The sequence below is a fragment of the Nymphaea colorata genome, chromosome 4, assembly GCF_008831285.2.
Source record: "Nymphaea colorata isolate Beijing-Zhang1983 chromosome 4, ASM883128v2, whole genome shotgun sequence".
In the NCBI taxonomy this organism is placed as follows: Eukaryota; Viridiplantae; Streptophyta; class Magnoliopsida; order Nymphaeales; family Nymphaeaceae; genus Nymphaea; species Nymphaea colorata.
Genome location: NC_045141.1, coordinates 15,186,460 through 15,258,548, shown reverse-complemented (window position 1 = coordinate 15,258,548; position 72,089 = coordinate 15,186,460). Strand labels below are relative to the sequence as shown.

General features: G+C 37.9%; 1 protein-coding gene and 1 non-coding gene across 2 annotated transcripts; both read right to left on the bottom strand.

The window, feature by feature from the left end:
- Window positions 1-31,735: 31,735 nt before the first annotated feature.
- Window positions 31,736-69,397, bottom strand: LOC116252661 (callose synthase 5-like). The gene is made up of 44 exons (XM_050077363.1): window positions 69,178-69,397; window positions 68,537-68,643; window positions 68,200-68,422; window positions 67,538-67,638; window positions 61,414-61,535; window positions 61,251-61,347; window positions 60,963-61,073; window positions 60,075-60,200; window positions 59,862-59,954; window positions 51,713-51,804; window positions 50,863-50,989; window positions 50,623-50,760; window positions 50,476-50,552; window positions 50,292-50,379; window positions 50,074-50,202; window positions 49,865-49,979; window positions 48,013-48,347; window positions 46,342-46,394; window positions 46,135-46,195; window positions 45,961-46,042; window positions 45,760-45,809; window positions 45,565-45,651; window positions 45,103-45,225; window positions 44,921-45,009; window positions 44,720-44,810; window positions 44,487-44,647; window positions 44,207-44,330; window positions 44,022-44,116; window positions 43,783-43,939; window positions 43,554-43,705; window positions 42,552-42,661; window positions 42,291-42,416; window positions 42,145-42,213; window positions 41,872-42,061; window positions 41,384-41,495; window positions 41,155-41,274; window positions 40,943-41,058; window positions 40,673-40,756; window positions 39,059-39,171; window positions 38,749-38,978; window positions 37,841-38,638; window positions 33,322-33,372; window positions 32,621-32,803; window positions 31,736-32,209 (listed from the first exon to the last, which is right to left on the bottom strand). Exons 3-44 carry the CDS (start codon window positions 68,387-68,389, stop codon window positions 31,979-31,981), a joined length of 5,799 nt encoding a protein of 1,932 aa, XP_049933320.1. The 5' UTR covers window positions 68,390-68,422; window positions 68,537-68,643; window positions 69,178-69,397; the 3' UTR covers window positions 31,736-31,978.
- On the bottom strand, window positions 42,140-42,216 carry LOC116253776 (small nucleolar RNA J33). Its single transcript, XR_004172539.1, has one exon. It is a non-coding gene; the product is annotated as a small nucleolar RNA J33 (small nucleolar RNA).
- Window positions 69,398-72,089: the final 2,692 nt, after the last annotated feature.

Genomic DNA, 72,089 nt, shown 5'->3' with positions numbered 1-72,089 from the left:
CTGCTGCTTTAAGCCACGTGGGTACGGTTACGAAGGAATGGGTATGGATACGACCATTTTAAAAATTGTAGGTATGGAGTTAAGGCAGGACATATTTTTGTATATACATTTCATTTAATTAACTCAAATCTTATAAAAGAGAAAACCAAAATTGCCTATAATTAGAAATTGTAGCTTGTAGACATATTTTGATTCCAATATAAGACAAAAAAGATGTTTCATATCTTGTAGGTGAAGGAAAAAGCTTTTCTGTGATCCTATTTTTATTTACATTTTACCCATCCTAGTATAAACTATTGAATGACATGGAACACTTTACACTATTCTATAATTTAATATTGCATTATGCGTTCACAATATGCTCATTTACAAGTGGAGGTAAACTAAAGAAGACTGCTAGTTTATGCTATAAGAGGCACCTTGAGTACTAAAAACATCCTTTCACTCATGTGTATGCATCATGATATCATATCTTACTATTCCTGTAAAATGGAAGTTGCTACCATATAAAGAAAATGTTGCCTTGGCCTCTCTTTTTCTCTACCACTTTGATGAGGCCATGTATTCAACTTTCCTTTCTGCATTGTCCAAATGTGGGAAACATCTATTGTGAAAATGGAAATGAATCCATTTCATTAATTAAAATATCTTGAAAACAAAATTAAGATTGCCTATAATATACACTTAAATTGTCGCGATATTTATTGTCCAAGATAAGATGCAAAATATTAAAAGCTTCCTTGCTTGGACCGTTCTGAGTTGGTGAAGTAAAGACCCTTAGGCATATAAATAAGATGTCAAGGTTTGTTCTGAAAATGTGCCTTCTTTGTTCTATGATGAACTTTGGGCAGCGATCGTGCTGCTTTTGCTATGGGCAGGGAAAGCTGTCATGCCTATTTGTTACCTGCCATTATGTCTTGCGGTGGCAGGCTGTTCCTGCTTGCCATTCTCAAGATTCCAGTAGAAGGGAGATTTTCATCCAAAATATGCCAATTGAGCACAGATGGACTTCATCCCACCATTGTTTCCAGCAACCTTTCCTCTTTCCAGTGGTACTGCTTCCTGCAGTCATGACTTTAGTGCTGGCGGCAGCATGCTTCTTGATTCTTTTACTCATCCTCAGCGGTCTCGTTCAGGGCTCAGGTTCTGCGTGGGTCTCCTTGGCCTCTGCATCTGCCTTTTGGAGTATGGTGAAACTAGTGTTGCAGGTAAATAGTGTGCTTTCTCCTGTGGGGCAGTCTGATGTTTTAGTCGTGGATACATTTTCTCTTGGCTTAACTGTACTGTCTCCTGTGGGGCAGTACAATTAAGTTCAGCCTCGCTTTTTGGCAATGTCGGTTTCTTATTGCTTGTTTAACTTGTTAGTCACTTCTAAGAATGTCCGGGAGAACTATCAGGGCTCAATAGATGTCGTTTTCAGAATTTATCATCATGCTTCTATGTAGAAGCAAACCAAAATCACGTCACAAAGTTGAAAATTTCAACTTTGGAAATCTGTAATACACACACACACATGAGAGAGATGTTTTCAGCATGATTGAAAACTTCTACATCAATTCTTTTTTTTTGTCATTGTGTCTGTTTTGGAACATAAAGTTTGATATATTTCAGCATTGTTTTTTTTATTATGATCATCTACCATCTAAATCGGGGTTTTAGAAACAATATCAAATTTGATGTAAACAACTTATCAACCAGAATACTAATTGTTAATGATCACCAATTTTATAAAATTCCACCGACCAAAAAAAAGTTAAATAAGAAGTAATGGAGAACAAAACTGGAGCGGTGAATTTTTCCACAATTTTCAGCAATTAGTGGAGTCTGATAAGGCAATAGCTTCTCTGAATATCCTGTTGTTCCGCTTTTTCTAAACAGGATATTCAGAGAAGCTATTGCCTTATCAGACTCCACTAATTGCTGAAAATTGTTGAAAAAAGATGTTCACCTAGCTGCTCCAGTTTTGTTCTCCATTCCTTCTTATTTGACTTTTTTTTTGTCAGTGGAATTTTATAAAATTGGTGATCATTAACAATTAGTATTCTAGTTGATAACTTGTTTACATCAAATTTGATATTATTTCTGAAACCACAATTTAGATGGTAGATGATCATAATTAAAAAAACATTACTGAAACATATCAAACTTTATGTTCCAAAACAGACACAATGACAGAAAAAAAAATTGATGTAGAAGTTTTCAATCATGGTGAACACGTCTCTCCCATGTGTGTGTGTGTATATATATATATATATATATATATATATTATAGATTTCCAAAGTTGAAATCTTCAACTTCCTGACGTGATTTTGGTTTGCTTCTACATAGAAGCATGATGATAAATTCTGAAAACGACATCTATTGAGCGTTGATAGTTCTCCCAGACATTCTTAGAAATGACTAACAAGTTAAACAAGCAATAAGAAACCGACATTGCCAAAAAGCGAGGCTAAACTTAGTTAGACTGCCCCCACAGGAGACAGTACAATTAAGCCACGAGAAAATGTATCCGCAATGAAAACATCGGACTGCCCAACAGGAGAAAGTGCACTACTTACCTGCAACACTAGTCTCACCACACTCCAAAAGGCGGATGCAGAGGCCAATGAGACCCACGCAGCACTTGAGCCCTACACGAGACCGCTGAGGATGAGTAAAGAAACCAAGAAGCATGCCGCTGCCAGCGCTAAAGTCACGATGGAAGAAAGCAGCACCGCTGGAAAGAGGAAAGGTTGCTGGAAACAATGGTGGGATGGAGTCCATCTTGTTGGGATTTCTCCCCATAACGCATATACAAAACCAAACGTATATACCCTAAACAGGATCATACTCATGCTAAATCATTGAATTAAACAAAACCTTTAAACTTAAAGCGGAAGCGTACCTGAATCCATCTGATCTGGCATACGGGAAGATCGCAGCAGGGTCTTCCAGGGTACGTGCGGCGCGCTTGAGGTCTCTCTCAGATGGGGAAGAGGAAAACCCTAGAAACCAATGTTTCAGGCAACCATCGCACGACCCCAAGGACCACTACCATTTTATAATAAGGACAATTATGGATTCCACCCATCAAAGAGTCCGTAATTCCATACCGTTATCTATACATTTTAAAATTACCCCATACCATCTAAAATGACGTAATATCCCAAAATGCAATCACTTAAGTGGATATTCACGTTAAGACAGCCATAATATCTGAAATTCCTCCTAGACATATGCCGACCCACCAAATGATCTTACAATCTCTCACTTGGGCCAAATATGTCTTTATATATTCAGACATTACACAAAACCTCAAGAGCTCATAATTGTTATCTTATTAAACGTCATTTCACCAATCTCGTCCATGATCATATCAACACAGAACCAAAGCGGCTTTCGCTATATCAAAATTAGCTAAACTTTCAATGATCACAAATGTTAACACAATCAATGACATAGATCTGATATGGATGTATAGAATGAGAATTACATGTAATGTGATTACAACATGTCTATTCTCAACTGGTCCAACTTTAAAACCTTATGGAGATCAAAACACAAACACATAAACACAGAATGGAACCAAAGAACTTCAGACTTTATTCTACAGAAAACTGAATATGTGTCCATACATAAGAGCAAACAAAATACAAACTCCCACTAAACCAGCACATCATCCAAGGATAACACCCTCATATGAACAACATGTTCGTGAAAGACTTTAGGTGTTAAACCCTTAGTAAGCGGATCCGCAATCATAGAGTTTGTCCCGATATGCTCTAAAGACACCTGACCATTCTGTATCATCTCTTTAATAGCCAAAAACTTTATGTCGATGTGCTTTGACTTTGACAAACTGCGGCTGTTATTAGAGTACATGACTGCTGAATTATTGTCACACAATAACCTTAGTGGTCTTTCTACACCATTCATAATGCGCAGCCCCGTGACAAAATTCCGCATCTACAATGCATGATTGGATGCCTCGTAACATGCTATGAATTCTGCTGCCATAGTTGAAGTAGCTACAAGTGTCTGTTTGACACTTTTTTAGGATATAGCTCCTCCAGCCAACAGAAATACATAGCCTGAAGTAGACTTGTGACTATCTTGGCACCCAGCAAAGTCAGAATCTGAATACCCAATGATTTCCAACTGGTTTGACTTCTTGTATGTGAGCATAAAATCTTTTGTTCTTTGTAAGTACCTCAATACTCTTTTGGCTGCTTTCCAATGATCCATACATGGATTACTTAAGTATCTGCCCAACATTCCCACGATAAATGCAATATCCGGACGAGTACAAACCTGAGCATACATAAGGCTTCCCACAACAGACGAATAGGGAATCCTTTCCATTTTTTTAGATTCGATTTCACTTTTAGGGCACTGCTTGAGACTAAACTTGTTTCTTTTAGCAACTGTAGTATCTCATGGTTTACAATCCTTCATGCCATATCGCTGAAGTACCTTATCAATGTTGGTCTTTTGTGATAATTCAAGAATACCCCAAAAAGGATCTCGAAATATTTGGATTCTTAATACAAAAGATGCACAACCAAGATCCTTCATGTCAAACTTTGATGACAAAAATTTCTTAGTTTCATGTAATGTACCCACATCATTACTTGCCAGCAATATATCATTGACATATAGAACCAGAAAAATAAATTTACCCATACTGAACTTATGGTATACACATTCATCAACCATATTGGTCTCAAAGCCAAATGAAACTATACCTTGATGAAATTTGTAATACCACTGACGAGAAGCTTGCTTTAGCCCATAGATGGATTTCTTAATTTTGCGAACCATTTTCTTTGTATTTCCTGAAGTAAAGTTTTCTAGTTGCACCATATATATCGTTTCATCAATGTCTCCATTTAGAAACGCTGTCTTAATATCCATCTGATGCAGCTCTAAGTCGAAATGAGCCACAAGTGCCGTTATGGTCTTGAAAGAGTCTTTCGACGAAACTGGAGAGAAAGTATCTGTATAATCAATGTCTTCCTTTTGAGTAAAGCCTTTTGCAACAAGACGTGCTTATACCTTTTGATGTTTCCTAATGAATCCCTCTTGGTTTTAAATATCCATTTACAACCAATTGGTTTCACACTTTTAGGCAAGGGAACAACATCCCATACGTTATTGTCTATCATGGACTTTATTTCCTCACTCATGACATCTATTCACTTATGAGATTTGGAACTCTTTATTACTTGCTGGAAGTTAATCGGATCATCTTCCATTAAGCCCATATCAACATCATGTTCTTGGAGATAGACAAAATCATTTGAAATTGTATTTCTCCTCTCTCTAATGGATCTCCTCAGTGGCACTTCTACTTGATTTTCTTGAGGTTGTTGAGTTTGTTATTCAGTAGGGAGATCGACATCATTGTCTTCTTCTGAATATGTTGATGAAACAATGACAGGAATGAATATCTGACTATTGCTTACAACACTTGTATGAGTGGACTCAGGTCCCTCTTCAAAGGCAATGTTTCTAACCTGATCACCTCCTCCAAATTCAATATCCTCAAAGAAATGGGCATTTTCCGTTTCAAAGAAAGACTTACTGGATGGATTACAAAACTTATAATCCCTTGACCTTTCAGAATACCCAACAAAGTAACAGCTAACCGTCTTAGAGTCCAGTTTTCTTTCGCTTGGCCTATATGGCCTTGCTTCAGCTGGACATCCTCAAATATGAAAATGCCTCATACTAGGCGTTTTGCATGTCCACAATTTATATGGGGTTTTCGGTACTGCTTTTGATGGCACTCTATTTAGAATATAAGTTGCAGTCTTTAATGCCTCTCCCCAAAGGGACTCTGGTAAGGTAGAATGATTAATCATACTCCTTACCATATCCATAAGAGTCTTGTTTCGTCTCTCAGCTACACCATTCATTCTGGAGGAACCCGACAAGGTGTATTGATGGACTATACCGCATTCCTCTAGGTACTTAGCGAAAGGCCCTGGACGTTGTTCATCTGATCCATCAAATCTACCATAGTATTCACCACCACGGTCAGATCTAACGACTTTAATCATTTTGCCTAATTGATTCTCAACTTTGGCTTTAAATGACTTGAAAACGTCTAAGGATTGAGACTTCTCATGAATCACATACAGGTAGCCATAACGAGAATAATCGTCTATGAACGTGATAAAATATTATTGTCCATTCCAACAAGCCGTAGGGAATGGACCACAAACATCCATATGAATCAGTTCTAAGACGTCTGAAGCTCTACTTGCACCTGTTTTCTTAACGTTTATTCGTTTTCCCTTTATACATTCAATGCAAACATTAAAGTCTGCAAAATCAAGGGACCCAATAATTTCATTCGACATAAGCCTTTTTATTCTCTTTTCAGAGATATGTCCTAAGCGCCTATGCCATAACATAGTAGAATTCTCATTGGCTAATTGTCCTTTAGTACCACTAGATGTAACATGCAAGGTCTCATGATATGAAGCAACTGTATCAAACAAATAGAGGTTATCGCTACCAGATAAAGAACCAGTGACAATCAAATTTGAGTGCAAAAACAACTTGAATTTATTTCCTCCAAATGAACAATAGTAACCAAATTTGTCCAATGAGGAAATAGAAACTAAATTCTGTCTAAAAGTCGGCACCACATAAGTTTCTATCAAATTCAAATAACAACCAGTCTTTAACAATAACCGAAAATCTCCTATGGCTTCAACTTTTGCATTCTTGCCATCGCCCACATAGATGAATCTTTCAGCATCATTTGGCGTTCGACAATTTAGGCAGCCTTGCATAGAGACACTTATGTGAGTAGTAGCACCTGAATCTACCCACCAAGTGTTTTCGGGTACTGAAGTTAAATTAACCTCAGAACAAACCAAAGTGAGAAGTGTACCCTTCTTTTCACGCCATGCGTGAAACTTAGTACAATCCTTCTTTATATGACCTTTACCCTTACAAAAGAAGCAGCCTAAAAGGCCTTCCTTATGCTTCGTCTGTTTCTTAACGGATGATTGGTCAACGGCAACTTCTATAACAGTCTTTCTTTTCTTACTTATAAGAATCGAATCATTCATCTCAGTAATAGTACTGAAAATTGCAAATATCATGGAAGCAGAAGTCACTGTACAAAGAACAAACCAAAGCATGCTCACAATCAATACATGTACAAAGATGAAATAACAAATATAAATGAATTTAAACACAATGGCCCAAAACCCATTACAAGGTACCAGTGCAACGTTAATATCCAATCTTTGGATTGAAATATTAACTGCAAGTGGCATTCTTTGTCATCAATGAATATAGATAATTAATCCTATCAAACAACGAGCCTATCTTTGGATTGACTCGCTATTCACATGGAAACCTAAAAAATTATCACATATTCATTGCCCTGTATACTTAAACCTGACCAAACAACAATCCTCATTTGGGTTGATCATTACTCGCATGGATCAAGTATACTATCATCCAATGTTCAAAAACAGGCAAATTCATACAAGAGAGGCCACTTTGGCGACATAAAGTACAAACTTACTCATTTCGAACAATAGACATGGCCAAAGATCAAATTCATAATCCAAACATTTATCTAAAGCACATACAAAATTTTAATAACATGCAAAACATGATACATGAATTAAAATTTACATACAAATTTGCCCTATATTGAATCCAAAACCAAAATGATCCAATAAAAAAGGGCTCAAAAGTGTCCAAAATTTATAAACCGGTACCAAAAAATGCGCTTAAGTGGGTCAAGAACCACTGAATCGGCCTTAAAATGGCCTGTATCGTTCTTAAACCACAACTAAAACACTCACATGGCGCTAAATAGGGCTGGACCGGTCTAAAAATTGGACGAACCGGTCAAAAAAATAGACCGTATCGGTTCTGAAACCCACTGAACCGGTCAAAATTGGCTAAAATCAGTTCAAAAACTGTACGAACCGATCTGAAAAGGGTCCGCATCTGTTCCAAAATAAACGAACCGTTTCTAAAACTGAATGAACCGGTTCTGTCTTAAAAACATACCGTATGGATACGGGTCGGGTACTGTCGGCCCCGACCCGGTCCGAAAAACTTTAAAACAGAGGCGCGGGCGGGGCGGCAAACGATTTTTTTTTTTTTTTTTAAAGTTGATGGATCCGGATCGGATCTGTCAAGACCCGACCCGGGCCGACCCGCCCGCTTGACCGCGCGAGAGGTCGCGGGCGTCGCCTCCACCGCTCGCCTACCGAACGGCAGGCGGGTGGTGAAGCTCTACCGGTGGGCCACCCAACACCGTGAGTGGCCGCCGGCGGGTGCGCCAGCGTCACCGGACGTCGGCCGCCACGATGGCCGGCCGACGCCCGCCGGAAACAGGCCGATTCTGGCCGGTTTCCCCTCCTGTTTATTCTGCCCTTTCAGATTGTTGGGCGGTAGCAAAAAAAAAAAAAACAGTGGGAAAACCACCGGCAGGCCACCCAACGACGTGGGTGTCTGCCGGAGGGTCGCGCCAGGACAGGGAGGTCAGCCGTCACCCAACGGCCGGCCGTCGCCCGCCTGGATGGCCTGAAACCCACCGCCCCTCTCTGCCGTCACCTTCCCACCCGTCCCCTTTCGTTCTTCTTCCTCTTTCGTGGCTTCCGTCGCCCACACCGGAGGCTCGACAGCCGGTAGGTCACACCGTCCCCTCCGGCGATAGTGACCTTGCCGGCTGTCGCCCCTCCCTCTGTTTCTTTCTCCGGATGCCAACGGAAGCCAGACGGCTTCCATCGCCCACGCGATGGAGGCCGTCGCCCCTTTTCCAGAATTTTTTTTTGTTGCAAACGAATAAAGAAAGAAGAAGATTGGAAAGGGAACAACGCACAAAATTCATCCAAAAATTCAACGATTTAACAAAGAACATGGGCTCTTATACCAATTGTTGGTATTTCTCCCCATAACGCATATACAAAACCAAACATATATACCCTAAACAGGATCATGCTCATGCTAAATCATTAAATTAAACAAAACCTTTAAACTTAAAGCGGAAGCGTACCTGAATCCATCTGATCTGGCGCACGGGAAGATCGCAGCAGGGTCTTCCAGGGTACGTGCGGCGCGCTTGAGGTCTCTCTCAGATAGGGAAGAGGAAAACTCTAGAAACCAATGTTTCAGGCAACCATCGCACGACCCCAGGGACCACTACCATTTTATAATAAGGACAATTACGGATTCCACCCATCAAAGAGTCTGTAATTCCATACCGGTATGTATACATTTCAAAATTACCCCATACCATCTAAAATGACGTAATATCCCAAAATGCAATCACTTAAGCGTATATTCACGTTAAGACAGTCATAATGTCTGAAATTTCTCCTAGACATATGCCGGCCCACCAAATGATCTTACACATCTGTGCATCAATTGGCACATTTTCGATAAAGATCTCTCTTCCACTGGAATCCTCAGAATGGCAAGCAGGAACAGCCCGCCACGGCAAGACTTAACCCCACAACAAAAGCAGAATGATCGCCGCCCAAAGTTCATCATAGAAAAAGAAGCACACCAGTCCCTAGGGTCGGCCCTCGATAAATTCATCCGGCCCAGAAAAGAGGCAAAAGAAGACTACCAAGGCAGCAGCTCCAACTCCTCCCCAAGATTGAGGCGACAGAAAAATGGTGAAGCGAAAGCCGCAGGCACCCTGCAGGACTGCACTCCCCGCCGCTGGAGGAAGAAAGCAAAATTCCACAAGTTGAGGTCCACACGAGCTCAAACAGTGCATGGCAAAAGAAGACTGCCAAGGCAGCAGCTCCAACTCCTCCCCAAGACTGAGGCAATGGAAAAATGGTGGAGCGAATGTCGCAGACACCCTGCACAACTGCACTCCATGCCGCTGGAGGAAGAAAGCAAAACTCCATGAGTTGAGGTCCACACGAGCTCAAACAGTGCATTCTTTTTTTATTACATTCTACAGATTAAATTTAAATGTTTGTGATTTATCAAAATAGAAACTTGCAAAAATCACTTCAGATGTCCTGCTTTTTCGTACCTTGAAAATATGCACAAACATTCGGGCAAACTTAATAAATTGTGAAGGTTATGCAGTCAATAATATAATCATTATTATACAAAAAGCTGGATTAACATTATCCATCTATATGCGTGTGCAGGTGTTTCATGTGTGGATGGAGAAAGAGAGGAGAGAGAGAGAGAGAGAGAGAGATTTTTGGAATGGAGCTTCATCGGATTTAGCTTTAGTATGTAGCTTCATTTAAGTTGATCTATAGGAAGTAATCAGATAGATAGAAGAGCACAAAAACCTACACAAACTAAAGAAAGTTACATCTAACATTCATGATTATTGTAAAGCAGTTCAAAGTTCCGAACAAAGAATGCTATTTTACAGGAATTAAACACACATATGCAGGCAGACATTCTTGCTGATGTCCTTGTCCCCAAAATCAGTAAACTTAGTTCTGCTTCTTCCCTCCAGTCAAAATCCATGAAATTTGCAAGCCTCGGCTGAATGCTTGGTTGAAGAGAAGCCGTGTTTGGAACTCCGATACAAAGGGAAACCATGGAAGGACAGCAACAGGTGTGAAAGTTATAAGACCCATAATATACTCATATACCTTGGCAAGTGCTTTTGCTGAGCCCCAAAGTCCCAAAGCTTTCATCAGTGGCCTGCATGCTTGAGCAATCTGTTGCAGCACTGTAGGAAAAAGGTAGCAAGGAAAAAGGAAGCAAAGATTAAATTATTAAAACATGCAACATGTAGAGCTAGAAGGACAATATCTGACACCATAAAACCTATGTCACACGGATGCGGATGCGATACGGGTGCGGATACGGTAATTTTCAAAATTTTCGGATACATGGACAAGGCTACATTAAATATTTTAAAAAATGATAGGATTAAAAAAACATTAAATTAATAGTTCACACTTACAATCTTGTGAGAAAATGTGTTTTATCACAAAAGTACTGAATATTTGAAAGGATTGTTCATTGAAATAATTGGATGCATCACAAAAAATTGATAAAATGAAAAAAAAAACATTAAATTTTTATTTTTTATTTTTTTGCCGTGTACTAGCCGAGTCCCGTGTCAAAATCGCCATGTCGGCGAGTCGACACGGGTACGTGGCCTCCTTAGCCGCGTCCATGTGACATAGCATAAAACTGATATTAGCGCCCAGTGTGGTAAAGCTCGACTCAACCTGTAGCCCGATCTAGTTGGCACCACAGAGGGCTATTAAGTCACAAAAAACGGGGACGGGTATTAAACGGCGATGAAAAAAACGGGTATAATACGGCAAAGTTTTATATATCAGAAATAAAACGGGAAAAGTTCGGCAAATTTTTTAAAAAAATTAAACATTTAATACATCTTAAAAATTATAAAAAATAATAATTAATAAAAAACGGTAAAATAACGGAAAATAACGGCAAAAAACGGGTATTATACGGGTATTAAATGGGTATTATACGCGTTTTTTGTTTTTTGATGTTTTTTTTTAAATGGGAATAGTACGGGTATTATACGGCAGAACTATTTTTGGCATTAAATACGTATTTTTTTTTTAAAAACGGCGTTTTTTGTGACAAATGGTGCATGAAAGGAGCAGCAGCTACCTCAGAAAGGAGCAGCAGCTAATATGGGTAAAAACATAGCAGCAGCTACCTCAGAAAAAGATGAAAATGGCAGAGCAATACATAATTTTCAACTGAAATTCAAAAAAAAAAAACTATATACCTGATCACGGTTATCGACAGCTTTCACTAAAACTGAATTATAGACCTTCTGTACTCTGCCATTTTATCTTTCTTCAACTTCATCAATGTATGCTACACGTAAAGATGGATAGCTACACAGGAAAAGCAACAATTAGGTCTACAATCAAGAACAAGCTGGTAACAATGATTGAATCCATAACAAAGAACAAGGTACATCACACCGATACATATGCTGTATTCAAGCTGCAGCAAGAACATCAGTACCCATATCAATGAATCATATCTCAAAGTAATGCTTGACACGTGAAGGACCCACTTATGAGATGCAAAGGAGCCAAGTTAATTTATGCAGTTGGTCATAAATTTGGTATTTAATAAACAAAAAAACAAGAAAACTAGGAAAATTCAGAAGTTATATTGCAATGAAAAGACAGGATTAATGTGAAAAATCATATGAACAGCAGCACTGCAGGTGACTATCAGTGATTATGGAAAGTCAACAGATGCTTAACCATCAAGTTTAGAATGTCTGTAGCACGGCAATCTCCACTTTGCTTTTGATTACCATAGTTCTGGCAAGTAGCAACTTATGTGAATTTCATGTCGGCCACAACCTCTATCTGAGCAGATAATGACCTCTGGCTTTTCAATTTTTCATCCACTGGTCCCGTAACTGCCTTGTAGCCTTCCAATATTTCTTATCCAGTATAAAGAAAAATAGAGTAACTTTCATGAACAAGACGTAGCACTAATGTAGGACAAGAGCAATGGATTCTATACGTGTTTCAGAAGCCATGTCAAGAAAAGCTTGAAGCTTCAAGGCCTTTCTGAAGTACATCATCCCTCCGACTGGAGGAAGTAACAAGTTCATGAGGATAAAAGGGAAAGTCTGCTCAAAGATCTACATGTGCAAAGGTCTCTACCTGTTCTGTAGAGAGATTGCCCTCTTAGGGACGCCCAATGACGATGGTGCAAGACATTCTCTTCATTACCACAAACCTCACTCTCTCTTCTACAATTGAGCCGTTCCATGAAATTATTCCATTCATCTAAAAATATTTGGCACAATAAATGGAACCATGCTTTTAGCTTCACCAGTCAGGAAGTCTTATTCAAGCCTTAAACAGCAGTTTTATATTGGAAATCAGGTGGAGTCTCAAAATTGGTTCCCCCATGAAATTAGAAATAAATTGTTGCTTAGCATTTAAGCTTATAACAAGTTGGGCTCAAGCCTATGTATAGTCCCAAAATGAACTTGGATGATTTTAAAAGACTTTAAATACACCATCAAAAATTAAGGTTGTCAATGGATCAGATTCGAGTCGTGCATACCCTTAACCGTATCCACTTTTTCAGATATTCATATTTCTGGATTTGAATACAAACAGAAAAAAGTCAAATCCAAATCCAAATCTGATTTTACAATCCGAATCTGATTTTTACATTCATATTCGAACCCAAATCAAAATGTTGAATCAAATTTGGCTGATTTTCAAAATGTAGGAGCATTAGATATAGAATGTTTATTTAAAAATAAATCTGATCTGGATCCATATCCGAATCTGATCAGATATTTAAGCATATCCAAATCTGAACCAGAATCCAAGCATACATCATTTCTTAAATCTGAATTTGATCTGATTTCTTATTTGGATAAGAATTTTTTTTCCGTATCCAATTTCTTTCGAAATGTTTCTGTCGGATCCAAATCTAATGTACTGACCATGTAATAGTTTTGCAAAGGTTAGGCCAGGTTAGAAAAATCTCGGCATGACATAATCAATCTGTTTCAAATTGCTGATCAATTCAATGTTTGGAATTAATTTAAATCCCAATAAAGTGCAAAAGATAAACCAAACATAAAAAAATACAGAAAAAATCACCATTGGTAGGGATGGTGCATCTGATTCTTGATACATGATCCATGGAACAAAAACATTCACAGGAATTAAGAGCCAACTTAGCAACCCTGTTTAGATAATCCTTTCCAGCATTATAATAAGGTAAATCACATTTCCATACTCAGTTTCGAGATGAATTAACATCAATTGGTTAGAGCTACTGTTATCTAGTCAAAAGGCCTGCAATCAAGAAAATCGCATCTCCATAATTCATGCTTAAGTGATAGTTGTGGCACCATATCATACAACAACTCTTAGCTACAACTTCAACTGCTGCTGTAAGTCACGTGGGTACGGTTACGAAGGAACGGGTATGGATACAACAATTTTAAAAAATGTAGGCATAGAGTTAAGGAAGGACATATATTTATATATACATTTCATTTCATTAACTCAAATCTTATAAAAGAGAAATCAGAATTGCATATAATTATAAATTATAGCTTTCAGCCATATTTTGATTCCAATATAAGACAGAAAAAATGCTTCATATCTTGTAGGCGAAGGAAAAAGCTTTTTTGTGATACTATTTTTCATTACATTTTACCCGTCCTAATATAAACTAGTGAATGACAAGTTCTACAATTTAATATTGCTTTTTTCGTTCACAATATATTCATTTACAAATGGAGGTAAACTAAAGAAGAGTGCTAGTTTATGCTATAAGAGGCACTAAAAACATCCTTTGACTCTATCATGATATTATATCTTATTATTCTTGTAAAATGGAAGTTGCTACCATATAACAAAAATGCAGCCTTGGCCTTGATTTCATTGCCAGGAAATGGGTGATTTCCTTCTCTTTTTCTCTACCACTTTGATGAGGCCATATATTCAAATGTCCTTTCTGCATTGTCCAAAGATGGGAAATATCTATTGTGAAAATGGAAATGAATCCATTTCATTAATTAAAATATCTTGAAAGCAAAATTAAGATTGCCTATAATGTACACTTATATTGTCGCGATATTTATTGTCCAAGATAAGATGCAAAACATTAAAAGCTTCCTTGCTTGGACCGTTCTGAGTTGGTGAAGTAAAGACTCTTAGGCTTATAAATATAAGATGTCGAGGTTTGCTCTGAAAATGTGCCTTTCTTGTTCTATGATGAACTTTGGGCAGCGATTGTGCTGCTTTTGCTGTGGGCAGGGGAAGCTGCCATGCCTATTTGTTACCTGCCGTTATGTCTTGCCGTGGCGGGCAGTTTCCTGCTTGCCATTCTCAGGATTGCTGTGGAAGAGAGATCTTCCTCGAAAATGTGCCAATTGATGCACAGATGGACAAAAGAAGGAAAACTGAAAGCAAAGATAAGAGTAATATTTTGGCAATTACAGTCTATTTTTCAACTATAATCTAGCTAACTACAGGATTTTGGTAAGCCTGGTGTTTACTGATCATACTTCATTAGCATGATCCAAATAATGAGTTTTCATGTGAAATATTCAAATAGTTGCCAGAACCTCAGTCCTGATCTGCCTATGTATCTCTCAACCATGCCTAAAACTTAATGACCTAGAGACAACCATAGAACACTCAGATAAATAAGTACCATGTTTATTGTGCTTTGTGGGTCGTCATAAAATGGGCCAATCTTGAATGTAATGGACCAGCTAGGTCTAAGTGTACAAGAGCTAAGGCCTCAAATTTGCATTAGTGTACCATCTATCAAACCATGCATTTTTAATCGCTTCCAGTCTGCAAATCTACCGACCTACTCTTAATCTAGTTCATGCAGGTGTCAAACAGGAACTACTTTCCATGTTAGATTCATTTCAAATTGTCTGATGACTAATTTAAAATATTCAAATAAGACAAATTTAAAATTTTAATTGCATCATTTTTAAAGTAACATATATTTTAGTTTGAAATTTTTCACATACTATGTACTAGTGCATCCCTATTTTTCGCACTGTTTAAATTCAAAGGGAGAGAGAGAAAGAGAGAGAGAGAGAGAGAGAGACAGACAAAAAGTAAAACCCCTCCCGGAACATCCCTAATAGTCGAATCACACTATAACCCCACATAGAAAACGAGCGAAAATTCATCTTCATGAACATCAAAACCAGCAAAACATTATATTCAGAAACCCAAACACAATACATAACTTTCCCACCCAGATTCGACGCCATCTACTTCAAAGCACCACTCAATCGATTCCCAAAAAAAAAAAATCCAAGGCAACAGAAGCAACAAAATTTTCGTAAGTACAAGAACAAGGATAAGGAGGAGGAGGAGAAGAGGATCTAGCCGTCTAGGATTTCGGAACTGGTTACCTCCATTAACGAGACGCTCGAGCGAAAGGGCTCGGTTTAGCGTTTTGGCGAAGCGTTCGATTCGAGTCGCGCTCTTTTTCTTGGATTCTGGGGCCCTCGCTAATTTTATCCAGCAGATTCTGTTTTCCACTCAATGGATCGGGTCAGTTCCAATTTTGATACTTTTATCCGATTCGGCAAGCCATTGCAATTGACGTTTCTTTCTTAGGTTGCTCACCTCGGAACCACCACCGAACCTATTGAATAACAACTGATTAGAAAAATGATAATAATCAAGTCTTAATCATGTGAACCAATAACCTGTTAATTAAACCTCCTATCAATCTACAGTCGTGTTTTTGGTTTGGGGAATTTGGACACTAGACGAACGAACGCCTTGTGTTTGGCTCGATACAAAGTGGTGGGGAGCAACATGGTGGTAAGTAAAGTCAGTGGGGAGGTGTTTGGGTTTAATTAACAGAGTCATCCCCAAGGAGCATCATCCGCAAGGATCGTGCCATTGCCAAGTGAAAACTGCAATGGCTTGCCGAATCGGATAAAAGTATCAGAATTGGAACTGACCTGATCCATTGAGTAAAAAACAGAACCTGCTGGATAAAATTAGCCAAGGCCCCAGAATCCAAGAAAAAGAGCGCGACTCGAATCGGACGCTTCGCCAAAACGCTAAACCGAGCCTTTTCGCTCGAGCGTCTCGTTAATGGAGGTAACCAGTTCCGAAATCCTAGACGGCTAGATCCTCTTCTCCTCCTTCTTATCCTTGTTCTTGTACTTACGAAAATATTGTTGCTTCTGTTGCCTTGGATGTTTTTTTTTTTTTTGGGGGAATCGATTGAGTGGTGCTTGGAAGTGGATGGCATTGAATCTGGGAGGGAAAGTTATGTATTGTGTTTGGGTTTCTGAATATAATGTTTTGCTGGTTTTGATGTTCGTGAAGATGAATTTTCGCTCGTTTTCTATGTGGGGTTATAGTGTGATTCGACTATTAGGGATGTTCCGGGAGGGGTTTTACTTTTTGTCTGTCTCCGTTATTTTGAATATATCAGTTATATTTTGTAATAATATAAAATATAAAAATTTTTACTGGGATGATTGGATGACTGGGATGATTGGATAAGCGGGTGAGGAATAAAAGTTCTATTCCTACCCCTCAACCCTATGAACAAACTAGACTTTTGTGTCTTTCAGACAACTTTGGATATGTATGGAGTAGTAACATGAGCCAAAAACTCAATAGTGGCAACTAAACACGAGGGTTGCACTCGTTGCGGGACTTAACCCAATACCTTACGACACGAGCTGACGACAGCCATGCACCACTTGTGTTTGTGGAGAGAAGAACCTATGATTAACTTTTTGAGAAATTTTCAAACGAACAATTTTAAATTGCATTTTTCCAATTCAGCAGTTCGATCTATGATTTATCATTATGGATGTTGATAAGATCCTTCCATTTAGCAGCACCATCATACTCGGAAAGAACACCAATGGCGAAAGCACTCTGCTGGGCCGACACTGACACTGAGAGAGGATCCCAGGTCTGTGCGGGACTGACGGGGCTCGAACCCGCAGCTTCCGCCTTGACAGGGCGGTGCTCTGACCATTTATTTGATAAAAAAATGTGAATAAAATAAAATAAGTGAAAAACTAATAACACAACCATTAAAAGGTAAGTAGATTTACAACAAATAAAAAATCAGAAAATGAAAAAAAAAAAACTGTTTGGCATTAAAAAACTGAAAAAAGTAAAAAAAGTGAAAAAAACGTGATAAAATCATAAAAAACATGTTAAAAGCGTGTTAAAACGCATTTTTTTCGTTTTTAACATTTTTTTCAAAAAAAATATCTTTTTTTAAGTTTTAAACTGCCATTTAATTTATCACGTTTTTTTCAGTTTTTTTCGAAAAAACGTGTTTTCTTAACTTGAAATGTAGATCTGAATATGAACGTGGAAATTTAAAAAATGCTATTAATAACGTGGAAATTCAACAAGTTGCCAAGTTTTTTTCGAAAAAACGTGTTTTCCGTAACTTGAATATGATCAAGTACATAATGAACTGGTCTATAGATTTTTCTTTTGTTTGGCACTTTCTAAAATTTTGCTCCCTTGGATTTGAAACAAAAAAAACGAAAGAAAATCCAAGAAAAATTTTCTTTAGTTTCAAAAATTTTGCTCCCTCCATCCACAATCTTTTGCCATTCAAAGCTAGAATATTGAAAAGAATGCTTAAAAAATTGGTTGGTGGAAAGCATTGACCCAGCGTTCGCTCTAGCACAAGACCAAGCGATTGACATAACTTCTTTTTTTAAATTTAGCTCAAGTTTTCTTACCTCTGGTTTTTCCCTAAAAATATTTAAATAAGTTGACACTCTAGTGTAGAAACAAGTTAAGCTGAGATACCAAGAAAAGCAATGCTTTTCTAATCATATACTAATCAATCAGAAATAGGTAGTTATGATCAAACAAGAGCAACTAATGATGGAGAATCAGAAATCTTACCTCAAAGAAGTTATCATCCCTGTAACAGGAAGAAAAAAGGATGTCGTTGGACAGTGATCTCAACCCACCATTTTTGCACCAAAGTGTTTGTTCTATCGAGCATGTGAGAATCCAGAAAAGAAGAAGCAATGGGATGAAGTGATGCTTCAATTTGGTTTAGTTCACGAGATGCCCAAGGGAGTTCCACTGCTAGACCCAATAATTGGTCGAGTACCTTGATTTGTACACTACTGATGGAAACCCCACGGTACTATTGGAGCTTAGTAGTGGAACTACTCTCTCAATCGTGAGACCATTTTTATGTAATTATGCTGAACTATTTTTTCCTATATCTAAAAAATTAAACCAAGCTATTCAGGAAAACAAAATTGCAAACCAGAAAATTTAGAATGTGCAGAAAATGAGCATGGAAAGTACATCCAGTCCGCCATTATCTAACTTCCATCCCTCTCTATGCTCTTTGCTGCCACCTTTGGCTTGGTCTTTCCATGGCTCATCTATCGTACCCTTTGGTTTTCTAACCATTCACCCCATGCCGTAGTTTTTGCCTTCTCTTTATTGTAAGCCACATCAATACCTTAAACCATCTCCAGCGTTGCTAACCAGTATCTTATTTGCCTCTCAACTACAGAATCGATACATCACCTTCTTGTTCATTGTCTCGCCTGGCCTTCCCTTCCCCCACACTCTTCCCTCTCTCCACTCTTGTGGACAACTTCCTCTCGTTTCTTTTCACTTTCTCTCGAAGTGGTTGGTAATTTCCTTGGTAGTTTTCACTGATTTTGGGTTTGAAAAAGACGCAACACATGCATTTTTTTACATTTTTCCATAGAACTCTTTGAAAGAGTAGAACACCAAAAGGTCAAAAGTTAACTCTAAACAACACAAGTGCTGGACTGCTGGTATGGAGAGGAGGACTATGGCAACAGAGAGAGCGAGAGAGATGAACAATGAGTATAATTTTGGTAAGCTTATGATGGCATAGGAAAACCCTAGCCTACGGTTTTGGAAAAGGTGGAAAGGAAAAAGAGAAGTCCGGAAGTTGAAAAGCCTTACGCATCTGTGAGTGAAGATGCATTTTAATTTATTCTCATATATACTACTTAATAAACCATCTTTGTGGCTTGAATGTATAGCCGTATGGATCATATTCCGGTCATTCTCATTACCTAAATATGTTTCTTTTAATGCTTGGGTCGGATATTTAGATTTTGAATTTTGAGGAATTTGGAATTTAGGATTCTAAATTGTTTGGTCAAGTTTGGGCATGTGATTTAGGTTCAATTCTCAGCCTTCAGTACCTACTTACCTTCAATCCGATAAAGCATTACGGATCATATTGTCGTCTATATCTAGAATGTTTAGATTCATACCTACTTCCATAGAAATTGTACTCTGATTTATACTTGGCACTTGGCCTGGGGCATTAAGATTGGTTCTAGAATTGAACATGGGTTTCATACTTGGGATTGGATCAGTCCTCAAACTGAACAGAACCAATGAAGTGAAATGGAACAAGTTTCGGTACATATGATCTGAATGACTTAATCCCATTGACTTACAACCTAGATTCATTTAAGGAATACCAATTTAGATCAAATAAGAACTAGTAGATCAGATTTGGGTCTGAATTGTGTTTTCTTAGCAGCTACATCCATTTGGCAGAGAGTTCGGCAAATATCTCGGATTCTCGCATGTAGTCATATAGATCCATGTTTGCTACGACTAATCATTTAGTTAATTCAATGAATATTTTTTATTATTTTCACAATTTTCCATATTAAATGTACATATTCAATGTCAGTTAAAAAAATTACTTTGATATAACTTTTTTTTATTAATTGATTGCATTAATTTATCTTTTATAGTTTAGTATATCAAATAATTTAACATTTTGTTTGGATAGCAAAAAGGTTATCGAAAGTATGCATTTTGAGTCTAAATTACAAAAATGCATATTAAAGAAATGTATAGTGTCAAACAGTAATCATAGATGATTATTCTTGTACAACTAAGTTCGGCTTTTTAATATAATTATGCTATGTTAAGTTTGTTCTGAAAATACTAGACGTTTATTTTCATTTTTTTTGCTATTATATTTACATGATATTATTTCCTTATTTTAAATAAGTTAAAATTCCCTTAACAAATGTCTGAAGTTTTACGGTTTTATATGGTTAGAATAATTAGATTCAAATTGATTATGGGTTAGGGTCTACGAGAACGAGAATATGGTCATGTTTGACTATGAACCATCTTTTTTATTAACAAAATAGACGGTTCAATTCACATTTTAATTAAACTGAAATGGGGAGTGGACTTCCAAGAAATTGAATATACATACAATTCATACGAACCATAATAAATTTAAAGTCGGATGACAACAAAGAACAACTTTATGTATCCAAGTTCAACGAAGACATGCCCAGCAATTTGGTGGAGTTGACTAAGTATACAAAGTGAAATAAATAATAGAAAAAAGTTTACTGAAAGGAGTTGGTGAAGTAAATGAATAATTAATTTGCAAGCGGTTGCGAAAATTTCAAGTTCTGTTCTTTCAAATCAATGTTTTAAATGTATTATCCCGTTGTGGTCCATTGATTGACATTTGATACTTTTACAAATTATGAAAAGTTATTAATTCGATTGCCGTGAGTATCAAGCCACTGCATAAGTTAAAAGTAGACATAAGCCCTTGTTGTAGAGTTTCTGGCCTCTGGGTTTTATGTTGTTCTGCGAGCAGCAAACTTTCTCGGCTTAAGTGCCGTTTATACTGTTGGGCTAACAACAAGTTTCTCGACATAAGTGCGGTGTCATTGAACTACAAACTAAAAATGGATTCCTTTCCTTCAAATATTTAAAAAGGCCCCTTTAATTTTTATCAATGAATCTTTTGTTAAGCACCACTATAAAAGCTCATATTTGTAACTGCCTCACCTATTGCACATAAAGGTCCTTGGTGTATGACCCTTCTTTATATATATATATATATATATATATATATATATATATATATATATATATATATATATATATATATATGTGTGTGTGTGTGTGTGTGTGTGTGTGTGTGTGTTGTCATGGAGCAACAACTACTTCGATATATTCATATGGATAGAAAAGCAAATGGTTCTAGGTGTCTCATCCAACCCCTCATCCTCTTATAGGGTACATGACATGCTTTTAGTGTTTTAAGGTACCGTCCACACCACGCTTCAACTTATCCGTCGGTGTCCTCCCATTGACAGCACATAGAGATGGCACCCCATAGATTTGAAACAGAAACCGCTTGTCTACCAGCTCCATCCAGTCGTGTCAACCCTTTTGGCGATGGAAAAGCAAACGGTTCAACGGGTCAAGTTTTACTGCAACTACTTGAGATGTGTTTGGATAACATTCCTTTTTGATTGGGTGTGGCTTCAGCTATTTATGGAGCCAACAACTAACCATGGACATATTTTATCATTTATGATGGCCAAAACCTAAGGCTGCGCAACTTAACAACTCAAAATCAAAAGTAATATTTTCCAAGGTAAGCGGAATTTAGTTACTCAGAAATGACAAAATGAAATTGGGATTTGCACAATGGATATGGTGGGTTGGTAGGTAGTCAGTTTTCGTTTTCAACTCTAATGGTGTCAGCTTTCTGTGCTAAAAAAAAAAGTGCACAGTATACAACTTGAAGCATAGCGAAAGCATCACCTTAAAGCACTGACAACAAACCTCGACCCTATGGGGATGGGGGAGGCTTTGGCCTTCACATAGATAGTGGGATTTATTCCTGCTCACCCGAACATACAAAAAAATGAATAAATACAATTGAAATGAAGTATGACAAACTAATTATTGCACTGTACAGCAACCATGTCCCCATGGAGGCTAGGGCTCATTAAGTCATATCTAGAACTCAAGCGGGCCACAGTAGTCGTGACCTTCAATTTCTGCAGCCATAATTCATCTTGGCAAGATGGAATATAATGGAATATTTAGGATATAGTACACTATAAGAACACATTATAGGTAAAACTTGTATCATAAGACAGAGCTCACATGACATCCCTTTATTGACCCATTTTTTATGAGGAATGTCACACCAAAGCCATATCTGTTAATGGGTTTATCCCTGTGAGGAATCCAAGCCACATCCATGTCGACACAGCAGGATAGAGTCAATGCGAAACTGACTGCAGTCAACACATTTTTAACCTTGGGCTCACTCAACTTTCTTTTCCATGCATTCAACTTAATTTGTAACAAAGCAAAAGGGAGTATACATTGATATTTGAGGTGGAAAATGGACGGAAAGGTGACAGACACATGCCCCATGACTGATAAACAAAGACCGATGGAACACCTACAATCAATGATAATCAATGGCTATGTCTGTTCAAATTTGAAATGCTTCTTTTATTACATTCTACAGATTAAGTTAAACGTTTGTGATTTATCAAAATAGTAACTTGCAAAAATTATTACTTCAGGTGTCCTGATTTTTCGTGCCTTGAAAATATGCACAAACATTCGACCAAACTTAATAAATTGTGAAACTTATGCCGTCAATAATATAATCATTATTATACTAAAATCTGGATTAACAATGTAACATCATCCATCTATATGCGCGTGCAAGTGTTTCATGTGTGGAGAGAGAGAGAGAGAGAGAGAGAGATTGGTTTTTGTAATGGAGCTTCATCTGCTTTAGCTTTAGTATGTAGCTTCATTTAAGTTGATCTATAGGAAGTAATCAGATAAATAGAAGAGCACAAAAACCTACACAAGCTAACGTATGTTACATCTAACATTCATGCTTATTGTAAACCAGTTCAAAGTTCTGAACAAAGAATGCTATTTTACAGGTACTAAACACACATTGTTGCAAATTTACTTATCTTTTGATGTTTGTATTATTAGTTTCTGACTTATTTTATTTCCCTTAATTTTTAGTTTTTTTAAATTTTTAAAAGTTTACCATATTTTTGTTGTTTTTTTCAAGTTCGTTGTATTATACCAAAAAAAAATCTCACCGTTTGAAACTCCAAAACGTTATTTGGGACTATAGTTAAAACTCTTTGAAAGAGTAGAGCACCAAAAAGACAAAAGTACTTTATAAGACTGCACAAGTGCTGGACTGCTGGTATGGAGAGGAGAACTATGGCAATAGAGAGAGAGAGAGAGAGAGAGAGAGATGAACAATGAGTATAATTTTGGTAAGCTTATGATGGCATAGGAAAACCCTAACCTACGGTTTTGGAAAAGGTGGAAAGGAAAAAGAGAAGGGCGTAAGTTGAAAAGCCTTACCCATTTGTGAGTGAAGATGGATTTTAATTTATTGTCTCATATATACTACTTAATAAACCATCTTTGAGGCTTGAATGTATAGCCGTACCGATCATATTTCGGTCATAATAAAAGTCTTCTCATTACCTAAATATGTTTCTTATAATGCTTGGGTCAGATATTTAGATTTTGAATTTTTAGGAATTTGGAATTTAGGATTCTAAATTGTTTGGTCCAGTTTGGCAATGTGGTTTAGGTTCAATTCGCAGGCTTGAGTACCTACCTACCTCCGATTCGATAAAGCATTGTGGATCATATTGTGGTTTATATCTAGAATGCTTAGACTCATACCTACTTCCATAGAAATTGGACTTTGATTTATACTTGGGACTTGGCTTGGGACATTAAGATTGGTTCTACGATTGAACATGCGTTTCATACTTGAGATTAGATTAGTCCTCAAACTGAACTGAACCAATGAAGTGAAATGGAACAAGTTTCGTTACATAATGTAACGCTCGACTCTTTTTGCAGGTGGGCTGGATCGGGTCCAGACCTGGACCCAAACCCACTCGCGTGTGAGCCCGATGTGAGGGAGTTGTTCTCCCTCGTCTCCCTCTTCGTTCCTTCTTCTGTGGCATCGCAAGAAGAAACAAGAAGCAGGAGGAACAGCTGGCGGCAGTAGGTATGGCTGCGGCAACCTCTGGGCCAGCGGAGGAAGGGCAACGGCTGCTCGGGTAAATCCTCCCGACCTCTCTCTCGCTACCTCTTTCTTCTTCTTTCCCCTTCTTCCTTCTTCTCGTCCTCCCCTCACACGCCCACTCTCCCGTGCTATGCCTCTCTCTCTACCTCTCCCACACTCTCTCGCCCTCTCTGTCTATGCACCTCACTCTCTCCTTCCCCTTCCCGCCAGCTCTCACCCGCACGGTCCCTCTCCTTTGTTGCCCCCTCTTGTCTCTCCCCTTTTGTTTGAACCCTCTCTCTCAATCTCTCCTCTCTGTCAGCGCCCACTCTCACTCGTTTTCAGCCTCCCACACAACTATTATAGGCTTCTTCTAACGATAGACCCCTCTCTTAAACCATCTTTCCGTTGATTTTGACTTTTGGTGGCTGTTGGATTGAATTGTAGTTGGGGATGCATTCTGCCCCTCTTGGCAGCGAGGAGGAGGCGGTGGTGGTGGTGGCATTGCATGATTTTAGCTACTTAGGAATCACTAAAACTCTTGAGGTGACTGCCAGGAGCATTGCAGCAGTTTAAACTCTAAGTTTGGGGTGAGTGAGGCCTAATTGAGTCTAAATTATCGAATATTTGTTGTTGGAGCATGTGTAATTATTGACTAAGCATGCTAGAATTAAGAATTGATAATTTATTATATATGTTAGCGATTTGCTTTTTGGAGAAAGTCTATGATCATTTTGGAGATGCGATAATCCATGCTTATAATGACCTTTTTAGCATGATAAGTTGATTCTAGAAGCTATTTGGAAACATGGTAGAGGTTTGATGTGGGTGAGAAGATTTAGAATCATTTTAGTTAGCATGTGGCACATGCTACGGTCAATTGGCGTATTTCAATGTTAGTTGGAGAAGAACATGTAAGTTGGGTGTATTATTGGGAAGACGATTCACCTAAAGAATGCTAATGAGATGTGTGTTTGTGATAGACTGATCGAAGCTTTGAGTTTAGATGTTTGGTCACAACCTCAAAGAGTTGGAAAGAGACCTATTGGAGGGTTTTGTGGGTCGACACTACCCGTCGACACCTTCTTAAAGCGATGACATGCCTCAATGATTATATTTTACACTTGTATAGATTGTAGAGTGAAACAAGTAGAAACCATTTCTATTGCTTTGCAGGTACACCGGGTACGTGCAATAGACCTTGAGCAACATGATTTGAAGTTTGAGGCGTTTTGGGTGTTTTGTGGACGTGCGACAGATATGACGGCATTCCAGACAAATCCCTGTCTGGGGCCAATTTGTGAATGTATGTTCCAGAATCGTTGGATCCTCGGATTGTGATGTGATTGAATGATTGTAATGTGATTGAATGAATGAATGTATGTATAAGATTAAATGTATGTGATTAGCTTTGTTTTTGTTAAATGACTACGCAATTGCATGTGCATGCTAGAATTGATAACTGTTTAGGACAAATGAGGTGGAGTATCGAGTTGAATATCTCATTGACCCCAATTATACATTAGAAAGCATCCTAGAATAATAATTGTCTAGGATAGCTATGAGTCAATCACTGATCAAGACTACTCTGTGGTTTGGCTAAATTTTGAAAGATGTGACTGATATGTGTGATTGTGAATGTTGTGATATATTGCACATGCATTGCCGTGGGCAATAATGCAATTGAATGAATTGAATGGTAGTTGTACCCGTATTGTAATGACGGCTAGATAAGAATGTTAATGATATGTGTAGCCCTCGTGTGTAGGCAATTGGAGGTGTGAGTGCACTTGTCAGGTGAACCAACCTCATGAGCTAGCCAGTCATTTTATGAATGATTTTGTTATGTGACAAGTTTTGTTTCAGAAAGCTATTAGAAGCTTGTTTTCAAACTTACTATTTTGTTGCATGTGCATGCTAGAAGTGATAATTGTTTAAGACAGATGAAGTGGAGTATCGAGTTGAGTTATCTCTTCGACCCCGATTATGCATTAGGGAGCATCATAGAGTGATAATTGTATAGGATAGTTACGAGTCAATCATGGATCGAGACTACTCTCTGGGATTTGGCTAAGTTTTGAAAGATGTGACCGATGTATTTAATAAATGTGAATTTTAATAAATGTGAATGTTGTGATTTGTTGCATATGCATTGCTGTGGTAATAATACAATTGAATGAGATTGAAGGGTAGTTGTACCCATATTGTTATGACGGCTATGTAAGAATGTGAATTATATGTGTAGCCCTCGTGTGGAGGCAATTGGAGGTGTGGGTACACTCATGAAGTGAACCAACCTCATGAGCTAGCAAGTCATTTTGTGAATATGCAATTATAATGATAAGAAAGAAAAAATAAGAGATAGGCCAGTGGGTTGTGCGTATGTGTTTGTGAGTTGTCCCGCCTTCGCCACCGGTCTCGCCTGTTCGGAGTGCAGGCGTTCAAGGCCCCAAGATACCGTTGTGTGATGTGCTGGGAACGTTGGGCTCCCACCTTCCCAACCTGGGTGTCTTAGGGAAGGCTAAGTATCTCTCCTTGGAATTCACACATCCATGGATGAGTGCTCTACCACTGCAGGGAGAATAGATCCATACTGTTATGGGCCACCACTGGGGTTGTCTCTCAGCTGTAGGCCACCCACAGTGTGCATGTGTTTGTGTTTGCACCCACATGAACTGTCAATTTACTGAAGCTAATGAAAATGAAAAGAATATGAATGAAACGATGAATGATATGCATGTGAATAAAAGAATAAGAATGAAGTATCTGTGATTGAAGTGTGATTGTTAAATGTGTTATTGTGGTCAATGAGTGGCCTTTACATGTCATGGTATGTATAATGGAGAAAAGAGAAGAATGTGATTGTGAATGTGAGTGAAGTGATATGAATGATGTGTTATGCCTGAATTGCATGTGGCTATTGAATATGATATTGTGGCCTTTGCATTTTGTGGTTTATGTGAAGGCTTATTGACTAGTTGTGTGACTGTGTGTCCTACCACAACATGATAAAAATGTGTTTCGTAATTGTTATTTCTCATATTTGAGTCATACATAAGAGGGTTAGGGATTTTACCTGGCTTGTTTCCATACTGCGAAGGCTAAGCCTTCAGTTGTTTCATTTTTCAGGTTTTGGCGGACCCGAGACAGTAGGTTGATCAGATGGTTGAACTCACATCCTACTGGGGAGGTTTTGGGTCTTTTGTAGTGCTGGCGTGTTTTGTTTTGATTATATTGTTTTTGTTATGCATCAATTATATGGGTTGTGATTATTCTCCCTCCTTTTTGAATTGTTGTATAGTCGCATCTCAATACTTTATGTTTAGAAAAAAAATTTGTTTGATGGTCAAAAAGTTGGGGTGTGACACATAAGATCTGAATGACTGAATCCCATTGACTGACAACCTAGATTCATTTAAGTAATATCAATTTAGATCAAATAAGAACTACTAGATCAGATTTGGGTCTGAATTTTGTTTTCTTAGCATCTATATCCATTTGGCAGAAAGTCCAGTAAACATCTTGGATTCTCGCATGTAGTCATATAGATCCAGGTTTGCTTCGACTAATCATCTACTGTGTCACCTAGGTGCATTTTCTTTGAGCTCGCACCCGCACCGACACGATGCGGGTGCGGGTGCGCTCCAAGTGCGCACCCAATCAGCACCCGATGAGGAGCTCGCACCCAAACCGCACCCGGGGGAGAAAGGGATGATTTGGGGGAAAGGGAGTCTTTCCTGCAACACGAACAGAAGGGTGGGAACCATTTTAACTCAAATCCGCATCAAAACCTTAAGTCTCTGTCTTCAACAGCATTTAGAAGCTAGCCCTTCGTTCATGGTTTCCTTCTCTCGTAGTACCTCTCCACATAATAGGCAACGCGAGCGATGGCGAGAGTGGCAACAAGCTGCCTGTACGTGAGGAAGACGTATTGGTTCAGCCCGTTCTCGAAGGCCACCTTGATGATGATGTTTGCCACAGGTTCCGCGATTTGAGTCATCACCTGCGCAACGTAAGGGCCGAAAGGAAAGGGGGAAACGGATGGGAGAGGGAGGAAGAGAGATGAGGACGGGAGGAAAGGGGGGAAATGGATGGGAGATGGAGGAAGAGTGGTGAGGACAGAAGGAAGACCTAGCGCCGCCGTGCTGCACCGCCGCCGCCGCCACTGCTCCTTCCTCTTCTTCTATGTGTCGATGCTCACTTGTGGAATGTGAGATTGAGAGGGCAAGGAAGAGGGAGATAGAGATTAGAGAGGAAGACGATGAAGGGGAACCGGTCAGGCGAGTGATATAGTTTGGGTTTGGATTTGGGTTTGATCTAATTTAACTTACCCAAAACCAAAACTGTTATAAGAATAACCCTCCTTACTGAACGCTTTGCCCCCTTCCTTCGACCAGGAACCTAACCTCCTTATTAAGAAAGAAAGGAATGGGAAAAATTGTAATTTTGATTTTGATATTTAATAATTTTATGGTTTAGAGATAATTTTGTCATATATATTATTATTATATATTAATAATTATAATAATAAATAGTCTTTCTGCACCACCGCACCTAAATTTTTTAAGATGTGCCGCGCCGGCACCCGCACCCCGCACTCCGGTGACATAGATCATGTAGTTAATTCAAGGAATATTTTTTATCATTTTCACAATTTTTTCTTATCAAATGTATATATTCAATGTTAGTTAAAAAAAATTTACTTCTTTAAAAAAATTTGATTAATTGATTGCATTAATTTATGATTTACAGTTTATTTGATCAAATAATTTAATTATTATTAAAGTTTGCTCGTCTGGTTTAATTTAAAATTTTGTTTGGATAACAAAAAACTTATCGAAAGTATGCATTTTGAGTCTAAATTACAAAAATGCATATTAAAGAAATTTAGAGTCGCAAACAGTAATCATGGATGATTATTCTTATACAACTAACTTCGACTTTTTAATATAGATCTGCTACACTAAGTTTGTTCTGAAAATACTAGTCGTTTATTTTCATTAAGTTTTTTTTTTGCTATTATATTTACATGATATTATTTCTTCATTTAAAATAAGTTAAAATTTACTTAACAAATGTCTGAAGATTTACGGTTTAATATGGTTAGAAAAATTAGATTCAAATTGATTATGGGTTAGGGTCTATGGAAAAGAGAATATGGTCATGTTTCACTATGAACCATCTTTTTTATTAAAAGAGTAGACGGTTCAATTCACATTTTAATTAAACTGAAATGGGGAGTGGTCTTCCAAGGAGTTGAATATACATACAATTCATACGAACCATAAGCCCATTTAAAGTATTCCATGTGTTTTGGAATGGTTGAGGCAATTCAGTAATGAAAACTTTGAAATGGGCGGAAACTCAACCGTACCAGAATGGGGGATGAAGGCTCTCCTATAAAAACTCATAGTTGTGACTACCTCACCTATTGCACATAAAAGATAAAGGTCCTTGGTGTCTCATCCAACCCCTCATCCTAGGGTAAGTGGCCAGCTTTTGGTGTTAGGGTACGTGGCCAGCTTTTGGTGTTAGGGTACGTGGCCAGCTTTTGGTGTTTTAAGGTACCACCCACGCCATGCTTCAACTTACCCATTAGTGTCCTTCCATTTACAGCAGTGGCGTAGCCACATTGTGCATGGTGTGGGCAGTTGTTACACTAGTCTCTTAAAAGTTCTTTATTTTTAAATGAAAATCTTAAATATTTATTCTTTATATATATATATATATATGCCCCTCGAACGATTTTTTCTGACTCTATTACTGATTTATAACATAGAAAATTGGCACCCCAAGGATTCAAAATAGAAATCGGTTGTCTGCCAGCTCCATCCAGTTGTGTCAACCCTTTTGGCGATGGAAAAGCAATATATATATATATATATATATATATATATATATATATATATATATATATATATATATATATATATATGCCCCTCGAGCGATTTTTTCTGGATTTACAACATAGAAAATTGGCACCCCAAGGATTCAAAATAGAAATCGGTTGTCTGCCAGCTCCATCCAGTTGTGTCAACCCTTTTGGCGATGGAAAAGCAAACGGTTAAATGGATCAAGTATTACTCCAACTACTTGAGATGTGTTTGGATAACATTCCTTTTTGATTGGGTGTGGCTTCAACTATTTATGGAGCCAACAACTCACCATGGACATATTTTATCATTTATGATGGCCAAAACCTACGGCTGCCCAACTCAACTCAAATCAAAATTCATTTTTTCCAAGGTAAGTGAAATTTAGTTACTCAGAAATGACAAAATGGAATTCGGATTTGTACAATGGATAGGGTGGGCTTGTAGGCAGCCAGCAGCCAGTTTTCATTTTAAACTCTGATGTTGTCAGCTTTCTGTGTTCAAGAAAAGAAGCGCCAATATGTAAGTTGAAACATAGCAAAAGCATCACCCTGAAGCACTAACAACAAACCTCAAACGTAGGAGATAAGTGAGGCTTTGGCTTCACGTGGGTGGTGGGATTTATTCCTGCTCACCCGAACATACAAAAAAAATAAATAAATACAATTAAAATGAAGTATGACAAACTAACTATCGCTCTCTACACTGGAAGCAACCATGTCGCCATGGAGGCTAGGGTTCATTAAGTCATATCTGGAGCTCAAGCAGGCCACAGTAGTCGTGACCTTAAATTTCTGCTGCCATAATTCATCTTGGCAAGAGGGAATATAATGGAATATTTTTAGGATAAAATACACTATAAGAACACAATAGAGGTAAAACTTGTATCATAAGACAGAGCTCACATGACATCCCTTTATTGACCCATTTTTTATGAGGAATGTCACACCAAAGACTAGAACCGTTAATGGGTTTATACCTGTGACGAACCCGAGCCACATCCATGTTGACACAGCAGGGCAGAGTCAATGCGTAACTGACTGAAGTCAACACATTTTTAACCTTTGGCTCACTCAGCTTTGTTTTCCATGCATTCAACTTAATTTGTAACAAAGCAAAATGGAGTATCCATTGATATTTGAGGACGGAAAGGTGAAGATACATGCCCCATGACTGATAAACGAAGACCGATGGAACACCAACACTATAATCAATGGTAATCAATGGCTATGTCTGTTCAAATTTAAAATGTTTCTTTTATTACATTCTACAGATTAAATTAAACGTTTGTGATTTATCAAAATTACAACTTGCAAAAATCATTACCTCAGGTGTCCTGCTTTTTCGTACGTTGAAAATATGCACAAACATTCGGGCAAACTTAATAAATTGTGAAAGTTATGCCGTCAATAATATAATCATTATTATACTAAAAGCTGGATTAACATCATCCATCTATATGCGTGTGCAAGTGTTTAATGTGTGGATGGAGAGAGAGAGAGAGAGAGAGAGAGAGAGAGAGAGAGATTGGTTTTTGTAATGGAGCTTCATCTGCTTTAGCTTTAGTATGTAGCTTCATTTAAGTTGATCTATAGGAAGTAATCAGATAAATAGAAGAGCACAAAAACCTACACAAGCTAACGTATGTTACATCTAACTTTCATGCTTCTTGTAAACCAGTTCAAAGTTCCGAACAAAAAATGCTATTTTACAGGTACTAAAGACACATATGCAGGCATTCTTCCTGATGTCCTTGTCCCCGAAATCACTAAACTTAGTTCTGCTTCTTCCCTCCAGCCAAAATCCGTGAAATTTGCAAGCCTCGGCTGAATGCTTGGTTGAAGAGAAGCCGTGTTTGGAACTCCGATACAAAGGGAAACCATGCAAGGACAGCAACAGGTGTGAAAATTATAAGACCCATAATATACTCATATCCCTTGGCAAGTGCTTTTGCTGAGCCCCAAAGTCCCAAAGCTTTCATCAGTGGCCTGCATGCTTGAGCAATCTGTTGCAGCATTTTGGGAAAAAGGTAGCAAGGAATCAAGATTAAAACATCAACATGTTGAGCTACAAGGACAAAATCTGACACCATAAAACTGATATTAGCGCCCAGTGTGGTAAAGCTCGACCAAACCTGTAGGCCGATCTAGTTGGCACCAGAGACGGCTATGAACCAGAACACCGATAGTATAAGGCATGTCTGGCTACTAATATATCTCAAACAATCAACTATGCACAACTTTTTTTAAGTCACTCCTGGTACTCAGGATGTTATAGATAAGGCGACAATGCTTAGTCAACCTTATAATGTAAGGGGACAGAGAAAAAGAGGGGGAAAAAAAATCTTGCACTTTATCATGGTCATGGCACAAATTATTCCTTATTCTAATAGTTGGGGGGGAAAAGGACAATTTACCTGTAGCAGTGCCCACCCTGTTGGCATGAAAGCTAAGAAACTAGCAAAGATGTCGCCAATTGTGAGATTCAGTGTGAAGAGGACACCAACAGCTCCAACAGATCCAATAAATAAGATTAGTTTGAGAAGTCTAAACATCAGCTGAAAATCAGCACTAAACTTCTTTCTTCCCATGGACACCACCTGCAGCAAAATTTGCCTTCTAAATACATGGAGATCAGACCATAATTCCGTCTCTCTCTCTCTCTCTCTCTCTCTCTCTCTCTCTCTCTCTCTCTCTAAGCATATGACACCATCCAAATCCTCTAAAGTTCCCTTTCATGCCCATAGAGAAGTGGGTGGGGGAGTAATATTAGGATCATGTTGAATGATGTTCACACACACATCGACACGCACAACACTCACATATATATGTATACGAATATGTGTGTGTGTGTGTATATGTGTGTATAGACACACACACACACACACACACACACAGAGAGAGAGAGAGAGAGAGAGAGAGAGCAAGGACTGTTGCCAAAAAATTTGCCATTCAAGCCTCTAGAAACTTATTCTTAATTGAGGACGAATATTGAGGTTGGGAGCTCATGACCAAGAATTCACTGTTTTTGATTTTTCACAACCATATATGGATCTCACTATCTCCATGGGTATTGATTAAAGTTAAAATTGGTAAACACCATAATAAAAAAGCTAACCTTCAATATAATCATGACTGCAGCAATGACCAGCCATGATAGCCCATAAACCTGTTCGTGGAAGACCATTAGTTCATTGTAATTGGAAAAGGAAAACAACGGGCATGCTTTTCAAAGAGAAAGGCCCAAACAGTATCAAACAACTTTGAAAAGTAGCGGCAAAGGAAATGTGGGTCTGTCAGCGCATTTGCCCAAACAAATTACTTATTTACATATTAATGCCCCAAAGTCATTTGCTTATTTACATATTGGTGTCCCTCAGCCATGGGAAGAAATTTCTGCCTCTGCAACTGATGAAAGAGATATGTTCTTATAGTTCATATCATCAATATTACTTTTCTATAATAACAAAATTTAAAATGAAAATGATTTACTCAGACCATCATGATATGGAAGTACCAGGCCAGTAATGACAAAGTATTCAAGCCCTAAATGTAAAAACAATCTCTTAAAGCTAAAATACAAAATGATACTAATGAGGAAAACTAAACTACTGTGATCAAATGAAGTTAAACTAACAATGTTCTTTTTTTCTTTTGATGTGTGTGCATATCATGTGACATCAGAAGTAGAAGGACGCAATTGACAAAGGCTGGTTGAAGGTAACAGTCAATGTTAATGTTGCTAAACCCATAAACCATTGACTTTGAAAATGCAACAATGATAACCACAGGCCATTACTCTTTTCCCTATCCAGAAAAATATACCCCTTAGCTGAAGAAATGACAAAATGATAAATGCAGAATGGTGTCATTGATGTGCAAACTTGAAGTTAAGAATGGCAAACCTCATGCATCTATAGATGTATCTTTGATTGAAAATGAGAAAAGGCTTTGAAGGAATTAAGATAAAGAAAGTATAGATTCACAGAATACTCCTTTATTCTAACTTATTTCCTACTAGTAGTGATTGTTCTATAGATGATTTGTGTGTTTATAACAACAGCAATGTTCAAGAAGATTCTCAAACCTTCAACGGAAATGTGGTTCTGCATTCATCGAATTAAAGTTATTTATTAAATCTTTTTTATGATGATTTTGCTCAAAGAATTGAAGTAAAATGCCCTTAAAATTTCAAATGACGAAAACAATGCTTAATAGATCTTGATGTCTTTCTTAAATATTTGATGAGTTCGTTTCCTGTTAGTCTTGCTCCACAGCACTGAACATGTCTCCATACTGTATAATCTTACTTTGAGCTTTCATCTTTTAGTGAACCTTAAGACTGTTCACGTCAGATAGAAGCAACAAACAAGCTCTGGTGCCCTAGAACATGATTAAATGAAAGACATTGGGGACTTACCAATAGGAAGGAAAGCTATGGCATGTGGATGGGTTCACAAGGTGAAAACCAAGAGTAGCATATGAATTGAAAAATGCAAAGCTGGACTTGTAGCAAAAGGAAATAATCGGAAATATAGAATAACTTATGCTAAGAGTGACTCTCATTGACCTCATGAACACTGTTAGAGTCTCATTTATGTAGCTTCCATTAAAAAACAGAAAGGGTATATGCTAAACAGAATTTATCAAAGCATTTTTAAATGGTATCTAGTCATAGTGGTTATATGAATGCTGCAAGTGCAATCATAGTTTCACAAGATAGAGTTATTTTCTTGTGGAATGGAATTTGTGGGCTTAAACAAACACCTAAGGCTTGATTTGTTCTTTCAAGTACTGTTATATTAAATTTCGTTATCTTCCTGGACTCCTTTTTAGTTAATAATTTCAATGCAGTGACAGTAATCTTATGATTACATGCTGATGAAATGATCATAGCTTAAGTGCTAATGCCCCTAAGCATATTAGATCCATAATGTTCCTAAGCATCACTCAACTTGATTTGGCACAAATTTCAGTTTACATAAGTGCTGTACTGTGTATAAATTTGTTATGTTAAGGTGTCCCTATCCAAAGGATGGCTTTCATTCTTTTCCCTTTTCTCTTGATCTAACTGCATACACTGGCTATTGATTATTTGATGCCCTAGAGCATAACAAAAGATGTCCCCCTCATTTGCTAATATAAAATGTAGTGTCAACTGTCAAGGTTACAAAAGCAATGGAGGTTAGCTGGTTAATTAGAATAATTAATTTGTGACATCAGTATTTGTCTTCAAAAGTGAATAAATTTGCATTGTTATAAAGCTAGTATCATTTATGCTGCTACCAACCACAAATTTTGTGAGCACAAAAACCATGTGGACAATAATAGACTTTGCTTAAGTTGCTTTGGAATTTAAATTCACATGTTTCTTTATGCTTTACCGGTTTGAGATCTCCAAGGATTAGCTTCTTAGAAAGTTTCCAATTATAATGTCCTCAGCTTGAGGAAGAATGTTTTAATTACTGCAACATACATGTATATATGCATATAGGTATGTCTGTGCAGGGCTACAGCATGCTTGTTTATTTGTATATACCATTCTTTTTGCATTTTTCTCAACTTCTGTAGTGCATTTTCTTTTATCATTATGTCACCACAAAATGGCCAAGAAGTAGCTCTTACATCTTAGCAATTCATGTCGACAGTCATCTGGGATCGGCCCAACAGCCACTTTGTTCTTCATGTATGGGGGTTGAACCCCTTGTCTCTTTCTTATGCCTACACAAGTATATCTGCAGTCGTACTGCTTTATCTTTTAATATTTGTGTGCTCCTTTCATGCATCATTTGCCTCCCATGGACTTGGTTGACTTAAAGAAGTCTAATTACACTTGTATTTGGTTCTTGTAAAGCGTAAACCTAAAATATTTTCTGTATTATTTTAGGATTTTTTTTGTACTCTTGTTCACGATTTACAATCTCATACTAAGTGACATTTCTTCCCCCCTTTTTAAGATATGCGAGAACTTGAAAAGTGGTCACCAACAATTAACCATTCATGAAAACTATTTGAAAGGCCCACATGCTATCTTCAGCCAAAATTTCTACCACTTCTCTCCAAAAATCACATTTTCTAGTTATTAGTTTTGAGGTCAAAACAACCAGACTTTGGATTTTTTATGAGACCAAGTTCTGAATGTGTGACCAACTCGAACTTCAACCATTTTTATCCTGATTCAATATTCCTTTTTGTCTAGACTTCAAAACATCAAACTAGGAGGCAGACATTTTATGTGACATCTGTAGTGATTGAAGTCAAGGAGAAGCCTTTGTACCATAAAGGCATGGTATCGCTTCCTTTCTTTTGATGTTTTGGGAGGAGAATCACTACATCAAAACATAGGAATCTCATGATACCTCTATGTTGAAGTACATTCCCATGTATGAGCTCCCTTCTTTTGAGGACTTTGAAGGAGAATCACTAGGTCAAAAATAAGGAATGTTTTGATACCTTTACATTGAAGAAGAACATGGTCCCCATGTTCATAAATTTACATCTTCATTTCTAATGGCTTACTAGCATTATGATTATTTGTAATATTTAAATTCATTTTTCATGTTTTGTTCTTCTTTATTCCATTCCATCAATTTCCTAAAGTTTGGGTGGAGAAATGTTCCATCTAATTTTTCTGCTTTCTTATTGATATTTGTAGATGTGTTTTCTTCTATATATTATGATACCATAAGAAATGATACAATGTGATGTAATGCTTATTCTTTGTCTCCTCCCAGTACGTTGTCTCATAGTCACCAACGTCTTTCTTAGAAATTTACAACTGAGATTTTTCCTGAAATTTTTTGTATAGATGCTGTCCTTGGAAAAATAAAAAATAAACAATTGGAATTTAAAAATATAAAAAGAACAAAAAAACATGGTTAAAAATTATTAAAAAAGGATTCTCTCAATATGTCAAGAAAATGTTGCAAATGTTTCAGGATAATATCCCGAAATTTTCATTTTTGGTGATTTTTGGAAATATCTGGATATTTTTTAGACATCAAAACGCCAATAATTCAGTCCAGTTGCAGGTATTTATGGCCACAAATGTCCAGAACAATTTTACATCAATGGTTCTGTATGCTGATCAATGTAGAGGTGTTGCCAGCTGACACCAGCACCTTTAAGATGATTGCTAGTTACAACAGATCAGATGATCACAGGAGTAGATGGTTTCAGATATATGATGCTGACAATGATTCGTGGAAATCTGAACTCAATGCACAGTTGTGACTTGTGAAAGTGCCAAGAGTTTCCCATATTTCAGGTCAACATCCAAATTCAGAAATAGAACCAACAGGATTTAGAGATATTATCCTACAGACAAAGCTTGTAATAATTAAAAATGAGCGCCCGTGCCAACTTCATCTGCAACTTCCTATATGCACACAACTGTGAAATATGCTCAGGTGTGCCTGTATGTGCTTCTATAAGGACTTTGGAGGATGAATATGTTACAGCATTCAGTTTCATGAAACTAAAGTGAAACACATTTTACAGGGCAATGCTAAATGATCAAGGAGGTTAATGTTATAATTACATATGACCATGCAAATCCTTGTTCATTTCATGACTTAATATATCAGAATGGAGTTAGCACAAAAGGAAAACATTGACCAAAGGGATGAGATACTTACCATGATGCTTGTATTCTTGTTTGCTATCTGCAAGTGGTAAACAATTCCGTATTGGTAAATGAAGAAGCGAAAGGAGAGAACAATCTCACAGAAACGTCCAGACAGTCCAGTGTATTGCAAATGCTCCTGCTCTTCTTCCCACCATGACTCCCAACTCTTGTCTCCCGGTACTCCTATTCCTCCCCTACTGCTTATCCACTTTGTCCAATCATCCCAGTCATCCACAACCTTTTGCCATTCAAATCCAGATGGATTAAAGAGGAAGGGAGAAAACAGCCAAGACACAACAAGGAACCACATTGAGAATGAAAGCAACACGTATGCATTTGGATCAGATGATGTAGGACCATAAGACCCATATACCAGAAGAAGTATCATCAGTTCCAACCCTTTCACAAAATGGCTCCTTGAGTAAAGCCTGTAATTTTCTGCAAACTTCTCATGCCGTACAACAAAACCACGGCCAGTGGCCCGGTATTTAGCACCACCATGCAAGACAGTGCGACCAAAGTAATGTGTCTTTGTGCCGAGAGAGAAAGTAAAGAAAACTGAACACAGCTGAAGTTGCATGATGATAATATCACTTAGAGCTGTTCTGAAACCTCTCTCTAATCCAATCTCCATTACCATAGGCAACGCCATCAATAATCCTATCTGAACAAGTGACTGAGATGCCAATGCTGCCTTAAGAGGATCATCACCCCTAGCACGTGCATACTTTACTAGTGAATTCTCCAATCCACTTAGTGATAAATAGAGCCTTCCATACAAGAATACATAAAGAACAATGACGACCATCTGTGTATCATCAAAATCGAGATATAGCAAGGTTAACCCAGGAAAATATTATCAGCAAATTGTGATGCACAAGAGTTGAGCTTATCATGACAAAAGATAATGCTAATTACCATCGAACTGACATAAAAACCAACTGTTGTAAAATAACAGGAAAGCATGCGAAACATGTCAAAACGATGTCCCAAACGATAGATGTCTCGACTCAGTATCTGCTCCCCATTGCCGCAAGCTACTTTTGCTTCAAAAAGAGATATTTGGTTAAGTCCAACATCACGACCCTTTCCAACTTGAATGTACTCATGGTGGGTGACATTTCCACGCCTCAGCGTTGAGTTGAAGCCTGGTATCAATTCATTAACACCAATTCAGATTACAAAATGAAATGTATCAGCTATGCCTTAACAAGAATAAGATTATTACCAGCAAAAATATCTTCACTTAGGTTGATTCCTCGAGAAGCCTTGCTAATACCACCTCTGGTGATGTGGAAGATCCTGTCGAAAACATCTGGATGTCCATAATGGAAGCGAACCCTGAACATCCAGAACATATCAAGCAGTAGTTCATCATTGAACCACAGATTCTGCACTAATTTTCAGAAATAATCATGACAGGTATCACAAAAGAGATCTAGTATGGGCTTCCCTAATTAATGATGTTGCCAATGAATAATTATGCGAAACAAATGCATATGTAAGTACAGATCAAATAAATCTACCACCGAAAAAGTAATTAAACTTCAACCTTGTCAATATTGTATACATCAAATATTCTGAGGTTCGTTAGTCTTGAGATACCTGAGCTCTATTGGCGTACCATGTAAATTTTCACATTAGTTCAGGGTGCAATAGGAAACTCTCCACTCAACTTTTGAGAGAAATTCTCAAATAGCTTGCAATTGATAGAAAACATTAATTTTTAATATAAAATAATAAGTCAAAAATATCAGTGGTCTGCCGAAAAAAAGTATCTTTTTACAAGGGATATTTTGTGATTTTATTAACTTTTTGCAACTCTTTGAGAATTTTTTCTCAAAAGTTGAGTGCCTATTTGTTAACTTCTAAAATTGAGTGGTCCTTTGTTATTTTCTCAAATTTTAGGCACTTTTACGCAATTTCTCTTGACAATATTTGCAAGATTGGAGGTATTATAGTAATAGGCCATGACATCATCTTGTAACATTAAAAATTAATGAAATTTTTATTTGTCTTTAAATTTGCCAAATGCTCCCTTGGAACTAAATATTTTGTAAGGTCCTTCATTGCACATCATAAGCTTCTAAGAATGACTTTCCTACAATTACATAGTGTGAAATGCACTTGCATGTGCATCGGGTAAGTGGTTAAAAGTTTAAACATAAATACAACAAGAAAAATTGAATTTACCAATCTATGCATCATTAGGTTTAAATATATGTGTTTATTTGACCTTTAGTCACCTAGGAGTTAAAGATATCTATATCATGTATTTCAAATGATCAAGGATGAACAAGAAAATAAGGGACTACTTGTCTAAGGTTAACCAATATTCTCATACATGTAAATTCTACTGGATTCTGATATTCACCTCCATGCAAATTCCGATAGTGGTTGCATGTGAAAGGGTAAAGTGCTCGTACGGTTTCCATGCTCTTCTAACCTTGGATATATTTTTGTTTCTAGAACTACACCAGGAACCATAAAAACAGGCAAGCCAGGGACTGTTTCTGTCAAAACTAAAAATAGTGCCACTACCGAGTAACCACAAATGCTTGTTGGCATGGCATTCGGGACACAGTTATGCTCACTGTTGCTTATTGGTCTACTGTTATCGTTTCTACCAAGGTCAAGAATCAATGACAGAAGTAAGCAAAAGAGATGATGTTATTCTAATCATAATAACATCTATCTTCAGAATAGAAGATGTCACATGTTACTCTTGTTTTTATGTTCACAAACCATCTCTAGCAAGTGAATCTTGACTTTTTTCCGAAAGCACTTGCATTCACAGAATACATGAAGGGATCGTTATTGCACGTAAAGGGTAGAATCTTACTTCAATGGGCTAGCCAAGACTCTTTGCCCAATCGTAACAAAACTCGTTTCTTGATTTGACATGAACCATGCCAAGGAAGAGACACTGCATACATGTTTGTCAGAATAATCAGTCATATATCCTTTGAGCAAAGACAACAAAATCTATGTAGTGTTTCTTGATTTGAAATGTACAATGCCAACGGAAAGACACTTCATTCGTGTTTGTCAAGATAATTAGTTTATTCCTATGATCAAAGACAACAAAGACTACGCAGATCAGAAGAAAAACCTTCCAGTGAAGATATGCTCACGAACACCCAAAATTGTTGGTGGACGCACCCCATGGTCCTCATTGAACTCTTCTAGGAGATTACGCATTTTGAGAGCTTCTTCCAGGTAATTATCCTAGAATCCCAGTGAACAAATACATAAGATGTCAAAATAATTGTTCAACTGGACGTTGCAGCAAAACCATTGTAACTAGCTCTTTTGAAATTCTACCTGATTCATATCAATTGCTTGAAGAGCTTCACCCCTAGTAAATATTATTGCGTGATTTTGATTTTCTGGCTTGCCTTCCCCCAACTTTGCCGAACCAGGTAATCTTATACGATAAATTTCCTGTTAAGAGGGAGGGTAAAAACATAGCAGCAGCTACCTCAGAAAAAGATGAAAATGGCAGAGCAATACATAATTTTCAACTGAAATTCAAAAAAAAAAAACTATATACCTGATCACGGTTATCGACAGCTTTCACTAAAACTGAATAATAGACCTTCTGTACTCTGCCATTTTCTCTTTCTTCAACTTCATCAATGTATGCTACACGTAAAGATGGATAGCTACACAGGAAAAGCAACAATTAGATCTACAATCAAGAACAAGCTGGTAACAGTGATTGAATCCATAATCAAGAACAAGCTACATCACAGTGATACATATGTTGCATTCAAGCTGTAGCAAGAACATCAGTAGCGATATCAATGAATCATATCTCAAAGTAATGCTTGACACGTGAAGGACCCACTTATGAGATGCAAAGGAGCCAAGTTAATTTACGCAGTTGGTCATAATTATGGTACTTAATAAACAAAAAAACAAGGAAACTAGGATCATTCAAAAGTTATATTGCAATGAAAAGACAGGATTAACGCGAAAAAACACATGAACAGCAGCACTGCAGGTGATCATCAGTGATTATGGAAAGTCAACACATACTTAACCATCAAGTTTAGAATGTCTGTAGCACGGCGATCTCCACTTTGCTTTTGGTTACCATAGTTCTGGCAAGTAGCTACATATGTGAATTTCATGTCCGCCACAGCCTCTAGCTGAGCAGATAATGACCTCTGGCTCTTCAATTCTTCATCCACTGGTCCCGTAACTGCCTTGTAGCCTTCCAATATTTCTTATCCAGTATAAAGAAAAACAGATTAACTTTCATGAACAAAACCTAGCACTAATGTAGGACAAGAGCAATGGATTCCATACCTGTTTCAGAAGCCATGTCAAGAAAAGCTTGAAGCTTCAAAGCCCTTCTGTAGTACATCATCCCTCGGACTGCAGGAAGTAACAAGTTCATGAGGATAAAAGTAAAAGTCTGCTCAAAGATCTACTACATGTGCAAAAGTCTCTACCTGTTCTGCAGAGAGTTTGCCCTCTTAGGGATGCCCAATGACGAAGGTGCAAGACATTCTCTTCATTACCCCAAACCTCACTCTCTCTTCTACAATTGAGCCGTTCCATGAAATTATTCCATTCATCTAAAAATATTTGGCACAATAAACGAAACCATACTTTTAGCTTCACCAGTCATGAAGTTTTATTCAAGCCTTACGCCACAAAAACAGCAATTTTACATTGGAAATCATAAGGCGTCTCAAAAGCAGAATATATACCCGGGAAAATTTTTTGCAGATAGAATATGATCGAGACACCATCTTCATTCTCAAGCTCAAGATCACTTTTTGAATATACTGTTTCTTCACTGTAATAGGGTGTCATAACACTACAAAAACCCACACAGTCAAAATCATTCAACGTTATGCAAAAGTTGCCAGTTTGCATCCTCAAAGAAAAAAGCAGTTCATCATCTCATACCATCCAGAACCTGCATTATAGTGTCCGTAAATATATGAGTTCTTTACTGAATTTTCTATAGCACACAAACTACTGCTAGATGAAGATGTTGATCTGGCCAAGAAGCTTAACTCATCCATTTTGGGGATCTTCGACCATCACAATCTCCACATAATACTTCCAAAATTTTCTCTGATGCATATGGTGTCAAGGGAATTCCTTGATTATACATCATCCACGATGTTGGTAATATCCAACAGAAGATTTTTGTGATGACTAAAAGAGGGTATCCTGAGCAATTGCAATAATTGGGTTCATTGATATTCCTCGTATAGTAGATGCTATTACACATACAATCATACTCAATTCGATGGAATTGTTTGATCTTAAAGGAGATGTTCTATAATTTCGCACGTGAGGGGTTACTTCTTTGTTTCGTCCAGTCATTAATAACTTGATTATTTTTAGATAACAGTAGATAGAAACAACGCTCGTAAGGAGTCCTATTGCAACCAAGAAATATAGGTCTGCCTGCCATCCACACCAGTTTGTAGCTTGCATATAAATGACCCCAGATGCTTCCTAGCTTAAATGACCCACTGCATCATCAAATCAGAATATCAAGCATCAACTACTCCTATATGCACTTATTTTCTTTCCCTAGTGACCAAAATTTCAAAAACTATAAGTTTATTAACAGAAGAAAGTACCTGAAAATAGAAGAACATATTATCGGGGCAAATATTAAGTTCACCTATTGGAAAGCAAAACCATAGCAATGCTTGTTATTGAGATTTCCAAAGATTGAGCAGCTTTCAGACCTGAATGAGAGCATTTTACGGACACGTGGAGCACGTGGCATGTCCATAAATAAAGAATTTGTAAAGAATGCTATCCGCCTACATGCTTCCAGATTCGTTGGCACATCAATGGCAGACTCCTTCACTGTTAAAAGCAGGTAAAGGCGCTTGATCTGAAAAAAGCAGAATACAAGTCTGAAGTAATTGTGTTTAGAAGGTCAATACTTTTTAAGATGCATAAGAAAGCTACCTGCTCCTCCCATTGTGCAGTTACTACTGGTGGGAAAATGACTGCAGGTTTGGGACCAGTCCCAGCAAAAAGCTGCCGCGCAGTTTGAGATGCATTTGCTAGATCATACCTTCCAGAAACTGAATCTTTATTTCCATGGCCAAAGTCAACCAGTTCACTGAAAGGAGCATGAACATGACCTTTATTTTGTGTTAACTTAGATGCGACTGAAGCCTTTTATAACATGCGGTATTACTAACCGAATTTCATTGACCATCATATCACGGGAAACCACTTCTAACATATCTTGCAGCAGCAAAACAACTGCATCACGCTTACTTGGATCCCCGTCTTTCTACAAAGAATAAATTAAAACATGCAACTACACATATGAGAAGGTCAGAAAGCCACAGCTCTCAAGGAGAACAAAGAGTATAAGACTCACCAGTATCTGAACAAGCTGTTCAAACTTCTTACAAAGTTTGGGCAATGCACTCATTCTGAAATTTGCAAGAAATGTATTCTTTGAAATGCTGACCTCAACTTCCTTGACAATAATGCCTATAATCCTGTCACAACCATTTATTCAAGCTAAGAGACAAGAGAACTTGCAGAAGTCCTTGATGTTCCAAACATACAATCATATTTGTCAAGTTCTAACTAGGTATACCAAGAAGTTAAATATTCATTAGTCAGGAACATTATTGATGAAAAAGGGAGCACACCTTTTCTCATTATCACCAACAATCAGTAGGTTCAATATATGCTTGAAAGATTCATAACATTCAAGAACAGCACATTTCATGTACTCATCAGCACATATTCTCTTCCAGAGATCAGCATCCCTCGACCGAAATTGCACTGCCATGTCCAATGCTATTGGGATCTGTATGAAGTAGCCAATAATGAAATAAATCATTTACAAGAAGATAATAAATGTCATTCATAAGTAGTAAACCTTGCTAGCCAGCAAAAATGGTGGCCATTGTATGAGCTTCAAGCTAGGATCTGATGAATAAGGAACCAACATCAGGTCCATTTCCCTGTCATATGGAAAATATTCATTGTCAGCAAATTAGAGGACAGATCATGTACTCACAGGACCATGATTATTTTGCCATGGAATTCTGTAACAAAGATAAGAGTGTCTTTCCTGTCACTTATTAGGTCCTCTTCTCGAAAACTGGTAATGATTTCATTCCATAACTGTGAAAATTTTGCAGCCTCAGTTCTTCTGCTTGGTGAAACCTGGAAAAAATTAAAATAAAAAGCATTGGCTACATATTTGAACAGTTTTTATTAAAACACATTGGCAATGCTCAAGATAGAATGGAATATGACCTCAGCAAAACGCTTGGACAATGAAAAACGTCGACGTTGAGTCTTTTCAGAAGGCACCAAGCATACATTGAAGGCTCCAGGTAGTGAATTAAATCTTGACCTTAGCATGCCTAATGTGCGTATCTGAAATAAAAAGGATCAGATAGGTTATCCCATAGATAAATAATCAAACAAGTCATGAAAGAATGACATGCTAAAACTAACACAGAATAAAAAAGAAGGAAATCATTTCAAAAGAACCTTAAGTGTGCAGGAATTATCATCATGTGTTGAACACACTAGTCACATGTTTGTAATACTGAAATTGTCTACTCTTGTGCTAATTTTGATCATGCCCAGTAACAGCAACAAGAATTTTCACAATAGAAATAAATCCACCAAGGAAAGCTTAGAAAAATTCCTTTAACATGGATCACTAATAAGAATCCAAGGAAAAAAAACAACTTGCAGAAATTTTCCTACCTCTCCAAGACGACCAAAGGCTCCAGAAACACCACCATATATAGTTGAGAATATAGCATACCATATTTGAGTATCCATAAAATAAACCTAAAAAAAAACAATTAACCTGTAAAGATCTTTGACAAGAAGAAAACCAGAGAAATTTTACCTTTTCTTATTAAAAATAAACCAATCAAGTGAATGCTGTTTACATACCAAAACTACAGGTGCCCACAATGATAAAATTGCACCAACATTATGCTTGGCTGTTTATCAGACCAGTAAAGTGTCAATCATTTATGTACCAGCACTAAAAATCACAAACACCAGATTTATGCTGATTGGAAAGGAAAAAGTGCTAATGAGTTAAGCACAACAAGATTTAGAAGAAAGGAATAAACATCACCAGGTTCATACCATTTGGGAAGATTTCATGCCAAGAGTACTGGACACGATGAACACTCATAATATCTTTTGTTGGCTTTACCAGAGGTTTTATCTGAACAAATCAAAATCAATAAAAAATTAAGAACTAAAGAAATTTCTATTTTCAAATTACTAGACTAATGGATGGATTATGAAAGTATTTACTTGAATGAAGTAGCTGAATGAAAGTTTGCAGATTAAGAGTAGCACCCAGAATAGAGTGTATCTGCAGTTCATAGAAGAATAATATGGTAAATTCAACAGTCCAAGAAGGAGAACTCCATGGAGACTCTAGAACGCATTAAACACAAAAACAAGGACAGCAAGCAAAGGGAAATTCTAACTTACAACTTGAATTTGTCAAGAACTTACTTGAAAAGTGCAAACTGACTTTCATGCATTCCCCTTCCAATATACATCCTAGGCTGAAAAAAGAATGACATCGGATTTAGTTACTGAACAGATCTTGAAATTGCTGAACAGGAAGCCCTAGGTGCACTACAATGAACCATGAGATGGACAAATCACTTTCATTGAACTTATAGGAGCCTGATAAGTCAAGCAGTAATAAGATGTTGATTAATCTATACATGGTATAAACTGATTATCTGAGTCAATGATTGTGCAACATCAGCAGAATGTGCACATGCAAGAACTGAGTTGTCAAATTGGAACTTGGACACAAGTTAGTCAATAAAAGACTATTCAAGACTAGATAATCGCAGCGGGTCTAAGTCCATTCACTAAAATAAAATCAATAAAAAGTATGAAAATACAATGTTTAACTTTAAAGTTCCAAAAAGTAACAAAACAAAATGGTATCATGATAAATCAAATAAAACCACGTAGTTATACATATATACATACATAATACACACAACATATTATATATATATATATATATATATATAATGTGGCATACCCGAAAACCCTCAAGAAGAGGATGCTTTTCTAATGAAAATGAAAGGAAGGACTGACTCAAAACCCACCAGTCGTTCACTGAATACTAGTGACTAGTCCATGGCCCTAATTTACTATGTGGACATGGACAACGTGGCTGTCTCTCACCTAGGGTGACTAGTCGATTTGTAACCCAAGGCTACGTTGGCCATGTGGCCATACAGTGCAGGAAAAGGAAAGGTCCATGAACTATGAAAAACAAGATGCAAAAAAATAAATATATGGTCTCATGTGAGTTAGAAGCATTAAAGCACATAGAGTAAAGACATATGCATGCATAACCATCATCTCCAAAAGAATTTAAGATTAACTTCTCTTTCTGAAACAATAAAAAGTGACACATTGAACAAAACCACAAGGGTAAGTCAGGTAGAAAAAGGAGTTCCTTTAGCAGAACTTTTTTTTCCAATGACCTTTCACCAAACTTATGAATCCAAAAAGTATAAGATAGACCACTCCTGTTAGATGCGATTTAGAGCTGTCTGTCTGTCTTCCAAAATCAACCAGAAGAACTTGGTTTGAGTCAAGCCCTGATTGAAAAACTAACCAGGATGTGAGGAGACCAACACTTGAGAAATGTTAACAGTTAACTAGCAAATTTGCATAATCTCATGACTTTTTCCTTGCTTAACACGTATGGGTTTCCAATGCATGCCTGGTGACATGGATGCTGATTTCGGCTGACCAAGCGACCAACCAACTTAGAGATGTTTCAAGTTTTTTTTTTTTCATAATGAAGCCATAGGACGAGTTAATATTTATGTGACAGCTTTATACGCCAACAGGGGGTTGATTCTCTTAATAAACTCTGCAGTAGAAAAGGTTCAAGATTTACTTCTGTGAAAATGTGATCCGTTTTGCTCCTTTAAACCCACATCAGACAATATAAGTTCTGTTTGGTCTCCCCCTTAGTTGCTATTCTCAATGCCAAAAAAATCTGTTAATTGATGCTAATAATTAGTATAGCACTTTACTGTAGTTTATGCTATCGCAGATTCACAGGTTCCATCTAGTAATCCACAAAGGTAAAAAAGGGAAAAGAGTTGATCAGCACACAAGCACACAATAGAGCAATAAGTATACCTGTGACCACCACAAAAGAAATCTTATAATGTGCCAATCAGAGTTCTCTATCCAGCGTCGGAGCATAGGAAATATAAAAAGGATTGCTGCCAGTAAGTTTGGAAGCAAGTATATTATCACAGCAAAGATATATAGTGGGGGTACATCCTTTGTTTCCCGAAGCCATGTCTGTAACTCCTCTATGAAAGCTGGAGAATTTTTTAATGAACGTATATAGCAAAGAGGCAGGATGACCACCCATGCTAGACTCACAAGAATCTTTAGCATGTTCCTCAGAAGAACTGTAAATTTCCGACGGTGGTAGCCAGGGAAATTCAGGATAAAGTCCAAAACACCTACAAAAGACATAAGCATGGATAAGCATATGGAAGCGGGTATAATTTCATATCTGATGCACAAATACTACATGAAAATTGCACGACATGAAGTATGAAAATCAAACAGCCACTAAAATTTTCCATGTTGAATGTCCAAACACCAAAGGCAGCAACAGTCACACAAAAGCTAACATCAGTCAAAAAATGAACTAAATAAGCTTAGCTTTCTTTTTTATTTATGAATTTAGAAACTAACACATTGAATCTACTTTTTGCAGGTTGGATTGGTAAAGTTGCATTGAATCTGCATTTATACTTGTCAAAGATGAGGGGAATCCAAAAAGAGTGAGTGGGTATCCAATACATACTCATCTGGTTGGGCCCCTAGTAGTTGCAAACATGGTTCCAAAACCGGGAGGGTTGTCCAACTGATATCCGTGTCAACCAGGTCAACCAGATCTATAATTTGACTCTTCAACACGGTTGATCCAGTCAGTCCAATGTGCACATATTTGTCTTTTCAATTCAACTCATGATCACATTATATGTAGGTACAGTGATAATCAAAATGGAGATTTATTTGTTTAGTCAGCGTGTGAACCTATCTGCACATTAAGTTTTCTTAAGAAGTAACTTTTTTCTTGTTTTAAATAGTACTGTTTTTTCTTTTATATCATGCAAGTTTAAACTGAAAACCTTGACCGATATTCATGTTATTACTTTATGATCAACTTCCTATGACAGTTAACTAACAAGTTTGATGGTTTCCATCATACAGCAGTTGATGGTAATAGTCTGTTTATTAGTTTACTTTAACCTACAAATGACAATTTTTTGTCACTTTATAGTTTGTATTCTTTGATATTAAAAAGGAATTGCATCACTAGATGTTAATTATCGTTTATACTGACACTGATGCATTGACCTTTTCATGCCACAAATATTTTTTCTCCAATGGATAAAATTTTTTGAATCTTCATAACATGTTTGTTTTTTAGCATAAAATAAATGTAAGCGAAGCTGACTGACTTGATTTTTCAACTATGCCAAGGAATATACTTATTATGACACAGGCATATTTTATGCCAGAGCGGAGGTGGAGGAAGAGGAGAAGGAGAGAGAGGAGGAGGCAGAAATCGAGCAGCTCACCTGCATGATGTCTGATGACTTTTTCTTGTTCATATTAGAAAATTATTGACAATCACAGTCATAGAGAACTGGTTTGATTCTGAAACCTTTTTTCAATCAAAGTGGAGTAATGATAAGCACGGAGTCGCATGCAATTAAAGTGGCTTTCTATGTGAAGACAAAGTTTACCAGATGTGGACGCTTCGGGCCTTTCAACTGCTTGACAAGCAGTAAAAGGTCGTATGCAGGAAAGAAGAACAAAAAAGACAAAAATATTTAACAGTTTTCTGGCAAGTCAGACTAACTGAACATGATTTTCCAAGAAAACTTGCATACATGATGCCAACATTTTGCACACAAATAGATCATGTGATGACCTTAGATCAAAGAAGTCAGACTTTATATACCTTGAAGAAGCCGGAGCATGGCAGCTGTGATGAAGATGCTGGAGAGAGAGTATAAAAGATCTCTCCGAAAAATTTCTAGAAGTGAATAATCACTCCATGCAATAATTATCATTGCCTGCCAGCTAACATGCATTAATTAAGTAAAAAGATTAATATGAAAAAAAGCTAATGATGCAACTGAGGCCTAGAATCAGCATTCACAGGTATACCTGCAATGCTAGGATATAGAATGTCCACATACGGTCAAAACTTCGAAAGATATGCCAAAACGTCCTGGTTTCGACGAAATTTGATTTGCCTGTGCTTTTCTCAGATCTTTTACCAGGTTTCTGTCCAACCTGAAGGTCAATGTTAAACATCAGTGTGCTAGCAATAAACGGGTATATGTCTCCAATTTCTGCGGTAAATATACTTGGTAAACTAATACCTGTGAGGAAGTCCTTGCTCCACGTGTTGATTTGAAGAAATCGCCGTCGTCACGCATGGGCCAGCCCAAAGAAAAACAATCAGCGCACCTGAAAGGAAAGGGATTTTATTACAAATGCAGTCACAGTTTGAAAAAGAAAACCAGCAACAACAGATATGCATGGTTCAAAAAAATCATGACAAACCAAAAATATTCGTTCAAGTCATCATAGTTACACCAAGCTGAGTGAGGTGCTTTTCCATTCCTGCTTTTACTGGCTTCCTAGAAAAGCACGAAAAGCACAGCTTAGTTTGTTGAAGGACGAAGAAAGAAATGTATATCCATGACATACCTTCTGAATCACACGGTATAATGGCGTTATGACCTTTCTCAGAAAGGACTCATCATCTCCACCATAAGAAGGTTTTATGTTCTCCCCAGTCACAATACTAACATTTCCGGCTAACAGCCCATGAAGTTCGTATGCCATCTACATACACGTGGAGTGCTGCTATGAGATAAAATTCCGAGAAATAAAGCACAGAAGAGGCAAATGCAACCCAGCGAGCCTACAGAGATGATAGAAACTCACATTATGAAAAATGTAGCAAAGGCATTCTGGCATAAAACGAACATTTGCAGCCTCCCCCCATATCAGAAGATGCAGACCCATATATAATATCTTTCTCTGTTCTACTTCTTGTTGAGCTTGAGGAAGGCTACACATTCGATACAAAATTTAATAAGAAATTACTTCCCTCAAGATTGACGGAGAATCCTGATTATTGATAAATCAAATGCCCAGAGATATATATGCACAAATATGTGTTGTAATGGGTACTTCAATAGTCAAATGCATATGTACATATGAAAAATATATTGTCCCAAGAACTTGAAGCAAGTGCGAAGTAGCTACACCTCCAGTGTCTTGTTGATGAAATGGAAGTGAAGATCAACATGATTGGTTCCTTCCATGTACAAGTTTCTAGCCTATTTCAATTGCTGGGCTATGGTGCTACACTCACAAACGGAGAGGAAACGTATGTTTACTACCCATTCTTCCAGAAGTTGCAAGCAAAAGTTTAGCTACAAGCCTGGTATGAAAGACAAACCAGCTTCAGCTATCGCCTTTCTTATTCTCATGCAGACAAACGGGACCTTAGCATGACACGTAATTCAGATAATGAAGAATATGCTACAAGAGGAAAGATCTCCGGAGAGGTAGCTTTCTCCACAGCTTTTCACTAAAGATGACGCTCATGCCTTTTATGTTGCTGAACATTTGCCAACTTTTTATTATCCAATGTGACACCAAATACTGCCTTTTGAATATTGAGTATGACGTTAATGTTGACTTTATGAGACCAATAGGAACGGTGTCCGCTATAAAGAGCTCCTAAAACGAACTATTGATGTGAAAACTTCCTGTAATATCATATTACCGTAAACTGTGCTTGCGGCCCAAAAACTTGCACCAGGTCTTGTAATTCTTAAAGAGTTTGTTCATAACTGCATTTACAGCACGTTCATCCAGCTGTGAAACAGTAAAACAAAAAAAAAATTAGAACACTAGAAAAAAAAATCCAATTAGTGAACAAATTGAATTGATAAAACTAGTATGAAAGAAATGTAGAGAATTAGCTAATTTATAAGTCTTGTAAACAAAAACGTCGCATTTTAGAAAATTATTTTTTCTACATCAGCATAAATGAATTTGATAATCCGCGCCTAAAATGTCTTTGGAAAATGAATTGGCAAATGTTTGTAATAAAAATTTAAAAAAAAATGAGATTTTGGTTTCTGATTTTCCAGAAATCAATCGATTTTTCATATTTCTCTTCGGCTACTAAATAGCCTGAGAACTGTTTAATAAAGAAAAAAAATGTGATAATCCCATGCAGTTCTCAAGTCATGTAAAAGGCTGAATCAGTTGCCAAAGGAAACGAATATTGGTAGAACCAAGGTAAACCATTAGCACAACTACAAGAAACATTAACTGTGTGCAAAAAGCATTTATATGTCGTATTGCTATTAAAATGACGAAAACGTCTTAATTTGTTGTCGAACCTCGACTAGTCCAGTCTGTTTGAGTCGATTGTCAACCAACCTGCTTTGTCAAACCAGCGATTGGTTGATCACATTGGTCAACCGATCGGCTTTGTCGTTATTGAGCCGACTAATCCCTGACCTACATGTATGTATGCATTTTCGAATAGAAGCATATGATTTTGTATACATTTCTGTGTATATATTATTTTTTATTTATTTAGTCAAGAACTTAGAGCTACTAGAACTGACTAGTCCTGGCTAATCTTTTTCAGTCTTGATCAACCTGTGACGACAATTTAGAATTTTTGGGTTGTTACATTTGCAAAACAAAAAACCAGAACAGAACAATTTTAAAGGGGTCATTGCAAGCAATTGAAGCGGTCCGTAACATGAAACATAGCAATCAAATTTATAAAACCATAACAAAACAAGTTAAAAGGTCATTAAAAGCAACCGAATTAATCCGTAACATGAAACATAGAATACATCTAAAAGAAAATTAGGAGCACTTTAGCTTTAGTATTGACTGGACATCACATGCAGTGAAATGTGATGTATGACAAGGGCAAATACTCTTCCATTTTTTCCATTATTTAGCCATAAGGAACATTTATCCAATTATCCAAGTAGTATAACTAATGAAAGAAGCAGCTAGTCATGTTCCCACTGTTAAGAGGAAAAACGTAGCAGACAATGCCAAGACAATTCCACACTTGTTTAGTACTATTTCTTGACGCAAACTAGGAACATCCTATACGGCAGATAATTCTATTGATCATTGAATTGTAAAACAATGCATCAAAGTCGCAACTGTTGCAGAACCATGAAAGGGGAGAGAAAAAACAGGTAAGAGGTGAGACTCTGAGAGTTGATGGCAGCCCAAAATCACGAGAAAGCACCAAAGAAATGAACTGGCACTGAAACAGCTTCTCAGGAAGCATTAAAGCGATAAGTTGATTAAAGAAATAAGTAGGTAAAGCACCTTTACAAGAATTGCGTGGACATAGTGTTCCTCAAAAGATGGTGCATCCGTTATCTATGAAAGCACCCCTTTTAGATTGAGTTTATAGTACTAGTTTTTCACTTTTACAGATTTAGCAGTAACTTGTCAAGATATTGCCGTCCGTCTTTTTTGTAGTGTCAGCATCCATTAAATTACTAATGCAAGGGATAAATTTCATGAAAGGGAAAGAGTCATCACCGACTCTTGGGAAGGGTCAAGAAGACCCAAGAGGCTTTGAGTTTTCTTTTTGTAAGTGGGTGGATGTCATGATTAAAAAGAAATAAAAAAAAAATGAGATTTTGGAGGAATCATCGACCACCGACTAAGTCCTCCCTATAAAATAGGAGTGGCTAGTCATTTTGTAGAGCATAGAAAAATCAGTTGAGTGATCTTGGGTGCTCACTTTGTGAGTTGATTGTGTGCTCAAATTGTGAGTTGGGTTGAGTCCCCTATGAGATAAAGTTGGTGTGCTCACTTTGTGAGCTGATTTTTAGTGTGTGCTCAAGTGCAAGAGCGTCGGGCTTGGAAGTGCTTGGGTGTAGAAGCTCACTATGTGAGCTTAGGCGAGTTTTCGTGAGTCTTTTTCTGTAATGTTCATTTTGATGAATAAAGCAGTTTACATTTTGAGGTTATCAACTGTTGGACTTTAGCATTTTTTGTTTATGAGCTATTTTTGTTTGGTTATTAAGTTCTTATCAAGCATACTTTATCAAGTTTATTATTGAGAATTATTTTGGACGTCGAGACTCTGCCAGATTTTCTCTGCATAAATACGGGTTTGGATCTAAGTTATATATAAGGCTCACATTCGTTTTTCCAACAAGTAGTATCAGAGCGAGGTTCAGTTTAAGGGCCAATTTACTAGTAAGATTAATTGGGCCAATTATATTTTGAAATTATGGCGGCATTAGCGGTTGCATTAAATAATATTGAGAAGCTTAACAATAGCAATTATGGTTATTGAAAATCTTGTATGGAGCCGTACTTTCTAGGACATGAATTATGGGAGATAGTATTAAGATGAGACACAAATATTCCTATCGATGAGGAAGCTAAAAAGAAATTGATGATTAAAGCATGAAAAGCTCTATTTGCAATTAAGGTATCAATTGAAAAAGATTTAGTAGAACATATATGTGATGCCCTGAATCTAAGATTAAAAACATTTGTATGGAGATTTCTCAAATTGGCCCTGAGCCTAAGATTAGTGAGGCCAGTATGCGGAGAATTCTTGTTCGTGGACTTCGTCCAAAATTTAGCAGTTTTATAATCGGTGTTCAAGTCTGGCCAGTTCAACCAACATTGTTGGAGTTGGAGAATCTTTTGATCAATCAAGAAACATTAGCAAAGCAAATGGCTGGACTTTCACTCAAAGTAAATAATGAGGAAGCTTTGTTTAGTACTGGTCAAAGATCACGTTGGCCAGCTAAGCCAGTCATTAGGTCTCCAAGTATGAACATTGATGAAAAGAAAGAGAAAAATATAAATAAAAAAATAAGAAAAACTACACAGCAGTGGAAACTAAAGAAGAAATGTTTCAGATGTGAAAGATTGGTTCATTTTGTTCTTGACTATAGAGTCAGAACAGATGAAGAAAATGCAGTCATGACAAGTAAGCAATATGGGGGAGCTAATGAGACTGTACAGAAAAGTTTGTTTTTGTACTCAATGGAGGTTAAAGAAGATATTAAATAAGAAAGATGTAATTTCGCTCATACAAAACCAGTAAAAGAAAAGGAAGAAAAGATCAATCATCAAACTGATTAGATAATTGATTCTAAATGTTCAAATCATATGACTGGTGATGAGAGCAAGTTCTTAAGTATGAAAGAACAAGACGGAAATCGAGTTGTTGTTACTGCTAACAACACAAAGCTCCCAATGGCACATATTGGAGAAGCAAAGGTTGTAGCCAACTTCGTAAAAACCGGATTTTAGAAAACGTTTATCATGTTTCAGAAATAACTAAGAACTTGTTATTTGTGCCACAACTTACAGTTTTAGGGCATTATGTTTTGTTTGGCCCAAATAATGTAAAAGTTTATAAAGACATAGATGTTCAAGGAACTCTCATATTTGAAGGAAGAAAAGTTGAGTCAATATATGTGTCAACAGAAACAACAGATATTGACCTAATGAAAAAGCATGACACTGCGGATATCTGGTATGAGAAACTCGCTCGTGTTGGATACAATAAAGTTCGGGAGATGTCTAATAAGGGGCAATTGATTGGCCTGCCAAAACTTGAGGTACGAACAGACAAAGTCTGCCCTGTATGCCAATATGGAAAGGTGCATAAGAGGTCATTCAAAGAATCTAAGTACCGAGCTAAAGCACCATTCGAGCTTGTGCATCCAGATATATTCGGCAAAGTGCCAAACCCATCAGTTGAAGGTAAGTGGTATTTTATCTCATTTATTAACGATTTTTCAAGATATACTTGGGACTATTTTATGAAAGAAAAGTCTAAAGCACTTGAAAAGTTTAAGGAGTTTTACCAGATGATGTAGAAAGAACTTGGGCATAAAATTCGATGTCTACGCACCGATAATGGTGGCGAATATATATCTGATATGTTTATGGCATACATGAAGCAACATGGCATTTGAAGGCAATTCACATGTGCCTATATGCCACAACAAAATGGAGTGGCAGAAAAAAAGAATCGCCACATAGCAGAAACATGTCGAAGCATGTTGCATGCAAAGAACATGTCACCAAGATTTTGGGCTGAGTGTGTCAGCGCTGCTGTACATGTCATTAATTGACTACCGTTGCCAATATTTAATTTTAAGTCTCCATATGAAATGCTCCATAAAAAGAAGTTGTCTGTGAGTTATTTTAGAGTATTTGGTTGTGTATGTTATGTCTTTCTATCTGAGCAGCACAGGACTAAGTTCGACAAGAAGGCACAAAGGTGTATCTTTATTGGATATTATTCATATCGAAAGGGTTGGAGATGTGCTAATCCTAGCAAAAGACAAGTTTATGTTTCTCACGACGTCATCTTCGATGAAATATCATCCTGGCAGTCAGATGAAAAGAAGGCACTTCCAGATTCTCCAGTTTTTTAGAGAAATGTTCGAAACAAAATACAATTTGAGATGAATCAAGGAGAGCCTGAGCCGAAAGTCATAGAAGTAATACGACCAGATAAACAAGTTCATAGACCAAGACAAGAAGAAAGAGTAGATCCATGGAGAACAGGAGTCGGTCCTCTTCAACAACAAAGTATATAAGAAGAAAGACCATCACAACTTGAAGAGCCAGAAGAAGAAGAAGCACCCATAACACTACGAAGATCAACAAGAATACCAAAATCAAATCCCATGTATGCAGATGTAGATTGTGCCATCATGAAGGAGATCGAGCTAGCTTTTTTTGAAGAAGCAAAAGATGTTGAAAAATGGCAAGCAGCAATGAAAAATGAAATGAAGGCATTGGAGCATAATGAGACTTGAGAGCTCGTACCAAAACCTGCAGGAGTAAAGCTCATTACTTGTAAGTGGGTTTACAAAATAAAAAGAAAAGCAGATGGTTTAGTCGATAGATATAAGGCTCGACTAGTTGCTAGAGGATTTTCTCAGCAGTATAATATTGACTTTGAATAAACTTTTAGTCATGTTGTGAAGATCACATCCGTACGTATTCTGATAGCCATTGCTACAAGCAAATCTTGGAAGCTATGGCAGATGGATGTGAAAAATGTTTTCTTATATCGAAATCTCGATCATGAAATCTATATAGATCATCATGAAGGATTCAAATCTCCAAACAAGCCAGACTACGTCTACAAGCTAAGAAAAGCACTCTATGAACTGAAGCAAGCACCAAGAGCATGGTATGGGAAAATAGCTGATTTTTTTGTGATTAGTGGATTTCAAGTCGCCTCAGCAAATTCGAGTCTCTTCGTCAAGACAAGAGGTACGAATCTTACTATTTTGTTTTTTATGTTGACGATTTAATTATTACTAGACATGACAATGAAGAAATTAATCTCATTCGTGAACATCTCACAGTGAGATTCGAAATGAAAGAGCGGGGAGAGTTGCGACACTTCCTTGGATTGAAAATTGATTACGAATCTAAAGGATTATTTTTAAGTCAAAAGAAGTATGCTCATGACTTGCTACATAAGTATGGTATGCTCGGTTGCAAACCTATCTCAACACCAATTGAGATGAATGTGAAGCTCAGAATTGATGAAGAAAACAAGCTAGAAGATGTCACTATGTATCAACAACTGGTTGGAAGCCTAATCTACTTAACACTATCAAGATCAAACATTGCCTATGCAATTGGTGTCGTGAGCAGGTTCATGTAAACTCCAAGGAAGCCACATTTAGAAGCTGTAAAAAGAATATTAAGGTATATCAAAGGAACTCTTGATTTTGGTATACTTTATGAAAAAGTGACAAGTTGTCAAGTTGTTGGTCATTGTGATGCAGATTATGCTGGAAAGTTATCAACTCGAAGATCGACCACTAGATATACATTCAGTCTTGGAAGTGGTGCAATTTCATGGTGCAGTAAGAGAAAGCCGACAGTTTCACTGTCTATAATGGAAGCAGAATATAGAGTAGCTTTTCAAGCAGCACAAGAATGTGTGTGGTTGATGCAATTATTGAAAGACATTAAACAAGATGTGGATTATGCAGTGAGACTCTACTGCGATAATCAAAGTGCAGTCAGACTTGCAGAGAGTCCTGTCTTCCATGTTCGAACGAAACACATAGAGGTGGAACATCATTTTATCATATAGAGAGTACTCAAAGGAGAGATTCAGTTGCAGTCAATTGCTTCAGAAGATCAAGTTGCTGACACCTTTACCAAAGGCTTACCAATACAAACATTCATCAAGCATAGAAGAATGTTAAGAGTTACGAGTAGAGAGTCGGTAATGAGGGGGAGATTGTAAAGAGTCATCACCAACTCTTGGGAAGGGTTGAGAAGACCCAAGAGGCTTTGAGCCTTTCTTTTTGTAAGTCGGTGGATGTCATGATTAAAAAGAAATAGAAGTGACTAAGTCCTCCCTATAAATAGGAGTGGCTAGTCATTTTGTAGAGCATAGAAAATCAGGTTGAGTGATCTTGGGTGTGTGCTCACTTTGTGAGTTGAGTGTGTGCTCAAATTGTGAGTTGGGTTGAGTCCCCTTTGAGCTAAAAAGTTGGTGTGCTCACTTTGTAAGCTGATTTTTAGTGTGTGCTCAAGTGCAAGAGTGTCGGGCTTGGAAGTGCTTGGGTGTGGAAGCTCACTACGTGAGCTTAGGTGAGTTTTCTCGAGTCTTCTTTTGTAATGTTCATTTTGATGAATAAAGCAGTTTACATTTTGAGGTTATCAATTGTTGGACTTTAGCATTTTTTTATGAGCTATTTTTATTTGGTTAGTAAGTTCTTATCAAGCATATTTTATCAAGTTTATTATTGAGAATTATTTTGGATGTCGTGATATTGGGATTCCTTGTTTTGGATGGTCGGCATCGGGAATTCTGTAAGCGGCTTCGGCCATCCTTGTAAGTAAAGTGTAATAGCTTACTTGCTTTCCCTCGTGATGTACTCTTCTCTCTAAAGTGAAATATATTGCGAGTTTTCTTTCCACACTCTTTGTGCAAATTTGTGTCCTTTGTTTTCGAGAACGCGTTCAAGTGATCTGTGCCCACTTGAACGAGGCGAAGGCTTGCGGCTTACTGGCGAGAGTTTGTCGCGCCGCACGGTCCGAAGTTGTCGGCCCGTGACAAACTGGATTTTCTCTGCATAAATATGGGTTTGGATATAAGTTATATCTAGGGCCCACATTCATTTTTCCAACAAATAATGCAAAAGCAAGCTGTGGAAGCTCAGAAAGCTTTGAAATTTATTTGAAAATGAAAAACAAGCTAAATAAACTAATTATAATAACCATTGTCATAACGTAACAATGTTCAAGAACTGTTTACAACACAAACTTCAAGGAAGAAGTCTGAAAAGATATGGATCTCTCCAGACATAAAGAAAACCCTATTTTTGTGTTTTGTAGTTCTGCATTGATTGTTTTGGTCCTCGTCAGTGAATGAATCATTGTTTGGATTGTTGAATCAAACCATGCAAAGTAATGTTAGGACAGACTACTCATATTTCCTTGTTGAATCAAACCATGCAAAGAAATGTTAGGACAGACTACTCATATTTCCCTTTGTGCTTGAAACAGTGGAAACTTGTGAAGTATCTTAGAGTCCATAATCACAACTTTTTCCAATCCATCCATTCTTATAATCAAGGACACTAAGCTTTTCTATTGTTTTATATTTCCTGTCCTCTCTCCGTGTGCCTCTTGCTTTTGCAATTACTTCATCAAAAACCATTTTCATGCCAGTTAAAAGTTTCTGATTTTTTTCAAAGACCACTGAGATGAGATACTCTGAAACATTCATTTGAATAAGCGTTGCTGGATTGACGGTTGTAATTGTAAGATTTTGAATTTTTGTTTTTTTTTTACTTTCTTTAATATAACTCGATGAGCATACAAAAATATAAAACCATTATACACGGAACATCATTTACCTTGTTAAGAGGCTCCGGTTTTGGGGTCAATCTGATATGAACGTTAGCTAGCAACAATATGAGATGCTCTCTCTGGTTTCTCACGTTGTCCTTCTGCATAAACAAACCAGCATATATAGATGCCAACCCGTGCAGAATAAGAATGTATCCTTGAACACTAAACGGTATACAACAATGGAATGATAATATTTTCTGGAGTAGGTCGAAGTTAACCTGAAATCCAAACATAGACCTTAGCCAGTCAAGTACGTCCAGGTTAGATTTCTGCTTGTGTTGCTCAAAAGAAGAAGGCCAAGTCAAGCCACGAGTGTTCCGCAAAGCAGCAACTGCTGCCTTTATCTGAAAGAAATGAAAAGTAGCTTCTTATAAAAGTAATAGTTGCTTTTTGAGCGCGAGTCACCTAACTAGCCTTCACAATCATCCCATCAAACATCATATGGTTGAAGCCAGAGCACCCTGGTGTTCAACTGTTCATATTCTTGGTGCTCAACTACATAGTAAGTAAATCCTGTTGCCTAACATTTAAAGGTCATCTGGCCATTCTATCAATTGGTAGTCATTTTCCAAATTCAACCACAAGAAGAGATGCAACATATCCAAGATATGGAAAGGAGCTCACAGAGATCTTAAGACCAATGTAACCACAAGGAAAGATGCAAAATATCGAAACATATAGGAAAATGGACATCATAGTCTGATGTTTAGGTAAGACTTCATAAAGATCTAACACTCATGGTTCTGTTTTTTTGGCTCGTAAAATCTGATCTAAACATCGAAATCTTATATTCTTGAACATTCTCCACTCATGCAGTTAGATGTTTGAAAAAAATCAAGGCCTACTAAGCAACTCACGCAAGCCAACCAAATGGTTCCACCGCGGAATGTGTATATAGACAAACGCGCGCGCACACGCTAGGCATGTATGCACACCCAAAGTTGCATGAAAATTTTATGTTAAAAGTAAAATGAAAAAAATTTGAAGTAAAAAGGGACGTTCGGCCAAACTTTCTAAGCCATAAGTCTTAAGAGTAAAGAACTGTCGGGAAAATTTTTCTTTCAGGGAATGTAATCGCTTAATTGTCAAGAAAGGTATATGAATACCTCTTCAAGTTGCATAATAGACTGTGAAGCGCCAGCCGCATCGAGCGGAAGAATGTTATACGGTGTATATATCTCCTTCTTTTCTTCAACATCTTTAGCAGATGCAATAATCTGTGGTTGAACAAGCCGAAATAACATTTTTAGAAAATACGTTGGAAAAAACACAATAGTATGGAAGAGGATGCTGCTGCAAGTAGCCATGAAAGAATACAAACAAAGCTAAACGTAGTCAGAAATTACTCTTAAAGATCAGCTAATTCCACCAGCGTAGGGGCAAAAGTACCCTACCTCAGGAGCAACTTCTTCACCTTTTTCAGTTTTGTTGACAGCACAAAGGACCTCAAAAAGCACGCCAGCCGTTTGATAAGCTTTACCAAGTTGGACCCTATCATGATAATCATAATAGAAAATGTCAATCGTATCCAGATAAATTTTATGAGAAAAGTTCTACCTGTCCGCCTGCTCTCCTTGGTCCAGCGCTCTAACATAGTGTTCATAATACTGCTGATAAAAGCTTTCAATTTCTCGTGCATCGCTTTTCTTTAACCTGGCTGCCAGACTTGGTGAATTATCCTGCCAAAGGGTAAGCTAATTACACATTTTGCTTTTGCGACGCATGGAGAGGTATCCACACAGGCGAAACTTTTTCGTGGGTGGCTTGAACTTCGTGATGGCAATGGGAAAACGTGACAACTATCTGGAAACAAAGAAACAGCTGCGGAAGCTCTCCATTGGCATCTAGATCTCTTTGCATCGGTATGCGAAAGACCAGCTGTTACTTGAAAACTCTTGGGGTGCAAGTTCGCAGTTTCCAAAGCAGTGCATGAAAAAAAGATACCCTTGTTACCGGCTTCTCCCAGCGGCATGACATTGTAAAGGTTACATTCCTCTGGCTTCATATATTCGTATGCATCTTGACGTCAAGACCTGAAAACTATTGACATTGGCGCTATAGCCGAGCAAACGTCAATGGCAATTATTTGTAACATCGACCTGTCGGGTCTACACCAGGAAGTGTACACGACCGATTGGAGAACACGAGTGCATTCGTACGGTCGTTTGGTTTCCTCTAGCCAGGACGTCCGCGCTAGTCACATGGACGGCCTCGTGCACAAAAATTGTGCATCAACCGGTTGCAATAATCATAATACTCGTCATACAAACGGGATCTCTTGTAACGGAAAAAAATATATTTTTTTTGAAAAATTTTCAAAAATACCCCAATTTTTCCTATCTTCTTCTTCCGATGCATATCTGTTGCATGCAATTCACTCTCATCAACCGGCATCTCCTCCAGAAAAGAAGAAGGAAAAAAAGATCATGCACGCATGCAGGAAAGCTGCATGTCCACCGCAGGAAAGCTGCCTGTCTACCAACACGCTGCTTGAGTTCGTTGAAATGTTGACAAAAGTGAAAAGTATTGTCCAAGCAAAGTACGTAGCCGTGGGTCCAGGTGCTGTGATGCTGATATGGCACGGCGCTACGAGTTTACAAGCGTCATGGATTCTTCCAGACTGGTTTGACCGGAGACATCCCGGCACGTCCCTTAATCTGTGCAGCGGGACACGATTAAAGGCCGTGCCACAATATGTGGTTCATATATATATATATATATATATACAAGAAAATGTAACAACTACAAGAATTCTAATTGTTACTCAAATACTTACCATTTACTGATGTTAACAGCTACATACACGAGCAGGATACAAGTATAGTATTTAACTATATCTTTTTTATAAGTTGTTATACATATGTCTTCTATGGAAAAAAAACTAAATTGGTTAAGGGCGATGAAAACAACAAAAAATGAACGTTTACAGAGGGTCAACAATCGGAGAGTCGGTAGATATAGCAGAAAATTAACAATGAACAGTGAACAGGAACACTCTGTGGAAGCCCCAAGGCATATTAAGAAGAGCAAAGAAGGAAATTCGACAGCAGGGGAAGACTTATGGTTCAACTCTTTGTTTGTTGTCCGATCAAGTATTTATTTTAAACAGAATCCACTGATTTTGATCAGATTTTCCAATCAGATATTAATGTTCTTTACGCAATTATTTGAAAATGTTCAATCAGATATCCAATCTTAATCCGATTCATTCACATCCCTAGGTATGCTTGAGAGGCTGTCGGCATCTTCAAGGTTTTGTTACTTAGATAATTGCTGCCACTAATACTACTTTAACTAATTATTTGAAGAGATGCATAAATAGCATTTACCCTTTGGCCTCTCTCACTATAAGATTTAATGCTCAAATTTAGCCTGGGCATGGAGCTCTTTACTGGTTAAGACTTGGGTATATCATTTTGCCATCAATAAAGATCAAAAATTGTATTTTTCTAACAACAAATGTAATGATGGTTCGTCTTTCGAATGTCTGCGTTTAACTATTTTTAGGACAAAGATCTTGGTAAATGTATGGTTTATAGCAGTGTCACTGATATCACGATATTTTTTATAATATCACAATATCAATGTGAAAAATAAGAATGAAAAGTGGGAAAATCTATTTATCACGTCATTTTCGCATTTTTCACTATTTTTTCATTTTTATATTTTTTCATGGGTTTCAAATGTAAACCTGAACTAAATTATTTTTCATCATGAAAACATTTTTATCATTTTTTCTATAGTTTTATTTATGTTTTTTATTATTTTTTGATTTATTTCATTTAGACCTCATTTTCTTATTTTTTAAAAGTTTTTTGAGTTTTTTCAGAAACCTTCTCTCTCAAAAAACAACCTTGTCAAAAAATACTTAAAAAAATTGCATTAAAAATACAAGAACGATATTGGAGACAATGGTACTTTATTACGACATCCATATTGTCTGTTTGCCTTATAACTAACATCCTCTTTCATGACCTACTTCAAAAAAGATACGTTTGTCACTAAATGGTTTTAATTAATTAAGTCGACTTTGTAAGTGCGACTGCCATAGTATATACGTAGTACAAGGACCATGTTTTCCTGCGTCTAGAGTCTGTACAGTCATTTGCTTTGCATTGTACTTTCTTTGCTTATGTTGAATCTTGGTGTAAGCTTTAGTATTCACCTGTGTCGGAGCACCCTCTCAAAACGGCCTCAAGTGTAATATTGTGATTCTTTGTTTTGGATGGTCGGCAAGAGAATTTTATAAGCGGCTTCGGTCATCCTATACTAGTAAAGTTAAAAGCTTACTTGCTTCCCTCGTGATGTATTCATCTTGTTAAAGTGAATATATTGCGAGTTTTCTTTCCACACTCTTGTGTACTTTGTGTCATTTGCTTTTGAAAAGGCGTACTTGAACGAGGCGAAGGCTTGCGGCTTACTAACGAGAGTTTACCGCGTCGCGCGGTCCGAAGGAATCGGCCCGTGACAGCTGGTATCAGAGCCCAGATTCTGCTCAATCTGGGGAAGTGATTGGAGAGTCGGTGTAGAGCGTCACGTCGACTTGCTGCTATTAAGGAAAATGCCATGGCATCCCAATACAATTTGCGAGGTGCCAAAGGTAAGGAGCCGGCCCGTCCAGAAAAGACGAGCCCGGCCCATGACCAGGGAAACCTGGAAGAGACAGTGAATAGGTTGGTCGCAGATGTGGTCACCCATGAGGAAGCCATCAGCTTTGCTGCCGAGACCTTTGAGGGATTCAATAAGGAGATGAAGTTGATGCGGGAACAGATGGCCGAGTCAGTGGCCATGAAACGATCGCTCTCCGACTTGGTGAAGATCCTATAGGACGAAGTTACTGGACTTCAAGCTTCAAATCAGAGACTGCTACGTACGAACTCAGCTAGTAGTAGCCAAGAGAGGACCAGTAGGGTCGACGTTCAACGTCCAGCGAAGTACTGTGGTAGCCGGGATGCGAGGGCGATCAACAACTTTCTTTTCCAAGTCGACTATTACCTGGACTTGTAGAACGTCGTAGAGGAAGATCTGAAGATCAAGACCGTAGCAATGTTGTTAGAGGGAGATGTTGTGGTTTGGTGGAGGTGCAAAATGTTGAACATTGAGAATGGGGAGTGCACGATTCATACCTTCGACGACTTCCGCAAACAGTTGAAGGGATACTTCAATGCCCGTGAATGCTGAAAGGCACGCCTATAGGTTGGTTGCAAATCTGAAACAGACTGGTGCCTTGAGGGATTACATCTGGGCCTATCAAAAGGTTATGTTAGACGTGCCTATGATGACAGAAAAAGATAAAATTCATTGGTTCATCATAGGGCTCCAATCTTGGGCCCAAGCCGACGTGAAAAGATCGAATCCTGAGACCTTAGAGCAGACATATGTGGCAGCCGAGCGCTTGGCCGACACCCAACGCAGAAGCTACACAGATACCTTCAAGTCTACAAAGGAGTTTGACCACAACAGTAAGAGGGAGGAACGGCGAGACAACAGAAATGAATCGTCGTCCCAAAAGCTCACCGAGAGAAAACCCTTCTTTCGCAAGGACAACAATGGGCCACCAAAAGAAGTAACTTATTTGGTCTGCGGAGGAAGGCACTATACGCATGTCTGCCCAAAACGGGTGAGACCTATTGAACAGGCCAATGCCGCGAGGGCTACCGAAAGCGGGACTGAAGAAGGGGAAGGATCGAGGATTGGTGCACTTCAGCTTTTCAACTCATTGAAACGTGAAGAGAAAGCCAAGGTGACAGGGACGCCTTCCAGAGAACTCATGTACTGGTAGGATCACACCGCCGAGGGCCGTCACGAGGTATCATGTACATTGAGATTCTGGTGAACGAAAAGCCTACGATGGCTATGATAGACACGGGTGCCACGCACAATTTCGTCTCAGTTGTGGAGGCGAAGAGACTAGGCCTCACCATTGAGATGGAAGAGTTGTGCATGAAGGCAGTCAACTCAGAGGCAAAACCCATCCATGGAGTGGCTCGGGATGTGGTTGTGAAGATTGACGATTGGTCAGAGAAAGCCAACTTCTCTGTGATCCCGATGGACAATTATCAGATGATTCTCGGCATGGAGCTCCTTAGTGCCGCGAAGATGGTCCCAATGGCGCACTTGCGTAGTGTCAGCATCATGGATGAGAAGTCTCTCTGCATGGTGCCAGCGGCAACAATGAGAAAAGACAAGGGCAAGGTCACGATGATATCTGCGCTCCAATTGAACAAAGGCCAGAAGCACGACGATGGGGTGGACTTGGTGGCAGCCAGGGAAGTGTCTAAAAACTCTCCTGGTTTGGTCCCAGACGAGGGTCGATGGAATTTCAAGCGGGCGACCAAGTCCTCGTGAAGCTTCACGCAGATCGGGTAGGCATCTTTCGTGGGCGATGCCGAGCACGGATCAGAAAGTATGAAGGGTCATTTACTGTGGTCAAGAGGATGGGGAAGCTAGCATACAAGTTAGATCTCTCGCTAGACTTCAAGGCGTATTCAATGTTCCACGTCTGCAAATTTCAGCCCTTCTACGCCGATGCTGAAGACCCAGAGAGAAGCCAGTCGTGGTGAGAACCAATCTTGCAACGAGCTCCTTCGACCCGGAGGACCACCGATCAACAGTTGGACTTGATCCTTCGGCACAACATTCAGCTACCTTGGCGAACCGAAGCGATACTTGGTCAAGTGGGTCGACGAAGACCAGCCAACGATGGAGTATGCCTTCCATTTGAAGCGAAGCCATCCAGAAGAAGTCAGGGTCTACCACGAAGCTGCTAGCGCCGAGGACGGCGCTTGTTTTGAAGGGAGGAGCATGTTCCCCTGCGTCTAGAGTCTGTACAGTCATTTGCTTTGTAATGTACTTTCTTTGCTTAAGTTGAGTCTTCGTGTAAGCTTTAGTGTTCACCTGTGTCGGAGCACCCTCCCAAAACGGCCTCAAGTGTAATATTGGGATTTCTTGTTTTGGATGGTCGGTATGAGAATTCTGTAAGCGGCTTCGGTCATCCTATGTAAGTAAAGTTAAAAGCTTACTTGCTTCCTTCGTGATGTATTCATCTTGTTAAAGTAAATACATTGCGAGTTTTCTTTCCACACTCTTGTGTACTTTGTGTCATTTGTTTTTGGAAAGACGTTCAAGTGATCTGCGTCCACTTGAACGAGATGAAGGCTTGCGGCTTACTGGTGAGAGTTTATCGCGCCGTGCGGTCCGAAGGAGTCGGCCCGTGACAGACCCAGAGGTGAAGCCATATAGCTCTGGCTAAAAAATGAGGATGAGAATCAACGTAAGTTGATATAAAAGAAGTGCAGGACCCGGGGTGAAGGACCCGGGGTGAAGCAATAGAGTTCTAGCGAAGATGTACTACTTATAAAATTTTAAAATTTTAAGAAGCACAAGTATGTAAATGTGGAAATGTTAATATGAAAATAAGCATTTTTTTTCTGTGAGCAAATATAGTGTCCACACCTGCCTCTCAGGTTGCTGTTTTATTATCGTATCCAGCTAATTAAAAAAGACCGTTCAGTGGAACTGTAAGCAAAAGACCGTGTAAGCAAAAGACTGTTTAAGGACTATGACATAGGCGAGCGTTCTAACAAAACGTGCGGGAAGCGCGGTGCAGCTAAATGTGAAAAAGAAATCAAAGCGCCAACGGGAGAATAGGTGATCGAGGACAGGCAAGAAAGAACGTTACCCTTTCCAGGCGCTGCAGCAAGGCGGTCTTGAACTGACGGACGCCTCGACCAGTGGAGCTCGGATCCAACCTATGCGCCTTCTCGAATGCATAAAATCGACCTGAACCAGCCGTCGTCCAAGACGGATAGAAAGAAAAAGAAAAGGGAATGCAAATTAGACGAGAATCATATCCGTCAATCTCTTAGTCAAATTTTTCTAACAAAATCGTATATATATATATATATATTTTTTTTTAAAATTTGCAACTTCACAGCAATAGATCAAATCCTGAATGATATAGCGGTTCCAAGTTATTTGAATGTTTGGCTTCTTCACTAAATGTCATGAGTCTAATATTTTTTTTGTCAGATTTAGCGACATCAACATCTAAAAAATGATCTAATTGTAAAAAAAATTGAAATCAACCTGCAGATATTACCGGATAGCTAAAAAAAATTAAATTGATCGCTAAAACGCTTGCTACAAGCACCATAAACAGTCTCCAATGCTCATCTCGCTAAAGTTCTCTAACAGCGGTTCTGTACTTTTTAATCGTCCTGCTGATTTCAATTCTGCTGACCTTTCGATAGAATTCTCAACATGAAAACGTGAGATGCGAGTCTTCCCCTCCGGCAATGCGCTTGTCCTGGGGATTAATTGCAATGTGAAGAGGCTACTTACAGAGATAAGCGACCCTGGGGCGCTCGTTCTCGATCTCGGCGGCAACCCTGAGGATGGGCGAGATGCTGCCGAGGGAATGGGGGACGACCTCGTTGTCGAACACCTCATGGGAGAAGGTCGTCGTCGCGGCACTCCTGGAGGGGCGACGCGAGAGCATCGGTGGCCCCGTGCTCGTCTCGTGGCTCGACATCCTTTAAGCCTCCTCCCTCCTCCTTTGGCCGATCTGCAGCGGTGAAAATAGAGACTACTTCAATTTTCCTTTCATTTCAAAAAAATTTAAATCCATAATCGGGTTATAAAATGAAGTAATCACGAGGAAGTTGCCGTGATACCTTACCTTAGGGAGTCGATCGGATGCCAATGCATGAACTCGTGAAAAGCATCTGGGACTACCGATCTTGCTCTTGCGCTCAGGCAATCCTTTTTGCCGTTGAGCGTCTTCGCCTGCAATTTCAGCTCAGCAATTCAACATCGAGAGAGATAGAGACGGAGAGAATCTCAAGAAATAAATGGACGTATAAATTTTGTCGATAGTAGGATATCGTCCAAGACTTATCCGAAATAATGGAGAAATCAACTGTCTCCTTCACATGAAAGAATAATAGTCACAAGACTCGGAACCGGAAAAGAAAAAGAAGGCGTGAAATCTTTTATTACTCCCGATCTGTGTTCAATAGCTTTCCTCCAGGAATATTTCCACTATTTCTTCAATGAAAGATACATATGACCGAAGAAAAAAACTTCCACAACATCTCTGCATCCATTAAGCTTCCTCGATACGGCGTCTACATATCGATCACCTCCATTAGAAAAGCACCACAGCTTACGTCCAATCCAGACAGCTATAGCCTCCAGTTCCACAGAAAAACCTCTTTCGACCTCACGAAACTGTCCCTTCTCTTCAAAATTGCAACGCAAATTAACGGGATGATGTCCACAACAAAGAGAGGGAAAGAGAACAAAGAGAGAGGAACCGACCTTCAGAGGAAGAACGGCTGGGCTTCCCCTGAGCAGAGGGAGCGCCGGTGCTGTTGGGCGAACGAAAACGAGAAAGAGAGAGACAAGAAATGATCGGCTCTAACTGAAACTAAGCGAGTAAGGAAATTTGCTCATGGTCCTATTGCTTTTCCTTTCTTCTTCCAAATGATCAAGCATCCATTGCCTTCCAGATGGGAAGGGAGGAGAGAAGCGAAATGGATGGAAAGAGTCAGAGAGCGTGAATACTCAGTTCAATTGGCCGTTATGAATGGAAGGCCGTACGCTCCTCGTGGGGACCCCCTCATTCCACCACTCGACTGCTGCTTGCGTCCACTCATGTAATTAAGTCTTCAAGGAGATCTAAAATTCCTAAACCAGCGTTTGATTGTCTTGGATTTGAGATTCTAATATTGGACCCGGAACTCCTCCTAAGTCCATGGTAATTAATACTACCAAATTGCGAAATTAAAGAATCATGGATTGGAAATTTCTTTTATCCATCAATATGTAGCGTAGTCACAAATATCATTTTTGAGGTTTTATCGGTAAGGTTTTTGTTGGATATTTTCAGACAAAGCTACTTTTTTCAGGAAAATTTTGAAGATTTTAAAAAGATTTAAAAAACATAAAAGCATCTAGTTAAGATGATGAAAATGATAAAGTAATAAGCATTGTATTGTATCTAAGAGGCCACATTAAATACCTAACACAAATGACATAAAACATGGAACGCAAGTTAACAAAATGAAATAAAAAAAATTACGATTAAATTCTGATAAAATCCCAACAGATTGGTTTTTTTACGTTTTTTCAAAATATCATGATTTTGTCTCATTTTAAATTTTTAATTAATATCGCAATATTTTCGAAAACATCGTGATAAGATTTCAATGTCTTGATTACAAAGTAGTATTGGAACTCATGCATTTTTTCCAAGTAAAAGATCTAAACTTTAAAAAAAAAAAACATAGTTTTGTGAAGACTAGGTTTGATCAATCTCCAAAAGTGCTTGGAAGTGTCCCCCAAAAACGCCCTCAAATTTATGTTGAAGGCAAGGATTTGGTGATCATAAAATCTTGGATCACTATATCTCAATTAATCTCCTTGAGTCCTTATGTTATGCAAAGACAAAAAGTCTGGAAAAATATTCCTTTCAAACGCAATTCAAAACACCTTGTAAACTAAGCAACTTCGATTAATGCTTTCGAACTTGGGAGCAAACTTGGTGCAATTGAATCGTGAATGAAGAAACGTAGAAGTGGTTGGACAGAAATCTTATTCCTTGTTCCATGTAAAATCATGCATCATCATGCATTGCAACTCACTCCATCTCCACATGGGGACATCAATCCATCGCAAATCAATCCAAGATTGGTGCAATTCAACCCCTAGATCGGTTTCTCCATCGTCAGAAGGGAGAAGAAATGCATTCATGTATTCCTGTGGTGGGGTGGCACCCCAAAATACCGAAAGAAGACCATGTATGCTCAGAGAACAAGGGATTGGTTGGAGCTTTCGGCCTTCAGTTGTTGGGCCGTGCATCTCTCAGCCGAAAATACATGTTTAATTGTGATAACTTTAATTTCAGAAAGTTATGCTGCACACCTTTAAGTTCAATGTAGTAGGAAATCTTCTATTTTGCTAATTCGATTTAAATCATTGTCACATATATCGCATATGAGTATAATACAACAAGGAATTTATATATCGTGAAAATCTTGACAAATTTGTAAAAAAATTTAAAACATTTAATAAATCCTGAAAATTATAAAAATAAAAATTAATACAAAAAATACAAAAATGAAAAAAAAAACACTTATAATGCATGTTTTTTTTCACGTTTTTATTTTCTGGTGTTTTTTTAAAAGAGGACGCATCTAATTACCGTTTTATACGGCTGACTTATTTCTCGCATATTATACGCATTTTTTTTAATAATACGAGTTTTCTGTAACGATAATTTTAAATTGATCGATTCAGTCTGAATTTTACGACATGGGCAGGAGATTTTTCAAGATATGGCTGATAACTGGCTGGCCCTGCTTGGAGGACTGTTAGCAAAATTCAGGTTTTTCCGCATGAAGCTGTGGGTGTGCACAGAGAGAAATTTAGTTTCTTTGAAGCAACGCCAAGAAGTAGGTCCCGTCCTCGTCCGTCCCTCCCCTGCAAATTCGCTTCAGTTTATAACATTGTTCTGGGTCAAGAATGGTGGGGACAGTCCCTACCCACCCTTTTGTGTACCGGGAATACTGCAACATCAAAAAGTCTGTACGTTAAACATCAACACTCAGCAGCAGCAAAAAAAAGAACTAGCTGAGATTGTAATGCTTCATTTCCCAGCCACATAATGCAATCTGCCTCGTAGTGCATCCATTCCCTCCTGTTTGTGTATCGTCGACATGTATGGGAAACCACTAGTGTCGTGTATTGAGAAAGTCCCATATTGAAATATATATATATATATATATATATATATATATATATATATATATATATAGAGAGAGAGAGAGAGAGAAGAGGAAGAAGAAAAAGTGGATGAGGGTGAGAGAAAAGGTTTTATACTGGGACTAGTTTTTAACTTCTTTTTCTTTTCTTTTCATCTACGCGCCGAGGGGCACAACCTAACTGGTTGGACTGGTGGTCCATGAAAGTATGGTTGTCAGTTTGTTTTCAGTGGGCCGTTGTTGCTTTGGACTATAAACGGCGAATGCACTACATTATAGTTGACATGTGTCTTACCTCTTCCTCTCATCTATGTTTTCTCTCTCCACTATTTTTTGCTTTTTTTTTCTTTCCACAACCATTTTCCTCACTTTAAACTCGTGAACCCTAAAGGGATACATAACCCTAAAGAGATACATAAAAGTAATTTCCCCAACATCTCAGGTTCATGTTTGAATACACGCTCTAAA

Coding starts and splice junctions, on each gene's coding strand:
- LOC116252661 (XM_050077363.1), bottom strand. CDS start 68,389: ATGTCGAGCCACGAGACGAGCACGGGGCCACCGATGCTCTCGCGTCGC. Junction 45,652..45,759: donor TGTGGGCACCTGTAGTTTTG/GTATGTAAACAG, acceptor GTTTTTTTTTAG/GTTTATTTTATGGATACTCA. Junction 42,062..42,144: donor TGACATGGCTTCTGAAACAG/GTATGGAATCCA, acceptor ATACTGGATAAG/AAATATTGGAAGGCTACAAG.